The sequence below is a fragment of the Perognathus longimembris genome, chromosome 5 (genome assembly GCF_023159225.1).
Source record: "Perognathus longimembris pacificus isolate PPM17 chromosome 5, ASM2315922v1, whole genome shotgun sequence".
Taxonomy (NCBI): domain Eukaryota; kingdom Metazoa; phylum Chordata; class Mammalia; order Rodentia; family Heteromyidae; genus Perognathus; species Perognathus longimembris.
This window is the reverse complement of record NC_063165.1, coordinates 30585953-30658041: the sequence shown is the minus strand read 5'-3', so window position 1 is coordinate 30658041 and position 72089 is coordinate 30585953. Positions and strand designations below refer to the sequence as shown.

The 72089-nt window shown below is 37.8% G+C and overlaps 3 protein-coding genes and 2 pseudogenes across 3 annotated transcripts; 1 reads left to right on the top strand and 4 right to left on the bottom strand.

Annotated features, from left to right (window-relative positions):
• Window positions 1-29356: 29356 nt before the first annotated feature.
• Window positions 29357-30304, bottom strand: LOC125351272 (olfactory receptor 5K3-like). Its single transcript, XM_048345975.1, has one exon. It carries the CDS (start codon window positions 30302-30304, stop codon window positions 29357-29359), a length of 948 nt encoding a protein of 315 aa, XP_048201932.1.
• Window positions 30305-35224: 4920 nt separating this feature from the next.
• Window positions 35225-37133, top strand: LOC125351056 (annotated as a pseudogene).
• Window positions 37134-37651: 518 nt separating this feature from the next.
• LOC125351055 (olfactory receptor 5K3-like) lies at window positions 37652-38593 on the bottom strand. Its single transcript, XM_048345801.1, has one exon. It carries the CDS (start codon window positions 38591-38593, stop codon window positions 37652-37654), a length of 942 nt encoding a protein of 313 aa, XP_048201758.1.
• Window positions 38594-46522: 7929 nt separating this feature from the next.
• Window positions 46523-47461, bottom strand: LOC125351053 (olfactory receptor 5K3-like). The gene has a single exon (XM_048345800.1). It carries the CDS (start codon window positions 47459-47461, stop codon window positions 46523-46525), a length of 939 nt encoding a protein of 312 aa, XP_048201757.1.
• A 19658-nt stretch (window positions 47462-67119) lies between these two features.
• Window positions 67120-68067, bottom strand: LOC125351052 (annotated as a pseudogene).
• Window positions 68068-72089: the final 4022 nt, after the last annotated feature.

Genomic DNA, 72089 nt, shown 5'->3' with positions numbered 1-72089 from the left:
ATTTAGCCACTTCCCAGTATGTTTAGACTGATGATTTTTCTGATAGTTTTTGAGAATAACTATACTTTGAATTTGTGGAACAGAGGAAACATGCTTTTCTTTTCCCTAGGGAAAACATTTTTGTTGTTTCTAGAAAATATGGATGACTTTTAAATCTCATATCACTTGGGGATGAAATCTATGCCATTTGAATTCTTTTTCACTGTATGTATTAAAGTCATATAACATTATACAACTTTAAAACATCATTTTCCCAGTTGATAATGATTTATGGAACAAATTTTGCCTTGCATTTTATTTTTCTGAGAATCAGAAGAAACTGGAGTCTTCCATAAAATTGTATTGAGAGTCAAGGATTTATTAAATTACAGTATTCTCATATAATTTGTTTAATAGATACATTGGAATGCCATGTACAAAAAATACAAATTATATTTAATTAGGAGATGAATAATTCATTTCATCAGGTTGAAAGTTTTATGACAAAGAAGTTTCAAAAAGTATACATGTATGCTGTTATAACTCCAAGAGTGTGCATGTGTCTGTTTATCTATTCATCTATCTATCTATCTATCTATCTTTCTATCTATCACATATCTATCTACCTATCTTTGGTAAATTTAGACTAGTGAACACAGAAGTGATACAAGTAATGACAATTATCTCCTAGTGTGTGCACAATAGACATTAAAATAAGACTTCAAGGATCTAAACAATTGAGAAATTAGCTTTGTAATTTCAAGGACAATGAATCCCCTAGGCAAGTTAGAGAAATAAATGCTTAAGAATATTAATAGTTTTAGCAAAAACATAATGTAAATTCCATCTCACCTGTTTTTCCAAATGAGACTTGTGTAGAGGCCAGTTGTTACACTGATTTGAGAAATTAATGCAGGTCCAGCAGTAAAATTCTATTCTCTTTATCAAGACTATTTTTGCACAGCAAATCAGTGATGGTATTTATAATACTTGTAGAGAATGGCTTATACATATTCAAAATAATTCTAAGGGGATTTACTTGGTATTGACATTAGATCATGGCCTGGGAGACCCAATCTTTTGAATATTGCAGACAAATTAAACTGGAATAATTAAATGTGTCCTTTGAGAGCTAGAGAGTAAGTCATATAATTATTTCTAAGTAAATTCTAAAGCACATGATTTTTAATATTTTTTTCTTTGAGTTGCTACCATGTATCCTTGTCACTAATCTAAATATAAACTACCAGGTGATAATAGAAAATTCCCACAAGATCTGTCAGTGAATTCTGAAAACTTGGAAAGAGTTACTATTAGTTGGCTCAGAGCAGAGCAGGTTTTGTACAAAGGTTAGAAAATTACAACTGTCCTATCTTGTTTTAGTATCAAAATACAATTTCTAGACTCTCAAAATACAATATCTCTATAGTATAGTATAGTATAGTATAGTATAGTATAGTATATAGTATAATACCTTTAGCCTTCTATCTTCTTTACTAAAATAATTAAGTTTTAATTGCAAATTACATATAGCTTCTTAAAATCTTCCTTCTCTCACAATCCTTTTGTATTTGTGTCCTCCCAACATTTATAGTTTCTTGACTTCTTAGCATCCATTCATTTCAAGTCTTAATTTGTTTAGCTAATCACAAATACTTGAGATGATTAACTTATGAAGTGACAAGATATGTTTTAGCTCACAGTTTTGTAGATTGAGTTTATCATCGACTGGCCTTGTTCCTTCAATCCTGTGATGGAGCAAAGTATCATGGCAGAAACACCCACTGCAAATTCTCTCACCTCAAAGTTGTGGTGTCCGGCAGTAGTGGGAAGGGGTGTGGTCTGTCATCTACTTCAAGAACATTTCCACATAATCTGAGGACCTCATACTAGGGCCCATCTTTTACAGGTTCCACCATTTCTCAAAACCACATTCGAAGAAACATGTCTTTAACACATTGGCTTTTCAAGGTCACCTAGGATTCAAACTACTTATCTACTTACCTTGATAGCACTCACTAACCCTTCCTTACTGGAGGTCAGTTCTAGCATTATGAACTGCCCATGTTTTATGCCAAGTTAAACATGTATTTTCTTCTTGTGGAAAAATTCACTTTCCTTATTTATTTTGTGCTTTTTACTTGGCTAATCACTTTTATTATCTTCACCATGTCTCTTTATGTACTTTAATAGATAAGTCTCCCCCAGGTGAGATACATTTGCTTTCTTGTCAACCTCCAGAACTTTTTGTTTTAAATAATTACTTATTTATTGTCAAAGTGATGTACAGAGGGGTTACAGTTTCATATGTAAGACAGTGGGTACATTTCTTATACAATTTGTTACCTCTTCCCTCTTTCCTCCCCTCCACCCTCTCCCTTCTGCTCTCCTCCCATGAGTTGTTCAGTTGGTTTACACCAAATGGTTTTGTAAGTTGCTTTTGGAGTCATTTGTCTTTTTATCCTTTATCTCTCGATTTTGATATTCTATTTCCATTCCCTAGTTCTAATACTAGTATATACAGTGTCCAGGGTACTCAGATGAGATAAAGTGATAGCATGGGGACAACCACAGGAAGAGGATACAAGAGGATCATCAACCAAAAAAGCTACCATTTCACATGGCATGTTGAAAGTAATTACAACAGTGATATAACACTAATTTCTATAACATGGAGTTCATTTCACTTAGCATCATCTTATGTGTTCACAAAGGCATAGCTATTGGGCTCCTGTGATCATCTGCTGTGACTAGCCTAAACCTTTGCTAATTATTCCCTATGAGGGAAACCATAGAGTTCATGTTTCTTGGGTCTGGCTCACTTCACTTAGTATAATGTTTTTCTATGTCCTTCCATTTCCTTACGAATCCATAACTCTTTTTTTTTTTTTTGCCAGTCGTCGGGCTTGAACTCAGGGCTTGAGCACTGTCCCTGGCTTCTTTCTTATTTTATATAATTTATTTATTAATTAAACAAAAATTTTTGACAAGGTGTTGTGCAAAAGGGGTACAGTTACATAGTAGGGCAGTATGTACATTTCTTGTGATATCTTACACCCTGTTTTTCTTTCCCTTCCCTAGGTCAGGTAGACATATATACAATACACAGTGTACCAAAAACATATACAGTAGCCACGTGGCCTATGCCAAAGTAAATTCGCCTAGGGCTTTAAGTGTAATGTCGACAATAGGGTTTGCTTATCCTTGTCTTATATGAACGTATATACATAGCTTTTGAGCTATTGTGATACCCTGAGAAGTCTATTTCTGACCTTTATATGTTGAGTAATTGTTTGGTTTTAGCTACATAATGTAGAGTCGCTGATCCAAACCTATGGGAAATACTATTTGACAAGAAGTTTTTGGTTTATGCAGACCTGGTCTCTACTGTAGCCCCCTCCCCCCACCTTAACAGTCAAGTATCAAGGAGTTCATGCCCCTTTGTTTTCTGTGTTCTAGGCTTGTCTCGCTCAACATTATTTGTTCAAGTTCTGACCATTTCCCTGCGAATACCAGTATTTCACCATTTCTAATCGCTATGTAGTATTCCATTGTGTATAGGTACCATATTTTTTGGATCCATTCATCGGTGGCGGGGCATCTGGGTTGTTTCCATATTTTGGCTATTGTGAATTGTGCAGTGAAAAACATGGAAGTGCAGATGTCTTTTTGATATCTAGGGACCTGTTGTTCAGGATAGATGCCTAGGAGTGGTAATGGCTGGGTCATAGGGTAGGTCTATGTTGAGCTTTTTGAGGAACCTCCATACTGTTCCCCAAAGTGGTTGTACTAATTTGCACTCCCACCAACAATGGAGAAGGGTCCCTCTTTCCCTGAATCCCCTCCAGCATTTGTTGTTGCCTGGATTCTCTCTGCTCAAGGCTAGTACTCTGCCACTTGAGCCACAGCTACATTTCTGGCCGTTTTCTATATATGTGGTGATGAGGAATCAAACCCAGGTCTTCATGTATATGAGGCAAGCACTCTTGCCACTAGGCCATATCCCCAGCCCACGAATCCAGAACTCTTGCAACCCATATTCAGACCCATATTGTCTTCAGTGATATTATGAACAAGAGTGTGATTTATGTTCCTCTCAGCTTGATTATGACTCAATGATTTTTCCTTGATCACACAGAAAATAACAAAGTAGAATAAGATTTCTGCTTTTGGAGCTTAAATTTTACAGTAGAGTGATTATTTCAAGGGAAGGTCACATTATCTGTGATTATGCAGGACGAAGTCTGTGATGTTATAGAAAAATGGGGAAAGTTTTTTTTCAAATTTTTATTATCAAACTGATGTACAGAGAGGTTACAGTTTCATATGTTAGGCATTGGATACATTTATTGTACTGTTTGTTACATCGTCCCTCATTTCCCCTCCCTTCTCCCCCTTTCCCTTTCCTCCATATTTGGTGGGTTCACTTACACGAAACAGTTTTGCAAGTATTGCTTTTGTAGTTGTTTGTCTTTTTTTACCCTATGTCTCTCAATTTTGGTATTCCCTTTCAATTTCCTAGTTTACCAGTATAGATGGTTTCCAATATACTCAGATAAGATTACAGAGATAATGTAGATACAACCACAGGAAGGTGATACAAGAACATCATCAATAATAGAAGCTACAGATACACATGGGATGTTGAAAGTAGTTACAACTGTGATATAACAATCATTTCCATAACATGGAATTCATTTCACTTAGCATCATCTTATGTGATCATAAGGGTATAGCTATTGGGCTCTTGTGATCCTCTGCTGTGACTTGCCTAAACCTGTGCTAATTATTCCCAATAAGGTAGACCATAGAGTCCATGTTTCTTTGGGTCTGGCTCACTTCACTTAGTATAACTTTTTCCAAGTCCTTCCATTTCCTTACAAATGGGGCAATGTCATTCTTTCTGATAGAGGGATAAAATTCCATTGTGTATATGTACCACATTTTCCTTATCCATTCATCTACTGAGGGGCATCTGGGTTGGTTCCAGATTCTAGCTATGACAAATTGTGCTGCGATGAACATTGTTGTGCTGGTGGCTTTACTGTGATTTTGTTTGTGGTTTTTCAGATAGATACCCAAAAGTGGGCTTGCTGGGTCATAGGGGAGTTCTATATTTAGCCTCTGAGGAATCTCCATACTGCTTGCCAGACTGGCTGAACCAGTTTACACTCCCACCAACAATGAAGTAGGGTTCCCTTTGGGCCACATCCCCCCCAACAATTGTTATTGTTAGTTTTCTTGATATATGACATTCTTACTGGGGTGAGATGGAATCTCAATGTTGTTTTGATTTGCATTTCTTTTATGGCCAGTGATGTAGAGCACTTTTTCATATGTCTCTTGGCCATTCTCATTTCCTCATCAGAGAAGTCTCTTTGTAAGTCTTTACCCCACTTGTTGAGGGGGCTGTTGGTTCTTTGCGGTTTTGTTTTGGAGGAAGGTAATATTTTTAGTTCTGCATATATTTTAGATATGAGGCCTTTGTCCGTTGAATGGCTTGTAAAGATCTTCTCCCAGTCTGTGGGCTTTCTGTTTATCTTGTGAGTTATGTCCTTTGCCCTGCAGAAGCTCTGCAGTTTGCTGCAGTCCCATTTGTCCAACCTTTCTTTGATTTGTAGCCTTTCTGGATTTTTGTTAAGGAAGTTCCGTCCTGCACCAAAGAGCCCAAGTGTTTCTCCTACTCCTTCCTTGAGTGTTTTCAGGGTGTCTGTTTTGATTTCGAGGTCTTTAATCCATTTGGAGTTGATTTTGGTGCAGGGTGATATATAAGGATCTAGTTTTAGTTTGTTGCAGGTGTTGAACCAGTTTTGCCAGCACCATTTGTTAAAGAGGCTATCTTTCTCCCAAACTATAGTTTTAGCTTCTTTATCAAAGATTAAGTAGGTGTAGTTCTGTGGGTTCATTTCTGGGTCTTCAATTCTGTTCCATTGGTCTTCAGGCCTGTCTGGGTGCCAATACCATGTTGTTTTTATTACTATAGCTTTATAATACAGCTTGAAGTTGGGTATTGTAATTCCTCCAGCACTGTTCTTTCTGCTTAGGATTGTTTTTGCTATTCTAGGTCTCTTATTGTTCCATATAAATTTCTGGATTGCTTCCTCTATTTCCTTAAAAAATGGTGTTGGGATATTAATGGGTATTGCATTGAATTTGTAGATAGCCTTTGGCAATATTGCCATTTTGATTATATTAATCCTCCCAATCCAGGAGCATGGGAGGTTTTTCCATTTCCTTAGTTCTGACTTGATTTCGTTTTTCAAGCTTTTAAAGTTCTCATCGAAGAGGTCTTTCACTTCTTTGGTTAAGGTTATTCCTAGGTATTTTATGTTTTTTGGGGCTATTGCAAAAGGAGTTGCTTTCCTGATTTCAGCCTCAGTCTTCGGGTCGTTAGCATAGAGAAAGGCCGTTGATTTTTGAGGGTTTATTTTATATCCTGCAACTTTACCAAAGTTTTGGGTCAGCTCTAGTAGCTTGGGGGTAGAGTCTATGGGGTTCTTTAGGTATAGGATCATGTCATCTGCAAAGAGAGAAAGTTTAACTTCATCTTTTCCTATTTGGATCCCCTTTATATTTTCTTCTTGCCTAATTGCTCTGGCTAGGAATTCTAGTACTATGTTGAAGAGAAGGGGAAAGAGTGGACATCCCTGCCTTGTTCCTGATTTTAAAGGGAATGACTTTAGTTTTTCACCATTTAGAGTTATGCTTGCTGTTGATTTGTGATAAACTGCCTTGATTATATTCAGGAATGTTCTCTGGAATCCCAGTTTTTCCAGGGCTTTTAGCATAAATGGGTGCTGGATTTTATTGAACGCTTTTTCCGCATCTAGAGATAAAACCATGTGGTTCTTTACCTTGCTCCGGTTGATGTGGTGGATTACATTAATTGACTTGCGTATATTAAACCAACTTTGCATCCCTGGGACGAATCCAGTTTAATCGTGGTGTATGATTTTTTTTATGAACTGTTGAAGTCGATTGGCCAGAATTTTGTTGATAATTTTTGTGTCTATGTTCATTAGGGAAATCGGTCTATGGTCCTCTTTCCATTATGAGTTCCTGCCTGGTTTTGGGATGAGGGTTATACTGGCTTCATAGAATGTGTCTGGTAGTGAACATTCTCTTTCAATTTCATTGAAGAGTTTGAGAAATATTGGTGAGTTCTGTTTTGAAGGCCTTGTAGATTTTTGCAGTGAATCCGTCTGGACCTGGGCTTTTCTTGGATGGGAGATCATTTATTGCCGTTTCTATTTCAATACTGGATATGGGTCGGTTTAGAAGGTTTAAATCTTCATGGTTGAGTTTGGGGATATCAATTTTTTCTAGGAAATCTTCCATTTCTTCCAGGTTCTCAAATTTGTTGGCATAAAGGTTTGCAAAATAGTCCCTTATTATTTTCTGAATTTTGGTTATTTCTGTGATGATGTTACCTGTTTCATCTCTTATCTTGTTTATTTGAGTGTGCTGCCTTCGTTTTTTGGACAGGTTTGCCAGGGGTCTGTCTATCTTGCTGATTTTTTCAAAGAACCAACTCTTTGTTTTGTTGATTCTTTCAATGTTTTTTTTTTTGTCTCTAATTGATTTAATTCTGATTTGATTTTAATTATTTGCTTCTGTCTATTGACTTGGGGTTTGGCTTGTTGTTCTCTTTCAAGGAAATTAAGGTGCTTCCTTAAATTATTGAGTTGCTGTTTCTCCAGTTTGTTGGTGTGTACACTCAGAGATATAAATTTTCCTGTGAGTACTGCCTTTGCTGTGTCTAAAGGAGCTGGTACTTTGTGTCCCCATCTTGGTTGAATTCCATAAACATTTGAATTTCCGTTTTAATTTCTTCAATGACCCACTGATGGTTCAGCAGTGTGTTGTTTAGTCTCCATGAATTGTAGAATTTTCTGTGGTGGCTTTTTGAGTTGAGCTCTAATTTTATTTCATTGTGGTCTGAGGAAATGCAGGGAATAGTTTTGAAACTTCTGAATTTGTACAGATTTTCTTTGTGCCCTAAGATATGATCTATTTTGGAGAATGTTCCATGTGCTGCCAAAAAGAATATGTATTCTGTTGTTGCTGGGTGGAATATTCTGTGATGTCGGTTAAGTCTACTTGGTCAAGTCTAGTTGGTCTATGCACTTATTTAGTTCTGTGATTTCTTTGTTCAGTTTTTGGCGTGTTGATCTGTCCAGAGGTGATAATGGAGTGTTAAAGTCCCCAACTTTCAATGTGTTTGGGGTTATGAGTGTTTTTAGAGTCAGTAGTGTTTGTTTGATGAAGTTGGGTGCTCCTGCATTTGTTGTGTAGATATTTAGAAGGGTTATATCTTCCTGTAGGAGAGATCGTTTTACTAGTATGAGGTAACCTTCTTTGTCTCTTCTTACCTTTTTTAATTTGAAGTCAATTTTGACTGATACTAGGACTGCAACTCCAGCCTGCTTATGGGGGCCATTTGCTTGATAGATTTGATTCCAGCCTTTCACTTTTAGAAAATGTTTACTTTTGCTGGATAGATGTGTCTCTTGGAGGCAGCAGAATGATGGATCTTGATTTTTGATGCAACTTATTAGCCCATGTCGTTTGATTGGGGAATTAAGTCCATTTATGTTGAGAGGATTGAGAGATGATCGTTTGTTCCTTTCATTATTGCTATCTTGTTAAAAGCTATGTCTTCCCATTTCTTGATCTGATGTTTACTATTTAGGGTTCATTTCTCTGTCTGTATTGGGATCTTGATTATTTTCCCTGTATAGTACATTTTTTCAGGATTTTCTATAAAGCTGGTTTGGTGGAGATATTTTGATTCAGTTTTTCCTTACTGTGGAAGACTTTTATTTGACCTTTATTTGACCTTCGGCTATGAATGAGAGTTTGGCTGGGTACAGTATTCTTGGTTGGTAGTTATTTTTATTTAGTGTTTGGTATTCCTAATTCGAGGCTCTCCTTGCTTTCATGGTCTCTGCTGAGAAGTCTGGGATATTTCTGATTGCTTTTCCTTTATATGTGATTGTTTTCTTTTCCCTAACAGCTTTAAGCATTCTTTCCTTGGAATCTATTGATCCTGTTTTGATCACAATGTGTCAATGGGATGTCCTATTCCTGTCTGGTCGGTTTTGGGTTCTAAATGCTTCTTGTATCTGTAAAGCCCTATCCTTCTCGATATTTCGGAAGTTCTCAGCTAATATTCTGTTAAATAGATTGTCTATCCCATTAACTTCTTTCTCCAAGTTTTCCTCCATACCTATTATCCTTAAATTGGGCTTCCTGATCATGTCTTGAATCTCCTGTAGCCATCTGTTTTGTTGATTGGACTGGATTTGTATTGATTTTTGATCTTTCTCCATAGATTCTAGGGAATCTTCACCTCCTGAGATTCGATCCTCTGCTTCAGTTAGTCGGAACTGTAGGCTAGCTACTTGATTTCGAATCTCTTTTCCTTCTGATTGGTCTTTCCTGATGATTTCCATGTCATCTCTTAGGTCTTGCATGGACTTCTTTACTTCATTAATTTGGTTTTGAGTGCTATCTCTCAAATCTTTTACCTGGGTAGCTATCTTTTCTTTTTTTTAGGCCATCACATCATCTATTACTTTAGGGAAGGATTGCTGTATTGATTCAAACTTTTCACTTAACATGTTTATCAGTAGACTTTATAGAGCATTTTGAGGGTTCTCTTCTATGTCTTTGGTTGACTGCTCTGTTTCCTGCTTGTTTTGAGTGGGAGAAAGACTCCATTGTTTGCCATCTTTCTTGTGTTTCTCCTGCCCATTTGGATTGGGAATGCTAATCTATAAGCACTTGTGAGCACCGTTTAAGAACCAAAGCAGCCCTTACCAAGCACTGTTGTGTAAATCTTATAAGTTCACAATTATATACAGATACCTTGTATACCTGTCTATAAAATTAGATTTGGTGTTCCTAAAGAATACAATTTCAATATAACAACCGATCCTGGGCCCTGTATTCAGTAGTTACTTATTTACTGTTACAGCCCTATCAGCAATTCTTGTTCTTATATAAAGTTCTTTTAGGACTGGCTTTCCTCTATGAACCCCTTTGATTCACTCAGATTAAGCAGAGATACCCTCTATCCAATAACCAGGAGTCAATGGAACCTGGAGGTCCTGGCAGCAAGTCAGGAGGGAAAGTTAGAGGTAATAAAGAGAATAGAGTAAAATGTATTGGGGTGTGTGTGTGTGATGATTTTGGTTTAGTTTCAGTGATGTGGAAATGTGGAGAAGAGTAGATTCAGTAGAAAGAACAGTTTAAAATGATAGACAATGGAGAGTTAGCAGAAAATACTGGAGGTGTTATTCATAGGAAAGTAATTTTTATAGAGAGAGAACGCAAAGAGAGAAATAAAGCAAAAATACTGGAAGGCAGATTCAGAAAACAGAGGAAAATTATTAAGAAAATAAATAGAAAGGAAAAAAAACCAGAAAAATGAACGACCAAAAAAAAAAAAAAAACTTGATAAAACAAACAGGGAAAAATGGAAAACAAAAAAACCAACGACGTTTCGGAAGCAAAAAAATTTTTTTTAAAGTTTAAAAAATGTTTGAAAAGAAAAAATAAATGGAGTCTTCCTTGTTTGGGTGGTCTTTCCCCAGTCTCTGGTTTCCTTGTGATGGTCTGCTGTCTATTTTCCTGATTGGCTAGTTTGACTTACTTTCAGTTTGGAGGGGTGGATCTTTTCTGACCCTTCTCCCCTGTTGGTGCAATCCTGGGTTGCTGTGGTTCGCACAGCTTTCAGGTAGGCCTTGGATGTCCTCTGTAGATGGGGATGTGAGCATTCTCAGGAACCGTGGCTCCTCTGTCTGCTGTGGGGCCGTGGCCTTTAATGCCTGGCTTTGAATAGGCTGTGGACTCAGCAGGGCAGGGCGCCTCTGGCCTGGTTTACCCGACTGAGCATTGCTTGCCTGGGGGAGGTTCCTCCCTCCTGGTCGGGGCGGACACCTGGCGGAGCTCGCTATGGAATTCAGCTCCATTTCAGGCTTGGAATTGGGCTTCCTCTGTGATGGGACTGTTCATCTGTCTCAGGAACTATTTGTTCCCCCCTCTGGTGTTTCCATGCTGCCAGTAGCTGCTCGCCACTTTCTCTTTAAATTTAGAAATTCCAGCGGGCAGGGTGGGGCACCTCTGGCTAAACCGCGGCCCAGGACAAGCCTCCTGCCTGGGCAGGAGGCATTCTACTGGGCAGAGCTGGCTCTCACTGGTCGGTCCCTCTTGCCCTTTTCAAAGATGGCTCCTTTGTCCTCACTTTCCCCAGGCCCGCTTTAGTTCCAGTCTGGTCTGACCCTATGCCAGTGTCAAAGATGGCACTTTGCTCTGGTGGTGGCGGAAGGGCTACCTTCAAGGAGCTTCTCTGTGGGCATGAGTGAGAATATCTTTCGTGGGGTACTCACACTTTCTCTGTGATTTCAGCCTGTCCATGCTCAGCCGTCGTCTGGAGGATTTCTCCCTGGTCTATGCTGTGTGCTTTAGCTGCGCGGAGTGCGGGTTGCTGTGCTGGGTGCTGTGCCGGCGCCGGCACTTGCAAGGCGGTGGGACACCGCCCGGAGCTCAAATCTGTGTTTTCAGATGAGCAAAGTCGATTTTTCCTTCCTGGCCAGAATCCCTGTACTGTTAGAACTTACTCTGGCTGTCTTTCTAGGAGTAAAAGTTTCTGTTGGGTGAGAAAACTGCGATGTTGGAGGGAGCTCAGCTAGGGCTCTGCTGCTCCTCCGCCATCTCCCCTGAAGTCTCCTGGGGAAAGTTTTGCCAGTAATATCATGGTCAGAATTTGTTGAGGAAGAGCCTCAATCAAAGGAAGTATGGATGTAGGCGAGTATTGTTCCTAGCTCCTTATTCCACTTTGTTGTTTTCAGAATAATGTGGAAACATGGAGAGAGTTATAAGACTCAGTTAATAGTATAAGTTTCTTAATTGCAGAATGAATTTGTGAACCTTTTTCTTCTTAAGTTAATTGAAAACTCTTTACAGTCAAAATACAACCAACTACCATTTATTGGACAATTTATTTATGCTGTTATGAAGAAAATGAGACCCAACAGTGTGTGCTATAATAATTATGCCTTTTATTCTCATATTAACCTCTGTGATAGAATAGAAATGGAATCAGATATAGAAGAAGATTTAAGTCAGGGGAAGAAACAGGAATTTTGATGAAGGTAAAATAAGAGTTACTGGGAGATATTTTAGATTATATGAATGGAAAAAGCCTATAGGAAAAGATGAATGGTCCAAATTTGTTGTGGTAGATTATGGCAGAGGAGAGATAGTGAAACTCCTTGAAATCAAGTACACACATGTATATCTATGAAAGATATTAAGACTGAAGAAAGTAGTTGGTGATGGGATTAAAGATCTGATCTCACAGGATTTGTAGCACAAAATGTTGTCCTAAAAGATTGAAATCCTTGGGTAGATTCATTTATTTTTCTCTTACTGCTAAAATATTACTACAAAGTCAGCAAATCAAAATAATACAAACCCATCATTTTACAGCTCTGGTATTTGTAGGTCACAAATAGGATTCAGTATCTTAAAGCCATAGTATAGACAAACAAGTTATAGGAGAGATAATTCCTTAACTTTCTAGTTTCAGATCCTGTCCATTTCCTGGTTTGTGCCCACTTCCATCTGCACACATCTCAGTTGTATCTTTCTTACATGTGTTACTCTATTCCAACACAGTTGCTTCTGTTTTCAATACTTCATGTGTTACATTGGAAAAACTATAGGTAGATTTGGACTATGACATGAAGAATGATACATCAGGATTTATTCATGATTTGACTTGAGATGTAACTGTTAGTGGGTAAGAAAAGCTGTCAATAAAAACATCTAGATGCTATGTTTTTAGTTTTATTACTTGATGTATGTATCTTAGGGTAACGTGACAGCATTTACTGAATTGAAGGTGAGTGGAGGAGGAATATCCTTTTGAAGTGAGGAGGTAGAAATTATTTTTATTCCCATTAAAACCAAGATACCTACATATAATCAAAGTGGAGATAAATAGATAGTTAAATATAAGACAAATCTATAAGGATAGGAATCATTAGAATATATGTTTAAATCCTTAGAACTGAGTTAGATCATCTAAGGAGAATAAGAAAGTAGAAAAGCGATGAATGCCTGGTGGGAGGGGAATCACGTAGAAGGTATTGGAAGTGTTCCACACCCCGAATGAGGAAGGGATGCTGACTCAGGATGTTGAATTTTGTTTAATAAAAGACCCTAAGTAAATTTGTTAATATAGTATTTCAATCAGTGTACATTTCAGTAAAAGAATTCTATGTGTTATATGTAGATGTCAGATAATGTGATGAATATATATTCAGTTCAGTGATGAAGATGTGATAAATGATTTTTTTCCTATGCCAAACCCAATGCTGAGGAGAAATGAGAAATAGTATTTCAAAGCAGTCCAAGGCCAAATCTCTGTTTTCTGTGAGTTAGCCCTTGGGGACCAGCTGTGGAAATATAATTCAGAGTGATTGTAGCACAATCAGTCATACTTTCAGAACTACGGGAGAAACAGATAGGGCATGACTTAACTTGCCTGATGTTGTTTAAAAACTTCATATAAGAACAATATTTCTATAATATAACAGAATAAAATATACTTTTATAATAAAATGATACTCCAAGCTGACTAAAGAGAAGGAGCCATTGGCTTTGTAGCTCATGTCTTTTCCCTGAGATTCAATTTGCCTTCTGGGGAAATATTCCTCGCTGCTACTAAACCCACAGGGACCACACTAGGGCATTGCTTTTCTATTCCAAATGTCTCTGCAGCAAGAGAGTCACAAGCTGACTCTTACTACATAATTTATGAGATACAATATTATATTTTGGGAAACATGATGTACATTGTACAGACAGAAGAATAGTTGCCAACCTTTCTTCTCCAGTGAGAACACAGGTTGGCAGAGGAAGTGGCTATATGACATACATCCAAGCTTGTGCGCTATTGCTCTCTGGCTAGCTATGCTTCCTCTTCATTTTCTCCCATTCAGGACAGAATATTGTCATGCAGACCAGTGAGGAAGGTATCAGAAATACTTTTGAGTATGCTAAGCTTGTTTTAAAGAAGCAAATCACATGCAAGTGACGTTACTTATTATTAGTAATACTTGAATTGTAATGCCTCTTATAATTGATTGGGGCAAGTCAGGGTGTTTAAATAGTATGAACACTGTTGATCTTCCATACTTTGGTTTATATTAGTGAGTTGCTCATCTTGGGTGCATCATTTCCTTTTTTTTTTTTTTTTCTTTTTTGGCCAGTCCTGGGGCTTGGACTCTGGGCCTGAGCACTGTCCCTGGCTTCTTCTTGCTCAAGGCTAGCACTCTGCCACTTGAGCCACAGCACCACTTCTGGCCATTTTCTGTATATGTGGGGCTGGGGAATCGAACCCAGGGCCTCATGTCTATGAGGCAGGCACTCTTGCCACTAGGCCATATCCCCAGCTCTGCATCATTTCCATATTAAGGGCTCCTTATAAGTTGTCTACTTCTGGAAGCAGGTGTTGCTGTTTCCTACTCAAAAGGAAATCCAACCATGGCCAAGTCCCAAAGTATTATTTCAATTGTGTAAGGAATAGAAAAAGAAGCAGGAGGTATAAGTCTATTTACATATCTGAGAACTGAGCAGTACTCTCCCCTCCCAGTTGTGGGGCTTGAACTCAGGACCTGGGCACTGTCCCTGAGCTTTTTCTGTTCAAGTTTACTACTTTGAGCCATAGCTCCTCTTCTGGTTTTCTGATAGTTAATTGAAGATCAGAGTTTCATGGACTTTCTTGCCCAGGCTGGCTTTGAACTGTGATCCTCAGATCTTAGCTCCTGAATAAGTAGGCTTACAGGTGTGAGCTACTGGTGCCTGGCTACACTTTTTTTTGTCTGATTGGCTTGAATTATCCAGCCCTACTGAAAGGGATTACAATCTAGACATTGTAACTATAGCCTCAGATGTGCAATTATATTGATGTCCTACAATTGAGCCCAACATTACTATAAAAAACACATACACAGAATAATAAAGGAAGCTGTATCATACATTCACTGAGAGAGGATTTAGTAAGATATATTGATTTTCTGAGCAAAGATGAATTGGGGAGGCAGTTATCAAATAAAGTAGTAGAGGCATGAAAACTCACTAAGTGTTGGAGATATAAAATCCCAGGCTGGTAAGGCTTTTGTCAGATTAGAGAAATAATCATATCTATGTTATAGGTACATCTTTGCCATGTTCAGTATAGAATAAGTATTTAGTAAATTGGATTTTTATTGCCAGTCCTGGGGTTTGAACTCAGGGCCTGCTCACTGTCCCTGAGCCTCTTTTACCTCTTTTACTCAGGGCTAGCACTCTAACACCTGAGCCATAGGGCCACTTCTGGCTTTTTTTGTTTGTGTGGTACTGAGGAATCAAAGCCAGGGTTTCATGAATGCCATGTAAGCACTCTACTGCTAATCTACATTCCCAGCCCAATAAATTGTATTTTTATAAACAAAGAATTGCTTAGAATTCTAATGAACTTCTCTTCATACCACATAGGATAATTACTCCATCACAAGCATAGCCTGAACTATAAGACTTTAAGCAGAGGCAGGAATTAAGAAGTAGAAAACCATAGACCAAATTAAGCTCAACAGAGGGACCCATAATTGGAGATAGGACAATTAATTTTTGTTTCATATGTTTGTTCATGTATTCATTGGCATGTTTGTTCATGAATATTTTTTTCAATTTTCTTTGGAATTCATATGTTTATTTAGAAATTCATATGTTTGGAATGCATGTTTATTTTGTGTCATTTACTCAATTGTATGTTTCCCTTTTTCTCGCCACAAGACTTTCCAACATCACTAAGAAATAAAAGCAGAAATCTTAACTGTCACCTCCTAAATAATTGAGGAAAGTTATGGTTAAGAGGTGTTTGGTTATCCTCCCATTATTGTTTGGCTTTGGGATTTCCCCCTCTTGTATGTGTTCCTGGCGCTCTACAATGAGGTCCTAACTAAAGGTGTACTGATGGAACTGCCTAATTTCTGGACTTTGTAATTCTAGAATTGTGAGGTAAATGAATCTTTGTACCTCACAAAGTAGTATATTCTGTATATTGCTGTAATAAAGAAAACCTGACTAATACATAGAAGAAGCATAAGAGAGAATTAACAACTACTCACTGACTACTCAATTGAATGTAGATTTACTTCTCTAGTATTAAGTGAAGAGCAGTAAAGATAAGCTTCTACTAGAGGACCAAACTCAATCTACAAATGCAGTTTGTTGACCCCTTGTGCAAACAGAATGCTTGATTTTAGATCTTGGTGATACTATTTTCTGGATGATATTGAAAAATGTTTAACCTCCCTGGCCTCATTGAAAAAGGATTGGGAGGTGGGAAACAGGCTCTGTTGGAAGGGCGAGTGCTAGTGGTCTGGGTACCTATAATAAATAGATGAATGGAGAAAGAAGTTGTGATTATATATATGTACACACATACATATATGTAAATATAAACATATACAATACATAAATACACAAATGGATATTATGGAATATTACACAGCCATAAAGAAAGATGAAATTACGTTATTCATAGGAAAATGGATGTATTTGGAGGATGCTAAAATGGGTTAGACAAATGAAGTTCAAGAAACAAAATATTGTCTTTTTATACATATGTAGAAACTAGACCTAAAAAGTATACACATTAATGGGTAGGTACATATTTTATACATATAATACGCATATACATACATACATATATACATACATACATACATACATACATACATATATTTGTGTTGCCCTCACTGTCTCTTTAGTTATCTTCATTTCTTGCAGTTGTGAGCCGTTAAAACTTTAAAAGAAGAATAGAGTGTTTTGTTGTGAAAAGCAACTTTTGATAGAAACAATCTGAGGGGATACTTATATTGTGTTTTTATAATTCTACTAACAACAAGTCTTGTTATCAGCTTTCTGGAAACATTTTCTAGGATTCTTTGTTTCTTCCAATCATGAAAGTGTGATTCTTTGAAAAATGCACTCTAGCCCTTTTTCCTAATGAGGTCTCTAGCCCAAAGGGAGAGCTCAATAAAAGCTCTCCAGTCATTTTGTCTTCGCGTTACCTTTCCAGGAATCTCTCTCACCCTTTTTCCTAATGATGTCCATTGTGCATTGTTTGCAAAGTAAGAAAACTTGTTTGCCATTACAGAATGTGTTCAACTCCCAGTCTCCAGGAGCCAAACTTTTGATGAAGTCTCCAGTGAGAACATTAGATTTTACCAAGAATCCCATTGGGTGTTATTAACTTAGGGAAATCTTGCCAGGTAACCAGTTAATGTTAAAAATCATCTAACTCACAAACAGGTTCAAAAATCTGCAGGAACTGTGAATTTCTTTGTCTAAGAGATCATGCAAAAGAATCTTTTTTTTTTTCTACTCTAGAGTTACAGAACAAGTTTCTTCAGTTGTATTGTTTATTATGTCAGTGCTCCATGTGAGTCTTTTGTTTATCTTTACATGGCCATAGAATCAATATTTACACATACAAATACTGATATAATTATATAGACATACATATTAAATTATATCTATTTCTAATCTTGGTGATGATGACAGCAGCCATCATGTACTTCAATGTTTTGTGGTAGAAAAATCTATAGTTTATTTTTCCACTTCTTTAATTTTGGTTGTTTTCTTTTTCTTCCAGTTTTGGTGAATGTATTCTCTCAGATACTTTCCAAGGATCTTTTATTCCTTAGAACTTGAATTTGCCGCTGGAACTTGTTTTTTGTTTTCCTGGTCCTGGGGCTTGAACTTTAGGTCTATGCTCTGTCCATGAGCTTCTTTGTGCTCAAAGCTAGAGATCTGTCCTTGAGCCACAGCACCACTTCAGGCTTTTCCTGAAGTTTACTGGAGATTGTCCTATGGTCTTTTCTGACTGGGGTGGCTTTGAGCTAGGGTCCGCAGATCCCAGACACTTGAGTAGCTAGCATAAAGGTGTGAGCAACCGGTGTCTGGCACTTGATGGGCTTTTTAAAAGTTAAAATTCTTGGGCTGGGGATATAGCCTAGTGGCAAGAGTGCCTGCCTCGGATACACGAGGTTTGATTCCTCAGCACCACATATACAGAAAACGGCCAGAAGCGGCGCTGTGGCTCAAGTGGCAGAGTACTAGCCTTGAGCGGGAAGAAGTCCTGGGCCTTGGACTCAGGGCCTGAGCACTGTCCCTGGCTTCTTCCCACTCAAGGCTAGCACTCTGCCACTTGAGCCACAGCACCGCTTCTGGCCGTTTTCTGTATATGTGGTGCTGGGGAATCGAACCTAGGGCCTCGTGTATCCGAGGCAGGCACTCTTGCCACTAGGCTATATCCCCAGCCCCCCATCATGTAACTACTTCTCACTTAAGTTTTATGACATCTGTTTTTTTTTCTTTTCCTTTTTTTTTTTTTTGCCAGTCCTGGGCCTTGAACTCCGGGCCTGAGAACTGTCCCTGGCTTCCTTTTGCTCAAGGCTAGCACTCTGCCAGTTGAGCCATAGTGCTATTTCTGGCCTTTTCTATATATGTGGTGCTTAGGAATCGAACCCAGAACTTCATGTACGCAAGCCAAACACTCTTGCCACTAGGCCATATTCTCAGCCTCTTTTCCTTTTCTTTCTTTCTTTTTTTTTTTTTTTTTTTTTTTGCCAGTCCTAGGGCTTGGACTCAGGTCCTGAGCATTGTTCCTGCCTTCATTTTTGCTCAAGGCTAACACTCTATCACTTGAGCCACAGCGCCATTTCCGGCATTTTCCGTTTATGTGGTGCTGAGGAATTGAACCCAGGGCTTCATGCATGCACGGCAAGCACGCTACCGCTAAGCCATGTACCCAGCCCTATGACATCTGTTTTTGATTTTAGATGGTAATAAAGACAGACAGAAGAGCTGGAGTTCTCGAGAATATTCCTAGGAATATTCTCAAGAAAACCCAGAAACTGGTGGAGAAATGAACATGTAGAAACCATTAGAAGGGATTGTCAGCTTTATTGAAAAAAAAAGTGCTGCAGAGTTCATAAGCAAAAAAGACAAGTGGGATGGGAATATGGCCAAGTGGCAAGAGTCCTTGCCTCATAGACATGAAGCCCTGGGTTCGATTCCTCAGCACCACATATATAGAAAACGGCCAGAAGTGTCGCTGTGGCTCAAGTGGCAGAGTGCTATCCTTGAGCAAAAAGAAGCCAGGGACAGTGCTCAGGCCTTGAGTCCATGCCCCAGGACAGAAAACAAAAACAAAACAAATAAACAAATGACAACTCCTCTTAAAAAAGGGAAATAAGAAAAAATAGCATTAAAAATACTACAAAAGAAGACAACAAGTAAAAGAATGAGCTGAATTTACTATTAACATAAAAAAGTAAAATTTTGTGGAATAAATATTATAGTACCATAAGCATTTTACTATGAAGGTAATACACATATAACAGTCAGATAAACATTGAATATTGTCAAATGGAAATTGTGATATACCTGCATGAAAAGTGCAAGATGATATGTAGGATAACATGTGGAAATTATCCTATTTCATGTCACAAATTTAGTAATTCTTAAAATTGGAAACTCATGAATGTTAGCAACATAAACACAGATTAACGACTATATTCCAAAATTCTTGCTGGAAACATTGGATATTTACCTGAAGAAAAATAAACCAAGAACTATTTCTCATTGATTATAAAGATCAATTCAATTTGAACAGAATTAAATAGAAGATTTTAAACTACGAAGATAGAACAAAATATAGGGGAAATACTGGAGGAACCTGAAGGAGACAAAAATTTAATTTGAAAAATCCAAAAGCAAAACAATTAAAGCTAACCAGAAAATTGAATTGCATCAAGCTGCTGAGAAGAATGTATGTTCTGTCACTTTGGGTCTATGGTATCACTTAATTCTGAGACTGTTTAGTTGACTTTTTTGCCTCTATGATCTACTTTTTAGTGAGAATGAGGTACTTAAGCCTCCTAATATTCATTAGTGTCTGTCTGTGTTTTTTGAGTTCAATAACTTAACAGAGTTGTGTACATATGTTGGGGTCTCTAGCCCCTGTGCTCCCCCGACCGGCGGGAGAGAGAGGGAAAGGCATGCCCTGACTGGACAAGCCAAGAAAGGATAAGGGTAGGCAGACCACTCCCACACAGTCCTCCCTCACTGGAGGACAATCAGACAGCTTGGGAGAGGGTCTTGTACAATCTCACTTTATTTGGGAGGAGCTTCGCTTAAAGCGGCAGGAAGGGGAGGGGTGTAAGAGCACCTAGCTAGGGACTGAGGGGAGGCCTGAGCTGTCTGTCAAGGGTCGAGGGCCAAGGGACCAGTCCTAAGAGGCAGCCTAATTCTACATCACAGCCCACAGGACTGCCTCCAGGTTCACCACCATGTGCCATCTTGGCCACATGTGGTCCCAAGGCTGGGAGGCAGGGCCAGCTAGAACTGGCTTTCCGGTTCCTGGCAATAGCCACACATGACCCCGGGGCTGGAAGGCTGGCGGGGCTAGCCGGGAGTGCCCCACATCTCCCCCTCTTTGTTTTTATCAGCAGGTGGATGCCCTACTTGAGAGTGTGCCTGTCTTAGGTCATCCCTCTCTGGGATCTTACCCGTCATCGATGACCACCCTAGCTCTTCAGGCAAACCTACCTGCAGGGCTTGCCTGCCCAGTGGAAGAACTCGGGGGGAGGAATTGACACTCAAGAGGAGGCCCTGTTATTTTTGCCTCACACCTGCACATACAGGTAGCCTGCACATTCTGGCAGGGGCCATGGCCAACCTCATAGGGTTCCCAACCAGCTAAAAGCAGCATATTGCTGTCAGTCCACCATTAACTTGACAGCTCTGGCTCATTGCTTAAGAAATAGGGGAAGCCTATTTACCCTAGCAAGGGTCAAGAGGCAAATGTAAACACAGAGGCAAATGCAAACACAAGGCAAATGTAAACACAAGGATCATGGGGGATCTCTCCCACAAGAGGAGAACATGAGGGAGCCACCCATTTAGCTCAGTCTAGGGAAAATTGGAGTTCAGTCTGTTTCGGTGCCACTCAGGATAATGCAGGCAGAGTCCCCTTTCTCTGGCGGTGAGGTAGAAGCAGGCAGGGTCCCCCTTCTCTGGTGGTGAGGTAAAAGCAGGTCCAGGCCCTGGTGATTCTGGAGGTCCATGGCAGCCAAGGTGCTAGCAACTTAACATATCATTAGTGGACAGTTTATCATAAACATTGAAGCAAGGTGCCAAGACCCTCAACACCTATTCCCCCACAACGGGAACCCCTAAGCTCAGCACCAGGGGAAAGGCAAAAAGGAAATAACAGTGAAAACTCCATTCCAGTTCTTTGGCAAAGCTGTAGGCAATACATCGCCACGGAGAAACATTGCGCCATAAAAGACATCGAGGTAGAGTCCGCCAAGGCAGTAGGGTTGGGTAACTGGAAGGAAGTGGGGCTGGCTGCCTCCATTGTTGTCCACAATTGCTGGTACGTGCAGGTTTCCTGCATGTGCAGGTACGTGCTGGGGTGCAGGAAGAAATGCACGACGGTCTTTTACATTTCTACAGAGGACAAACAAGGAAGCATACCTCAAGAGAGAGTGTTCTTGGGTTGTTATTCTGGTGAACAGTATTTTAGGTCTCTAGCAGGTATCCAAATTGGGCTTGGTTCCTTGATCGGGAAAACACATCCCAAGCCCCTTCCTATGCTAATAAGTGGGTCAGGACCTTGCCATGATCCAGTAAGGGGGTCCTTCCTTCGGACTTCCACCTTTAAATAAGGTGTCTGATTTGACCAATGCCTTTGAAAAGCCATGGGAAGTTGGTCTTTGGAAACATTTTAAATATTTAATGTAAGCATGGCTGTCCTTAACTGGTCATGGGGATTGCTGCCCCTTTTTTGTTTCAATAATTGGTCCTTTAGGGTCTTGTTATGCCTCTCGATTATGCCTTGACCCCTCGGATTGTATGGTATTCCAGTGGTGTGTTTAATATTCCATATTTGAAAAAATGTTTGTGATCGTTTGCTTATAAAGCGAGGCCCATTGTCTGTCTTTACCTGTAGGGGTAGCTCCAGGATGGCAAAACATTGTAGAAAATGACTTTCAGCATGCCAGGCCCTTTCACCTGAATGGGCAGTTGCCCAACGGGCATGTGAGTAGGTGTCTATGGACATAAATATATATTTTATTTTTCCAAAGGGAGCATAGTGGGTTACATCAGCTTGCCAGATAACATTAGGCTTAAGGCCTCTGGGGTTAACTCCAGGAGATTGCAGAGGCTGGACCTGCAGAAATGGCATACATGATTTGCATGTCCTTATGATCTTTTTTAAGTCCTTTATAGGAACCAGGGGGAATCTTTGATGTAACCCTCTCCAATTTAAATGTGTAAGCTCATGGAGTCCTTGAGCCATTTGAAAATTTTGAGGCTGTGCAGTGGCTGTGGCTACAATAGTCCCATTAGTGGCCAGTGATCAGCCATTTGGTTACCTCGTGCCAGATTCCCAGGCAGTTCCTGGTGTCTTCGGAGATGCTGTTAAAAAAAATAGGCTCAGCCCGTCCCTTTAGTAAAAACCGGACTAGGAACATTAAGGGAGTAATTAGATTTTTATCTAGTTTAATGTATGAGGACACTATGGTTGGTAACAAATTAACTACATACAAACTATCAGAAAACAGGTTCATTGGCTACTGAACATGGGTTAGTGCCAGGGCAACTGCGTACAGCTCCTGAAACTGTTCAGACCCTGTAACTGGCTCAAAGTAGTGGGTGCTTTCTTTCCTATTGGCAAGGGAGGAGGTAGAGTATATCACCGAGGCAGATCCCGCTTTTCCTCTGTCAGTAAAAACATTTACAGCTTTAATAATAGGGTTGGTAGAGAAAAGTATGGGGGGAGTCCACTGTAACCTCGAAATGAGCTTACCCATCTTGAAGTGCCATAATGGCAGTCCAACTTCCCCATGAAACCCTCTAAGGCACTAGACACCCGGTTGTGGTTTTGTAATGCTCAGATTTCAAGGCCCCCAAAGACAACCATCAAAGTCCAGAGTCAAAGCCAAACCTCAAGGGTCATTTATTACGAGTTTGAATCAAGACTCCCCTCCCCCCCTGTGCATTCGTTGCCAGTGATGCTTAGAGGCCCTGAGCACAATTCTAGCACAGCTTTTATAGACAAGTACAGGGAAGTTGGGGAAGACCCCTGGTTACAAGTACATGATTGGTTGACATTTGCCCTAGTTTACTGGTCACCTCAGAATTGGCCTGGGTTTTCCCGCCAAACGTATGGGCTAGATGGCCTTAACCTTGGGGTACAGATTCGGGTGGGCCTCCAGGAGTGGTCTCGTAGCCACATTCCTGGAGCCAGATGGTTCTTGTCTCTTGTGCCCAGATCAGGGCCAGGGTCTGAGACCGGGCACTTAGTCATGTCCAACCTTGAGTGGGCTCTGGGTGCGGACAATTAATCACGTCCAGGCCAGATGGCCATTATCTCCAGTGCTCAGATTCGGGTATGTACAGAGTTCACAGAGGGGTGTGTGTGGGGGGGTGTGTGTGGTTACAGGTAGCTATAGGAAGACTGCTGGTATTTCTCCACTTCCCCATGGGTTAGCAAGCAAAGGTAGAGAAGAGAAATAGCTGTTAAGGCATAATGGTTATAATTTTATTCTCTACGCTCTTCAGTTTCTTCTAACTCACTCAAAATCTGACAGCCGGTAGGGAATAACTAGCACATCAGGATCCTGCCCATAATGTTTCAGGGAAGTATCCCTGCCCTTAATTACCAGGTCAGCTAGCTGGTCTAGCTGGGAATAAACCCTGGGAGCCCCTCCTACTGATGTATGCACCCATTGGAGAGGCTCGCCCGCCTGAGTAATAGTGGCTGGGAAGGATCCAGAGACAAAGGGGGCATTCGGGCCTATAACGAGCCAATTGTGCCATGTTTAAGGCTGTCTGAATTTTTTGAAATATTGCTTGATGTGATGGAGTTATTGTAATAACATCAGTGGGGGCTTTATCCTTTAGAGTCAAAAAGCGGAAACAGATCTTCTGTAGGCAGGTGAAGCCAAGGCCTTAAACAGTTAATCTCACCTAACAGTTTTTGTAACTCCACCAAAGTTTAGGATGACTGGAAGGATAATTGAGGCTTAAGGGGGCAATCAGAGTCTAGCCTAAGGTCGGCCCCCAAAATCTTAAAGGGAGGCAAGGTCTGAACCTTGTCATTAGATATGTGCAATCCTCCCTTTTGTAGAAGTGTTCGAAGCTTCCTACAGGCAGCGCCCAACACTTGGGCGTCCGCTGCCCCAATAATGATGTCATCCATATAAAATATAAAATAACATATAAAATAATATCTGATTGGCTCTGAAGGGGTTGGAGGACTTGTGACACATAATGTTGACAGAAGGCTGGACTGTTAGCCATGCCCTGAGGTAGTACTACCCACTCATATCTTTGGTCTGGCCCCTGGTAGTTAACCGAGGGGACAGAGAAGGCAAACTTCTCACAGTCCTGTGGGTCAAGAGGAATGGAAAAGAAGCTATCCTTGATGTCTATTACAATAAGAGTCAGATCCCGAGGAATGGAGGGGATCCATGGCAGCCCTCGTAAAGGGGTGCTTGCAGGAATCATCCACTCATTAAATTTTCTTAGGTTCTGTAATATTCTCCATTTACTGAAGCCTTTTGTATAACAAATACAGGACTGTTCCAAGGACTTAACGAGGGCCTAATATGTCCTAAGGCTAGTTGTTCTGATATTATTTCTTTTAATGTTTTTAGTTTTTTTAGGGGGAGTAGCCACTGTTCCACCCACACTGGGGGGCTCGGGAGCCATTGAATGGCAGGGACAGTAGAAACAGTGGCCTCTAGGATTGAGGGTGAGGCCTCGTAAGAGGAACGGGAGTCTTCTGCCTTGAAGCCTCAGAAGGAGGCACTCCCTGATAGTTTGTATGGTTATCTGAAAGGCCATAATCTGTGGTGATAAAGGCTAGGAAGTACGGCCTTAGCTAAACTTCTACAAGGGTGGTGCAAAGTTGATAAGCCAGGCCATGGAGGAGGGTCTCGGTCCAGGGAGAATGAGGTCCATCCTCAGAAACTGCCTTTCTAAGTTCTTTAAGATCTTGGGCTTCCCAGGAGTACCACTGGGCTCGCCTAATGTGTCCCAGGTTAACATTTATTGGGAAGCCCATGCATGGTAAGTGTGAACCGTGGCTATGAACGGGCAGCTCAGCAAGCTTTCTCAGGTCCGCACAAGACAGAGGGGAGCTTCCAGTGGGGGATGGGTGACGAGATGGCGGTGGCCGCCCCCCACCTCGCTTGTCCACCACGTGTCCTGGGGCAGAGGTACTTGGCTCGGGACCTGGGGGATCGGGCCAAGGCTCATCTATGGGCTTATCGGAGTGAGGCATTGAGCCCCTCTCCTCCTGGGCAGTGGGAGGACTGTTTCCCTCCCATCCAAGACATTCCCCTGCAGACCATTTCCGGGTCCAGATGCTCCCCCTTAGGGGGTCTGGGGAAAAGCAAGCCTTAAAGGCTGAGAGGATTAGGAAGACTATGAGAGGGAGCTCCTCTCCCAAGTCGAATTCCCTCCTTTCCACTTCCTGCTCTATGCAGTCCCATGTAGCCCGGCTAAAGAGATTGGTATCCTCCAGCCAAGGGGCGGCGCGTGTCAAGGCCTCCCAGATCCTTGTGGCCTGGGAGTCTGAAATGTTTAATCCTATGTTCTGGAGTGTGAATCTCAGCACCCTGAGTGCTGGATCACCACATTGACTTTGAGATTGCCCCATCCTTTCTGGGGATATCCTGACCTCTTGGAACTTGCTTGACTTGGCTTGCTGATTACTTCACTTCTAAAGCTATGCTTTCCCATGCCCTGCGTTGGTCGCCAGCTGTCAGGGTCTCTAGCCCTCCCCCCTTCCCCTCCCCCCTCCCACGACCTACGGGAGAGAGAGGGAAAGGCACGCCCAGACTGGACAAGCCAAGAAAAGAGAAGGGTCAGCAGACCACCCCCACCCAGCCCTCCCTCACTGGAGGACAATCAGACAGCTTGGGAGAGGGTCTCGCACAATCTCGCTTTATTTGGGAGGAGCTTCGGCCTTTATAGTGGCAGGAAGGGGAGGGGTGTAGGATCACCTAGCTAGGGACTGAGGGGAAGCCTGAGGTGTCTGTCAAGGGTGGAGGGGCAAGGGACCAATCCTAAGAGGCGTCCTGATTCTACATCACAGCCCACAGGACCGCCTCCGTGTTCACCACCAGGTGCCATCTTGGCCACACGTGGTCCCAAGACTGGGAGGCGGGGCCAGCTAGGCTTTCTGGTTCCTCGCAATAGCCACACGTGACCCCGGGTCTGGAAGGCAGGCGGAGCCAGCCAGGCATGCCCCACATACATAGACATTTGGGCATAAATGTTAACAATTATTATATGCTCACAATGGATTGCTCTTTTTGCTAATATGATGTGAGTTACCTTATCACTTCAGATAATTTTGATTTGAAGTCAATATTAGATATAAATATAGATACTTCTACCTACTTTTGTGGTGATTCTGTCTTTTCTGTCTCCATATTTGTTTTAGATGTTGTTCAATATTATTCAGGTTTCTCTAATTACTGTCTGCTCCTTTATTGTCGTTCTGAGCTAGCTTTTACCCACTTCTTATAATTTTTAATCACTCATGCTACTTCTGGTTGATAGTGACATAGGGAAACAGTACATATCAGTAATCTGCCATCATCGGATCGGAAGAGGTTGAATTTATTTTATTCATTGCATGTCACAAATCTGCTTTGGCTCTGAAGTCCATACTGATTCCAATATGCTGGGCACTGCTACTACAATGAATGTCACAGGAGAGGACCTTTTTCAACATGATGAAACAACTATGAAAAACCTAAAGTTCTACCTATGGAATAGCAGCATCCAAATATTATAATTAAATATTAGAATTCACTCTTAATATAATCGGAAATTAATGCGTTGGTATACAAATGAACTAACAAAAGAAACATTCATTCAAAAATGTATTAAATCTTGGTGAAAACAGTGAGACTCTAGCATACAAATCACAATTTACTCGACACTTGTCTTCCTAGGTCAGCATGACTAATAACTTTTCTTTAGACAGTGGTAACTCTGGATATCAGCTCCCTTCTCTCTCCACTTCTTTTTTTATTTCTTTTTATTTATTTATTTTTTTGCCAGTCCTGGGCTTGGACTCAGGGCCTGAGCACTGTCCCTGGCTTCTTTTGGCTCAAGGCTAGGACTCTGCCACTTGAGCCACAGTGCCACTCCTGGCCGTTTTCTATATATGTGGTGCTGGGGAATCTAACCCAGGGCCTCAAGTATACGAGGCAAGCACTTTTGCCACTAGGCCATATTTCCAGCTCCTCTCTCCACTTCTTTTTATTTGTTTTTTTTTTTTTGTTGCCAGTCCTGGGGCATGGACTCAGGGCCTGAGCACTGTCCCTTGCTTCTTTTTGCTCAAGGCTAGCACTCTAACTCTTGAGCCACAGCGCCACTTCTGGCTTTTTTCTGTATATGTGGTGCTGAGGAATCGAACCCAGGGCTTCATGTATACGAGGTGAGCACTTTACCACTAGGCCATATTCCCAGCCCCTCTCCACTTCTTTTTAAAAAATTAATTTATTTATTGTCAAAGTGATGTAAAGAGGGGTTACACTTTTATTTGTAAGGCAGTGAGTACATTTCTTAGCAAACATGTTACTTCTCTTCCCCATCCTTCCAACTTGAAGGCTAAATTCTTTTTCCAGGAGGGCCACATCTTAAGCAGTTTTCACCTGCACCAACAATGTGTTAGAAAAGGTAAATTTCAATGAGTTTGTCCAACAGTATAAGGGTTTTTTCCACCCACAGTCTAATTTGCAAAGGTCATAAAAATAATGTTAATAAGACAGGAGGGAGAGACCAGAAGACTGTACAAAAGGCAATATACTCTTTACTTGAATCGCGTAATTGTAATACCTCTGTACGTCACCTCTACAGTAACAGTAAAGTAAATTAATTTAAAAAATAATGTTAATGTCCTGGTCACTTTAGCCTTCAGCTAACTTATAAGGTCTGAGATTTAATATTTAAGGAAAATGCTGAGAAGAAGCTACTGTTGTTGCTCAGGCTTTTAAACTCATTTTATTACACAAAGAAAATCGGACCATATGCTCCCCTTCTAGGTCTGTGGGTCTCCCTTCAAAGATTTTTGTTAGCGAGAAAATTCTTAAACACAGAGTGATTGAAGTATTTCTTAAAGGTATTGACTTAATTTGAAATAGAGTATGTGATATATTTACTGAATGTACAAGTACATCAAATTTGGTTTGAGCAATGATGATATGAAATAAGATGTGATATAACTGATAGAAGAAGGAACAAATTTATTATTTTCCAACAAGTATAGTCTACTTACACTTACTATATTCCTCTTCATTTTGCTGATTCTTAAGTTCTCTTATAATCTAATATGTAAAATGTTGACATTTATCTCATTCCAAGCCCCTTTTTATTTATTTAGGGTTTTTATTATTTTCTGTCTCATTTATTTTTGAAGAGAATCTCTGTATTTCCTCAATGCCATGACCATACCAATATTTTTCATTGGCATCAGTGTAGGTTTTTGGTACTACTAATGACAGAAAAAGAAATGTTATCATGGAAAAAATGATTTATGGGGTATATTCAGCAATTACATTGTGATTAAAAAGAAACTCCAGAAACCTATATGATAAAACAAATTACATAGGGATTTCTTTAGGAAGTATATTATTTAAAACTACCAGTTTAATATATCAGAACTAGATATTCTGACTCAGATAATTTAAGAATAAACTTACTAACCCTAAATATGACAATGTTCTTGATTAGAGATTAACTATGTGGGATGAATGTCTATTCAATCATAATCTTTTGAGATAACCAAAATCAAAATAAAAATCCAATTGGAGCATATAATTTCCTTACCATTGATGGTGTTGCTTAAGAAAAGATCATTATTTATAAACATCTAATCTAACTGTGATTTTAAGTTTAAGCTCTAACACTTAAAATTACATTAACAATTACATTAACAATTAAATTTACATTTATCAACTCTTATTCCTAGCATTTCATAAATATTAAAAATATAGTTACACCCTAACACTCAAGAACAATTCTTTACGTCACATCTCATAGGTATTAGTACACTATGTTTCCAACTGCATTTTAGCAAAATCTCTCCTATTAAAATTATACCCAAATACCATCATTATTTAATAGGGTAATGGCTAAGTGGAATGTTTATTTTCTCAATACATGTTAATCTAAGAAAAAAAGCATTTTCATATAGAAATCATTTTTCCAAGGGAGATAGTAGTTACTTTGGAATGCTACACAATTTTCTATTTTTTATTATTCTTTTCATAACATTTATTACTTCTTTATTTCTTAGACTATAAATAAAAGGATTTAGTAAAGGGATGATTAAGGTATAAAAAATGGCAACAGGTATATCTTTATCCCCTTCTTTAAATGAATTTGGTCGAATATACACAAACAGAAGTGACCCGTAGAACATTGACACAGACAAGAAGTGGGATGCACAGGTAGATAGGGCTTTGCCCCTTCCCTCTTTGGATTTCATTGTGAATATAGTGAAAAGAATGCAGAAATAAGATATTAGGACGATAGAAATTGAAAAAACTTGAACAAACCCTGACAAGATAAGGATCATCAAATCATTGATATAAGGATCAACACAGGAGAGTCTGTATAAGGGAAGAACATCACAAAAAAAGTGATTGATTTGATTCGACCCACAGAAAGTTAACCTAAACAATAATGCTACTTGAACAATGGAATGCAAGTGTCCAATTATGTAGGCCCCTGTAGTCATAAGAATGCAGAGTTTCTTGGACATCATGGTGTGATACTGAAGTGGGTTACAAATGGCCACATAGCGGTCATAGGCCATTGCTGCCAGAAGGAAGCAGTCAGTAGTTTCAGCAAGACAAAGAAAATAAAATTGTGCCATACATTCATAGAGGGATATCATTCTGTCTGAAGAAAAGAAGTTCTGTAGCATTTTGGGAGTAATGGCACAGGAACAACAAGCATCCATGAGAGCCAGATTTCCCAGAAAGATGTACATTGGTGTGTGAAGACGGCGTTCCATGTAAATCAATGCCACTAATCCAAGATTCCCTACCATGGTGACCAGATAGATGGCAAAGAACACAAAAAACAGGAGGACCTTCAGCTCTGGGTGATCTGTGAATCCTATGAGGACGAACTCAGTTGTGGAGGAGTCATTGTCCTCAGTCATCCTTTGCTCATCTGTTGAAATGGGATTTAAGGGAGAAAAGATTCTATTTAAGAGCACATAAGTTTTCATTCATATAACATTATTTTTATAACAACTGGAAAGTTTCTTTTTCAAGCATCTACTGCCTTCTATAAAATTTAGCTTTTTGTTCTTCCTGGACATTTCTTCTTTCAGTGTAATTACCAATGAACTGTACCTGTCGTCATTCACAAAGATATTCCAGAGTGGATGCTTAAAGTAGAAGCATTGTATTTTCATACATTTATAGAAGCATAAGAGACTCAATCTTCTGAAATTTTTTCACTGTCCATTTTAAAAAAAATTTCAAAGACAAATTTAAATCCAATTTTCCAGAAAAATGTGCCTTGTTTTGAGATTTTTTTAATTTAATTTTTATTGTCAAGGTGATGTACAGAGGGGTTACAGTTATTTTTTGTATATTCTACAAATAAGGGAGCATTTTAAGATGCATAAAATACTTGTTAAATTAAACTAGTAATATATGTAAAATTAATACATATTAAATTAATATATTAAAATTAGCATAGTGTTAATTATAATCAAAAGTACTTGGTTAATTCAATTTAAATGGTGAGATCTTAGATTACTACTAGTCATTGGCTTCCCTAAAGTAAATCATTTTCATAAACACAATCATTTCATCATTCACATAATTTTTTCCCACTGCCCTTAATCCTTCTTCTATTGTGTAGCATAGTTTGTATATACAGCTACTTTATAAAGTTTTATCTAAATGTCCCAGGCTACATCAACATAATTTTCTGAATTGTAGAGCACATCACCTAATACTTAGAATAATTTAAAATTTCCTTTATAACATATGCATTGCTTTATTTTTACATGTATTTAATCATTCCCTTACTATATCGCTCGTGTATTTTTCATTATTATCTTTATGTAGCTGTACAAGGGGTTTCAGTTCTATATGTCACTTTATGAGCACAATACATTTGGATAAATGTCACACCTTCCATAATTCTCCTCAATCTCTCTCCTCCTACCCATCCCCCATATTTTTGTAGTCCCATTTTTGCATATATACCTTGGATACTATTACTTCGTTTACTTACACTTCCTCTGTCCTACTGACTACTCTGACTGTCCTCTGACTACTCCCTCCCCTACAGTATTAATATCTTGATTTTAAAAACATACTTCTTAGATTGGAACTGTAAAATACTAACAGGGGAGATAATCATGTAGCTCAGTGATAGAATACTTACATAGCAAGCACAATGCCCTGAAACACACACACACACACACACACACACACACACACACATACACACACACACTGATAGTAATAAACATGGTTTGGAGAGAAGACAGAAATCATTAGAATCCCATATTCCTGTATTGATCGGAAGTGGATGATCTTGTTTTATTTTTTCTTAGTTTGAATCCACACATATTAACTAGTTATTTGGGGGGAGATTTTTAAGGAAAATTTTCAGTGTAATTATTTTATGAAAATTTGATAGCTTTTTTTTTTTTTTTTTTTTTTTTTTTTGTGGCTAATCCTGGGCCTTAACTCAGGACCTGAAACACTGTCCCTGGTTTCTTTTGCTCAAGGCTAGCTCTACCATTTGAGACACAGCGCCACTTCTGGCTTTTTTTTGTTATTTATGTGGTGCTGAGGAATCCAACCCAGGGTTTCATGCATACGGACAAGCACTCTACCACTTGGCCATATTCCCAGCCCTTGATAGCTTAAAAAGAAAAAAAAAAACTTGTCTTGTTTATTCTCTGTTCCTTTTATGTTTCCTAAGAAAATTGTATAATCGGCATTATGCCTTAATACTAAAAATAACTAATGTAAACTGGCTTACTTAATTTTAAGTTTTTAACTCATGAGAAAGGAACTTACATTGTAATAGAATTTAAAATTTCCATTTTGTTTTTCTTTAAAATATTATCTCATGTTATTAATTAGTTGATGGGTTGCTATTACTGACTTAATCACATTGCAAGAACTGTTTTTTTAAAGTTATATATGAATTTATTTTTGCATGAGAAGATAAACTTTTTCTTTCTTTATTGTAAAGGTGATGCACAGAGTGGTTAGAGCTACATAAGTAAGGAAATGGATTCAATTCTTGCTGACCATTGTTCCTCCACTATCCCTACCCTCGACTCATCTCCTCCACAAGTTGTACAGTTCATTTCCAACATATTGTCTTGTGAGTATCACTGTTTCATTGGTTCACCCATTGTCTTTTGTCCCACCATTTCTGAAATCACATACATTTTATGTTTAAAATAAATTTTACTCCTATAGTCAAAGATCAAAAGGAAGTAATACATTTTTGTTCTAAAATGTTGAAGATAAATCATAAATTTAATCAGCTAAATAAAAATTACTTTCAGTCACATTCCTGAATTATTTAACACTTGTTTTTATATTTTACTTGTATAGTTTGAAATGTTATCTATGATTCAGAAAATTGGATCAATTGCAATATTGTATCCAATCTTAGAATCACATAATACTCAATTTTGAGAAGAACTAGGAAAGTGTTATAATTCAGAAATACCAGAAAAAGTTAAATAACTTAATGAAACACCTCTGGTTGAAATATTAAAGCACATTCCTTACCTAGATTTCATGAGAGGAAAGTTTTGAGAGTTCCTTGTTTGTTCTATGATGAAGACATCAAAAGTTTAGTATGTATATGTAGCTTGCAGTCCAATGCATTTGGGAATAAAGAAATAAAAATCTCACTGACCTATAGGTCAGTGTTAGAAATTATGTCCCTTATGTGGTGAAGTGTTCCATCAAATCCTTAAGGGAATTGTATCGGTGTATTTCTGTGGAGACATGCAGTCATGAATAATACAAACCACACAGAATTAAACTATGAGACAAGAAATATAAGCAAATAACTGTCACCAAAGGTGGTTTGGAAGATCATCTTGTTGATCTGTGTGCCACTGCTACTATTATTACTAATAGTTATTATTCCGTTTATTATTAATACATGTATGTATGTAGTATCTGTCTGTATACCTAACTAACTATATCTATATCTATATCTATATCTATATCTATATCTATATCTATATCTATATCTATCTATATCTATGTACAGTTTGTGGCGATTGTGCTGCTTAATTTCAGGGCCTAGGGGCTGTCTTCATGTTTTTTGGATTTTTTTTTTTTTTTTTTTGCTCAAGTTTAGCACTGCACACCTCCATTTCCACTTTTTTTTTTTTCTTTCTGGTGGTTAATTGAAGATAACAGTCTCCTGAACTTTCCTGCTCTGAGAAATTACCCTCAGATCTTACCTTCCTTAGAAGCTGGGATTAAGGCTACCACCTCACAGCTCAATTATTATTGATGTTGTCATTGTTGTTGCTATTATTATTGTTGTATTTATTTATTTTTTTTTGGCCAGTCCTGGGCCTTGGACTCAGGGCCTGAGCACTGTCCCTGGCTTCCTTTTTGCTCAAGGCTAGCACTCTGCCACTTGAGCCACAGCGCCACTTCTGGCCGTTTTCTGTATATGTGGTGCTGGGGAATCGAACCCAGGGCCTCATGTATACGAGGCAAGCTCTCTCGTCACTAGGCCATATCCCCAGCCCCTGCTGTTGTATTTTTTATTACAGGCTTATAGGTGGCTTTCTGCAAGCCCATAAGTTTTATACATCCAATCATAATAATGTGTTAAAGAAAATTATAATTTGTAAAAATGATGTATTAAAGAATAAAATTGATATTTGTTAAAATTGAAATTGAGTTTATTTGAATAGAAAACATCTGTAACAAACAATTCAAAACATTGGAGATAAAGCATGGACCATGAGAAAACCTTGAAAATACATATTTCTTATAATAAAAAAGTAGGATTAAATACATGCAAAGAAGGACCATAACACATAAATAGAGAATTTAATTTAGAAAGAACAAAATATCTGAATAAATGCCTAACAAAAATATTACACAAGCTGGGTGTTGGTGACTCATACCTGTAATGCTAATTCAGACCAAGAAGAAAGTAAAGGTTCACCTCCAATTATCCAGCAAAATGCTGGACTGTAGGCAAGGTTCAAGTGGTAAAGCACCAGCCATGTGCAAGAAACTTGAGCATAATAAGATCCTAAGTTTAGAAGTTTAGGGATTTGTACTGGTACACACACACACACACACACACCACACACACACACACACACACACACACACACACACAGAGGGAGAGAGAGAGAGAGAGAACATGCAAACACCAAGTATAATAAAAAATGTGTTCAGTTTGGGATTATAATTCAGTGGTAGAACACCTGAGTAGCAAGTGTGAAAAACACAGCTGAAACTAGTACCACAAAGAAATGAAGGAGTCTTAAAGTCTCTTATAGTAGCTTATTACAAATAAAAATAACAAAAAGATGTTGAAATAATAGATAAAAGCCAATCATGTTCAAATCATAAAATTCTGATGCAAAGGTAAAGCAGGAGAAAAATACAATCTACCCTACTAGATCTGTCCTATAAGCAAGGACATGGCAGAAAAAAATGCATATATCTACTGTCTAGGTCTGTTTTCTTATATCATTTGCTAATATCAGTAGCTGGGTCATTTGCAAAAAATATTTGAACTTTAAGAATGCAGCTGAAAATACACAATATAAACTTTTATCATCTTGTCATACAAAATAACATAAAATTATGAAATCCCTAAAGAAGGCAAAATATATTAATTTATATACATAATAACATATAGAGCAGGGATGTAAGAAGCAAACGAAACAATGGAATTTGAAATTCATGAAGTGACATGTTCAAAAATTTAATAAGAGTATTTGGATACAATGGAAGACACTAAATATTGAGGAGTCCGTACTGATGTAAGCAAGTAACTGAAAAAAAGTGGTTTAAATGAGGAAGCTTCCTGTCCAGATTTTCAAATGATTGCTGAAGCACTGTGCCTTCAATGCATTAATGCATTACTGCTCAGTCTGAGGGCAGTGTCTGATGATGTCATTGTAAAGGGTCCTAGTAGGAAAAAGTCAGGGGGTAACTTTACAAGGGAGAAATTAGCATACACAATCTCAGTCAGTTGTCCAAGCCTAACATCAACAGTTATCTCTAATGATGATAGTATTTTACTACTGATGCAATGTGATAATAATGACAATTTAATTCTATCATTTTCATCTTAAAAAAGGCAGAGCTGAAGCCTAGTAATGAGAAAAGTTTCAGAGAAATTCAGCTGAGGGCTATTATACAAGATTCTCAAACTGTATTCCTCAAAAGTAGCAATGGCTTTGAAAACAAGGAGTGCTTGAGAAAGTTTCACAGCCAAGAGCAACCTGATGAAATATAATGAGGCCTTGTTGAGAGGGTCCAGTAACAAAGAATATGAGGAATAAACTACGCAAATCTGAATAAAGCACGAACCTCATTACACAATAATGTATTAACATTGGTTCACTACTTAAAATAAAAGAATTATAAGGTGTCAATAATAAGTGGGATGGTATATGTGTATACATTTGTATATATGTTGTATATTTCTGTAATCTGACTTTTTTATTTTTAAACAATTCATTTGAGACAAAGACATAATCGTAAAACACTTATTTATTTTGGAATGAATGGGGTGTTCAGAACCTTTGTATCCTATGCTCTTACAGTACATGTGAGCCACACTTCCAGCCCTGTATTTTCACTAGTTGTTTCATGGCAGAGATCTCTCTACCCACCTGTGTGTAAGTCTGAGTGGAGATCACCTACTTTAGACTTCACTCGATTGCAAGATCACAAGTGTAAGCTTCAGTTTTTGGAGATATAGTTTCATACTTCTGTTTGGGTGATTTAGAACCACAATCCTCTAGTCCAAGAATTTCAGTCATGAGCCATTGGCTGTATACCTATAGCTGATTTTCTCCAGAATTTAGTCAGATAGCCATTGTGGTTAACCCAGCCCTGGACAAGTATTTCCTGTCAGACTCTGGAGTGCAGATCATAGCGTGGCGAGCCAGGCAGATACTACGTTGCTTCTGCCTTCACACTTGCAGTTAATATCATTGCCAAAAAAAAATGGTCTGGAAGGAGCAGAGCGGCTCTGATGATGCAGATGAGCTAAATGAACAGACATTTATGTATTAAGTAAATGACTGCGTATATGGATCCTTCAACTGCATCCTTTATGATCATGCACACATAAAGCCCCTGCTGCAGAAGAGACCCAAGCCCAATGAGAAGTGCTACTCCTCCAGCATTGGGGGGCCCATGTGCGATGGCCTGGATCTCATGGTTGAGAGCTGTGGCCTGCCTGAGATGCACGTGGGTGATTGGATGCTCTTTGAGAACATGGGTGCCTAGACTGTTGCTGCTGCTTCTACCTTCAACGACTTCCAAAGCCGAGTATCCATTATGTGATGTCACGGCCCATGTGTTAACTCATGCAGCAAGTCCAGAAGCACGGCTTCCAGCCTGGCGCAGAGGAGCAGGACGTTAGCGCGCTGCCCCTGTCCTGCGCCCAGGAGAGTGGCCTGGAGCAGCACCCCGCGGCCTGCGCTTCTGCCAGTATCAATGTGCAGAAACTTCCTGTAGCTTTCAAGTGCAAGTGTAGCTTGAATTAAAGGATTTGGGGGAACCACTTAACTTATTTACTGCTAGTTTTGAACGTCTTTGTAAGAATAGAGCTGGCACCTATGCGGCAATAACAGAAGACTAGGAGATGGGGGTCACACTTTTCTGTGTTCCTATGGAAACTTTGCATATTTGTTTTCTATTGATTTTTATTCACTTTTCTAACATGCTATAAAGAGTGCCCCTCAGCTGCCGAGCAAGCATTTGTAGCTTGTACAATGGCGGCAGGGCCAGAAGCTTCGTGTTGGGAACTGTTTTGAAATAAAGTATCTTGGAATAATGAGAAAAAAAAGATGTATATCCATTTTGATTATACAATCCAGTTACCATGCATAATGATACTTAACATCAGATTCATACCTGAAAGTTTCTAATGTGCCTGAGGCTTTAAGATTATGCTTCAATATTGAGAAATTTGTCATATATATGTACATATACATACACACAAATTTAATTATATATCCATGTTTATATATACAAACCCAGGATTTGAAGAATATTTAAAAAATTATGACTCTGAAAGAATTCCTTACTTTACTTCAGATACATTTTAGTACCCATAATTTTCAAGCATAGTAGATCAAATATCTTCTTTTAGAACTAATTAGTCTCAAATGTCATCATGTTTTAATAAGTTAGTATTTGATTACAAATTTGCTAGTCTCCCTCTAAGTCACTTTAGGCAAGAAAGAGTATTTTAAATTGAAATCACTTTTCTAAGTGCCATCATACTTATTTCAGAATGTCAAAACTCTTTTATTATTCATTATTGCTTTGATAACATTTATTACTTCTTTATTTCTAAGACTATAAATGAAGGGATTTAAAAGAGGAATTATTAGAGTATAAAACACAGCACCAGCTTTGTCTTTATCCCCTTCACTATCTGAATGTGGCTGAATATACACAAAGAGCAGAGAGCCATAGAACATGGACACAGAGAGGAAGTGGGATGAGCAGGTAGACAAAGCTTTGCTTCTTCCCCCCGTGGACTTCATTGTGAATATAGTGAAAAGAATATAGAAATACGATGTCACAAGTACAGTAATAGTTATAATTTGAATTAACCCTGCTAAAAGAAGTCTAATCAAATCATTAATATAAGGATCAACACATGAGAGTTCATATAATGGAAGAATATCACAAAAAAAGTGATTGATTTGATTTGACCCACAGAAAGTTAACCTAAACAATAATCCTACATGAACAATGGAATGGAGGTTTCCAACAATGTAGATTGCTGTGGTCATGAGAATGCAGAGTTTCTTGGACATCTTGGTGTGGTACTGCAGTGGGCTACAAATGGCCACATAGCGGTCATAGGCCATTGCTGCCAGAAGAAAGCAGTCAGCAGTTTCAGCAAGACAGAGAAAATAAAACTGTGCCATACATTCAGAGAGGGATATTGTTCTGTCTGTAGAAAAAAAGTTCTGTAACATCTTTGGAGTAATGGCAGAGGAGCAGCAGGAATCCATGAGAGCCAGGTTTCCCAGAAAGATGTACATTGGTGTGTGAAGACGTCGTTCCATGTAAATCAGTGCCACCAAACCAAGATTCCCCACCATGGTGACCAGATAGATGACCAGGAATACCACAAACAGGAGGACCTTCAACTCCGGATGATCTGTGAATCCTATAAGGATGAACTCAGTTGTGGAAGAATCGTTGCCCTCAACCATCCTTGTCTCTTCTGTGAGATAAGATTTAAGAGAAATAAGATTCTATTTAAGAGCATATAATTTTCCTTATTTTAAATGTATTTTTATATCAGCTTGAAAATTTTTTTCTTTTTCTTTTTTTTTTTTAACATTTCCTGCTTCTATAGAATATAGCTTTCTGTACTTCCTGGACATTTCTTCTCTCACTCTAATTACCAATGAACTCTAGATGTCACTGTTAAAATTCACAAAGGTATTCCAGAGTGAATGCCTTAAGTAGAAATATTGTATTCTTAGTCACTTAAAGAAGGATAGTAGGCTCACTTTTCTCAAATTATTTCACTAATAGTTTTAAAAAGAATTTTAGGACAAACAAGTCCAATTTTCTAGAAGTACGTATTCTTTTCTTGAAGAATATACTCTATAAAAAAGGGAGCATTTTAGGATGTATGCTAAATAATTGTTAACATATACTAGTAATATGTATTTAATTATATTTGCTAAAATTAACGTATTAGGAATCAATTAATTATAATTTCAGGTACTTGTTTAATGAAGTCAAGTGAAATAATCAAGTGATCTTAGATTATTACCAGTCAATATTTCCCCTACAATAATAGTATTTCACCAATCTCCTATGCTGCTTTTATTTTTTCCTATTCCATTTTTACATATATACCTTGAATATTATGACAATAATTCCCCACCCTTTCTTTCTCCTTTTGTCTATTCTGTTTACTCATTCCCCTTGACCCACCCTACCCATACCTTGATTTTTCTTTTACCATACTTGTGAGTCACTAAGTGAAAAATCCTGAGGGGGTAGATGATCATGTAGCTCAGAGATTAAATACTTGAAATACACATACACACACACACACACACACACACACACACACAGAGTATGATAGTAATAAATATGCTTTGGAGTGAAGATAGAAATAATTTCAATCCTATATTCCTCTATTGATGGGAAAGGAATGACCTTTCTTTTTTTTTTTAAATCCAGCTGATATTCTTAAGAGTCATGTTTCAAATTGTACATTTTAACTGGTAATATTGGGGAGATCTTAAGGGAAAAATTATAATATGTTCATCTTAAGAAATTTCATAGCGTTTTTACCTCATCTAGATCATTCTTTGGCCTTTTCTATTTCCTATGAGAATTGTATATGATAATCTGCATTATGCATGAAAGTAAAACAATGGATACACTAATAGAACCTGGTTGACTTTCATTTTTGAGTTTTTAACACTTGACAAAAGGAGAAAAGCATTTAAATCCTAATAGAATTTTTAACCTACATTTTTTTGCTTTAAAATATTGTTTCATGTTATCTAGGTGATGGATTGCGATATATTGATTTAATAGTCTGATCACATAATTGCTTTGGTTAAAATGAATCAGATTTCCATAGTCAGTAGGAAAAAAGTAATACATTTTTACACTAAAATGTTAAGTATAAACCACTAATTTCACCAGCTGAATGCACATGCCTGATTTAACATTAGCTTTCATATTTTACTTGTATAATTTGAAATTTTGTCTATGATTCAGAAAATCTGATGAATTGCAACATTGCATATCACCTTAGAATCACATAATACTCAATTTTGGGAAGAGCTAGGAAGAAAAGAAAGGGTTATAATTTAGGAATATTGAAAACTTGCAAATATTGAAAACTTGCAAATAACTTAAGGATACACTTTCAGTTGCTAATATTAAAGGACATTCCTTACCTAGATTTTATGAAAAGAAAGTTTTGAGAGTTCCTTGTATAGAGTTCCTCTATAACGATGATGTTAGAAGTGTATTGGGTATAAGTAACTTGCAGTCTAATGCACTTGGGACTACAGAAATGAGGATCTCACTGACTCATAGGTCAGTGTTAGTAATCATGTCCCTTACATGGTAAAGTGTTCCATCAAATTCTTAAGGGAATTGCCTGCACTGACATCAATGTATTTCTGTAGAGATCTGCAGTCCTGAATAATACAAACCACATGGAATTAAAGCTGCCCTGTGAGACAAGAAGTATGAAGAAAATAAATTTTGCTGAATTTGGTTATAAGATCATCTTTTTTTTTCTTTTTTTTTGGCCAGTCCTGGGCCTTGGACTCAGGGCCTGAGCACTGTCCCTGGCTTCTTCCCGCTCAAGGCTAGCACTCTGCCACTTGAGCCACAGCGCCGCTTCTGGCCGTTTTTTCTGTATATGTGGTGCTGGGGAATCGAACCTAGGGCCTCGTGTATCCGAGGCAGGCACTCTTGCCACTAGGCTATATCCCCAGCCCTAAGATCATCTTCTTGATCTGTCTGCCACTGCTAGTTTTACAATTAATATTTATTGCCATCTATCTATCTATCTATCTATCTATCTATCTATCTATCTATCTATCTATCTATCTATCTTATGCATTTTTTGCTCAAGGCTAGCACTCTACATCTCTGCTTCCACTTTTATTTATTTAGTTTTTCTGTTGGTTAATTGGAGATAAGAGTCTCGTGAACTTTCCTGCTTTAGATGGCTTTGAACTTTGATCCTCAGATCTTACCAGACTTAGAAGCCAGGATTAAGGCTACCAACCCACAGTTCAATTATTGTTTTTTTTTTATTATTATTTTTATAGGTTTCTTCATACTCCGTGCATAAAATATAAACTAGCTAGAAAATAATCTCAAGATAGCTTGATAGTTCACTGGATGAAGTGTAATTAATAAATACTAATATTTGTAGAGGTTCAGTCAGGTTTATTAGCACTTCATTATGTGAGTTAAATTTATTTCTACATCTTACAAAATACTTAGTTAAGGGCTGGGGATATAGCCTAGTGGCAAGAGTGCCTGCCTCGGATACACGAGGCCCTAGGATCGATTCCCCAGCACCACATATACAGAAAACGGCCAGAAGCGGTGCTGTGGCTCAAGTGGCAGAGTGCTATGCTAGCCTTGAGCGGGAAGAAGCCAGGGACAGTGCTCAGGCCCTGAGTCCAAGGCCCAGGACTGGCCAAAAACAAAAACAAACAAACAAAATACTTAGTTAAAATGTAATTTACTTTTTCTGTATATTTAACCGATATTTTTCTTTGTTTTCATGCTCACATCAGATCCCCTTAACCATTAAATGAAGGTGACCTTCTTTCTATAAGCCTATAAATTTTATACATACTATCATAATAATGTGTTCAAGAAAATATTTTTAAGAAAAATGATAAAATAAAGAAAAAATGATGTTTGTGACAACTGAGATAGAATTTCCTAAAATTAAAACATCTGTTAAAAACAATTCAGAAGTTTGTCTTCTTAGAAAGATAAAACATAGAGTTTGAGAAAATATTGACAATGCATATTTCTTGAAATAAATAAAGCACTAGGATTCAGTATGTGCAAAGAATGAACACAAAAATAGAGAAATTAATTTAGAAAGAGTAAATATCTGAATAAAAATATAACAAAAAGAATATATGAGCTGGGACTTGTTGGCTTGTAACTGTAATCTGACCCAGGAGGCTGGACACTGAATTCAGGACCTGGTGAAAAGTACAAGGTTCCACCTCTAATTATCCAGCAAAATTCTTTATGTAGGCCAAGTTCAAGTGGTGAAGCACCAGCCATGAGCAAGAAAGCTGAGAATATAAAGGCTCTAATTTGAGGACTTTGTACTGGCATATGCATGCACACACAAGCACTCTCTCTCTCTCTCTCTCTCTCTCTCTCTCTCTCTCTCTCTCTCTCTCTCTCTCTCTGTCACACACACAAGAAAGCACAGAAATGACAAGCAAACAAAAAGGTGTTCATTTGGGGATGGGTTCAGTTGTAGAACACCTCACCAGGAAGTGTTGGACACTGTGCTGAAACTAGAAACACAAAGAAATAAAAGATTTTAAAGGTCATTTATAATATTGTGTATTACCAGATAAAAACAATGAAAGGATGCTGAAGAAATGGGTAAAATCCAATGATACTTAAATCACAAAATTTTGCTAAACATGTAAAACAGAAAAAAAAAAACACAGTAGTTTTTCCAGATGTTCTAGAAGCATAATTGTGGCAGAAAAACATGGGCATACCTTCTGTTTAGATCTGTTTTCTAATATTATTTGTTGGGAACAGTAACTAGGGTTATTTGCAGAAATGTGAATGGAGCACGAATATACAATATGAGTGTGTATCATCTTGTACTATAAAAATAAAGGAAAACTATAAAACCCCCAAAGTAGACAAAATATATTAACTTACATATATAGTAATGTATGAAAGAACAGGGATATAAGAAACAAAAGAAAATAATTCCACTTGCAATACATTGAGTGATTTAATCAAGAAAATTAATAAATAATATTTGGATATTATGGATGACACTGAGACATTCATACTGATATACAAAAATGATTGAAACTGTAAATAATCTGGAGAAAATGTTTCCTGTTCAGATTTTGAAATTACTTTTGAAGCATCTTGCCTTCAATAACTTGGTTCATTATTTCTCCTCTTTAAGTAGGGTTAGTGTCTGATGACTTCATTGTAAAGGGTCCAAGGAGGAAAAAGGCAGGGAGTAACTTTACAGTGGAGAAATGAGCATGTACAATCTCAGTCAGGTGTTCAAGGCTAACATCAATGGTTATTTCTAATGATAACAGCATTTAAAGTGATGCAATATGATGACAATGGCAATTTACTTCCATCATTGTCATCTCCCAAATGCAGAACAGAAGTCAAATAATGAGAAATGTATCAGAGAAATCTTAGCTGAGGTCTACAAAACGTCCCAACAGTATTCCTCAAACGTTGCAAGGGCTTTGAAAACAAGGAGTGCTTGAGAAGTGTCACAGTGAGAGGAACCTGATAAGATTGACTGTAGGTAGCTATTCTTCCCACAATTTAGTCAGATAGCCATTATTTTTTTCACATCCAGATTTAACATTGAATTCAAATACTGTGCTTTATTAAAGTAAGATGAGCCAAAGGAATTGAAGATGCATCTTAGTAACGAAATGGTTGCCTGATAGACACAAGGCTCTATATGTTTGATGGGTACCCTTGGCAAAAAATGAAATAAAGACTTGTTAAGAAAGAGAAAATTCACACAGGAATGAGTCGTCATAGCAATAGATTTTCATTAACAAGGAATCAAGTTATCTTGATCCTGGAAACATTTGGTAAATACTGCCTAACTGAGTTATCAAATTTTGCACAGCCCATTGAAGAAGTGATGTTAGGGGCTTCATGTGATGCATGTGGCTATACTCCACCAATTATTTTCCCAATTGTGTTATACCATACCTGTTATTTGCATAACTATTTGTTTTGAGTGTAATGCGGAGGAATCTTCAGAAAACTAACATTTTGCAAAATATTTTACTAGACAACTGAGCATAAGATGAAAAACAAATGGGTAGAGAGGCCATTTTATGTTTCACAGGAAAAATCTGTACATGAAGTATGTGTTTAATGATGTCAATTTTCTTGGCATTAATAATGATATCATGATTCTATGGAAATGTCTTTTCTCTTTGAAATAGTTATTGATAAAACAGTGTGAGGTAATTGACTGAATGGCAGTTTTTATCTTGTTTGAAAATGAATGTGTATTCATTACACAATTTTCTGGTTTTCTGAATTTTGAAGTAGTTGTGAATTAATGCCAGGCAAAATGTAATTGATCCACTTTTCCATTTAATCTCTGCCCTGAGTCTCTCCTACTTTACCACGTTTCTATGCTTTTACAGGATATTTTATGATATAGTATTACAGCTATGGTTTTTTTTTTTGTTTGTTTGTTTTGCCATTCCTGGGCCTTGGACTCAGGGCCTGAGCACTGTCCCTGGCTAGCACTCTGCCACTTGAGCCACAGCGCTACTTCTGGCCATTTTCTTTGTATGTGGTGCTGGGGAATCGAACCCAGGGCTTCATGTATACGAGGCAAGCTCTCTTGCCACTAGGCCATATTCCCAGCCCCTACAGCTATGGTTTTGAGCTCCATCTGTAATCTCAGTTGGAAAATTACAAAGAAAATGATAAGTAAGCATATAGAAATGATAAAATGCATAAAATTGGAAGTTTTCATAAATAGTAAAATGGTAACACTTAAGTTTAAATTAGTGTATGAAGATTAGAGAATAACGGAACAAATATAAGAACTAGGTGAGAGACAAGAAAAGTAGCAATTAGTATTTATCAGTCACAAATATAACACTGGCAAAGTAAGCATACATGGTAAGATCTCTTGATTATTTGATCATGATGAAGGAGTTCATTCTAGCCATTTTTAGTGTGTGTGTGTGTGTGTGTGTGTGTGTGTGTGTGTGTGTGTGTGTGGTTTTCTCTTTTTGCCCTTGTTTGAGTGATATGTCTGCCTCCAGATTGATTTTCATTCTGATGTCTATGTGAAAATAGGCTGTGAGAGATATCACATGTAATGACCATAACCTTTAGAGATAGTGAGATGACTTTTTAAAAATACTTCTTTAAACCCTAATCCCTTTCATTTTGTAAAGTCAAAATGTGCCTGAGACTTTAAGATTGTGCTTCAATCTTGAGAAATTTGACAGCTAGCTCTCTATAATTATATTTGTATATGCATATATGCAAATTTATATGCATAAACATATATACAAATCTTGAATTTGATTAATATTTTAAAATTTTGATTGTGAAATATTTCTTACTTTACTGCAGGTATGTTTTAGTGCCGATGATTTTCAAGCATAATGGAGCAAAATTTCTTCTTTTAGAAATAGTTTCAAAGGTCATCATGTGTTTTTTAAATTTTTTTCCTTTTTTAAAATTTATTTTTATTGAAAAAATGATGAGCAGCGGGTTTACAGTTGCATAAGTAAGGTAATGAATACATTTGTTTTTAATCATTGCTACCTCATACTTCATTATCTCCCATTTATCCCTTCCTATTCTCCTCCTTCCAAGTTGTAAGTTTCATATCCAACATAGTCTCAAGTGAGTATCAATGTTGCATTTGTTCACTCTTTGTCCTGCTGTTTCTATGATTCCCTTTCAAAGATTGAATAATCTTGTATATAAGACACAAGGTATAGAAAACTAAGGGAAATGATAAAAAATGCTACATATAGGACATAATCAGAACCTCTTGTTTTCATATATTGACATTCAGGTTGATAGGTGTTATTATACATAGTCCTATGCACTAAGCAATTGGTTATTGAAATCCCCTGTTGAGAATACCATAGACATATTCTAGTTCTTACAAATGTGGGAAATCATGCAGCCTGCTTTGCTTTGGGTCTGGCTTACTTCATTTAATATAATTTTTTCCAAGTCTTTCCATTTCCTTATGAATAGGGCAATGCAATTATTTCTAATGGAAGCATAGAACTCTATTGTGTATATATACCACATCTTCTTGATCCATTCATCTACTGAGGGGTGTGTAGGTTGGTTCTTATCATAGCTATGGTAAATAATGATGCAATGAACATGATGGTGCTGGTAGCTTTATTATGGCCTTGTTTGTGGTCATTTGGGTAAATGCCCAGGAGTGGGATTGTTGGATTATAGGGGAGTTCTATGTGTAGTCCTTTGAGGTAAGTCTTCTTTTTGTTTTATTTTTGTCAGTTGTAGGGCTTGAACTCAGGACCTGGGTACTGTCCCTGAGCTTTTCTTCTCAAGGTTAGTAGTGCTCTGCTACTTTGAGCCACAGTTCCACTTCCATTCTGCTGGTTAATTGGAGATAAGATTCTCACTCAGACTTTCCTGCCTCGACAGGTTTTGAACTATGATCCTCAGCCTCCTGAGTAGCTAGGATTGCAGGTTCAAGCTCCCAGCTCCCAGCTTGTTCTACTAGTTTTTAACACATGGTCATCATGTTTTAATAAGTTAGTATTTGATTACAAATTTGCTACTTTCTCCCTCTATGTCACTTCAGGCAACAGTATTTTCAAATTGAAATCACTTTTCTAAGTGCTATCATACTTATTTCAGAATTTCAAAAATCTATCCTTCATTATTCTTTTGATAACATTTATTACTTCTTTATTTCTAAGACTATAAATGAAGGGATTTAAAAGAGGAATTATTAGAGTATAAAACACAGCACCAGCTTTGTCTTTATCCCCTTCACTATCTGAATGTGGCTGAACATACACAAAGAGCAGAGAGCCATAGAACATGGACACAGAGAGGAAGTGGGATGAGCAGGTAGACAAAGCTTTGCTTCTTCCCCCCTTGGACTTCATTGTGAATATAGTGAAAAGAATACAGAAATATGATACCACAAGTACAGTAATAGTAATGATTTGAATTACCACTGCCAAAAGAAGTCTAATCAAATTATTAATATAAGGATCAACACAGGAAAGTCTGTATAAGGGAAGATTATCACAAAAAAAGTGATTGATTTGATTTGACCCACAGAAAGTTAACCTAAACAATAATCCTACTTGAACAATGGAATGCAGATTAGCAATTATATAGGTTCCTGTGGTCATGAGAATGCAGAGTTTCTTGGACATCCTGGTGTGGTACTGCAGTGGGCTACAAATGGCCACATAGCGGTCATAGGCCATTGCTGCCAGAAGAAAGCAGTCAGCAGTTTCAGCAAGACAGAGAAAATAAAACTGTGCCATACATTCAGAGAGGGATATTGTTCTGTCTGTAGAAAAAAAGTTCTGTAACATCTTTGGAGTAATGGCAGAGGAGCAGCAGGAATCCATGAGAGCCAGGTTTCCCAGAAAGATGTACATTGGTGTGTGAAGACGTCGTTCCATGTAAATCAGTGCCACCAAACCAAGATTCCCCACCATGGTGACCAGATAGATGACCAGGAATACCACAAACAGGAGGACCTTCAACTCCGGATGATCTGTGAATCCTATAAGGATGAACTCAGTTGTGGAAGAGTCGTTGCCCTCAGTCATCCTTGTCTCTTCTGTGAGATAAGATTTAAGAGAAATAAGATTCTATTTAAGAGCATATAATTTTCCTTATTTTAAATGTATTTTTATATCAGCTTGAAAATTTCTTTCTTTTTTTTTTTTAACATTTCCTGCTTCTATAGAATATAGCTTTCTGTACTTCCTGGACATTTCTTCTCTCACTCTAATTACCAATGAACTCTAGATGTCACTGTTAAAATTCACGAGAGTGAATGCTTACATTAGAAATGTTGCATTTTATACATTTATAGCAAGATAAGAGGGAGGAGGTGACAAGTTGGAAAAGAAATGTACTTGCCTCACATATGAAATTGTAACCCCTCTGTACTTCCCCTTGACAATAAAGGAAAAAAAAAAAGAAAGATAGGTGGTTGACTCTTCTCAAATTATTTCACTGTCAGCTTTAGAAAGACTTTTAGGACACATGTAAGTCCATTTTTCTAAATATGTATCTTGTTTTCCTAGAGGACTACTTCTATACATTCTACAAATAAAGGAGCATTTTAAGTGTATGTTAAATACTTGTTAACATAAGCTATTAATATGTATTAAATTATGTTGTAAATTAATATCAGCAATTAATTATAATAAAATCACTTATTTAATGGAGTCAAGTGAAATAAATCAAGTGACCTTAGATCATTTCCAGTTATCAACTCCCCCCCAATAACACTCTCTCCCAACCTCCAACCTACCTTGAAAATTTTCCTATTTCATTTTTACATATATACCTTCAATATTATGACTGCATTTTCCCACCCTTCCTTTCTCCTTCTGTCTATTCTGTCTACTCTCTCCCCTTGACTTGCCCTATTAATACCTTGATGTTTTAACATACTTCTGAGACAGCAACTGTAAAGTACTGAAGGGGGCGATGATCCTGTTGCTCAGTGATTGAATACTTATGTGTTAATCACAATGACCTGAAACACACCCACACCCATCCACACATACACAAATACACATACGATGATAGTGATAAACCTAGTTTGAAGAGAAGACAGAAATCATTCGAATCCTATCTTCCTTTGTTGTTTAGAAATGGATGCCTTTTGTTTATTCAGCTAAGATTCCTTAGAGACATATTTTAAACTGCACATTTGGGAGAGATTTTAAGGAAAATTTCAATGCAATCATCTTAAAATTTTTATAATTGAAAAACTTATCTTGATTATTCTCTGCTCCTCTTCTATTTCCTATGAAAATTATATAAGATTATATGCCACATAGTAAAAAAATACAAAACAAACCTAATAAAAATAGACTGACTTTTATTTTTGAGATTTTGACGCTTGACAAAAGAAGAAAGCATTTAAATACTAGTAGAATTTTAAATTTATGTTTTATTTCAGTTTATAATGTTATTTCATATTATTAACTAGATTATCTATTGCTGTACATTTACTACATAATCTGAACACATAAATGCTATAAAGTAAAATTTTATTTCCATAATCAAAACATCAAAAAGAAGGAATACATTTTTGTGCTAAAATGTTTAAATATAAACCACAAATTTCACTAGCTAAAATAAAATTCCTTTCAATATGTATGCCTGAATTATTTAGCATTCATTTTAATATTTTATTTATATAATTTGAAATTTTGTATATGTTCAGAAAATGAGATGAACTCTAATATTATATCTCATTTTAGAATTACATGATATTCAATTGTGAGAAGAGTTAGGAATAAAACAAAGGGTAGTATCTTTGCAATAGTCATAAATGGCAAATAATGAAAGGGAAAATTTTGGGTTGTTAACCTTTAAGGATATTCCTTACCTAGGTTTCATGAGAAGAAAGTTTTGAGAGTTCTTTATTTCCTCTTTGACCATGGTGTCAGAAATGTAATGTGTATATGTCTAATGCATTTGAGATTACAGAAATATAAATCTCATTGACTCATAGGTCAGTGTGAGTAATCATGTCCCTTACATGGTGAAGTGTTCTGTCAAATCCTTAAGGGAAGTGCCTGCACTGACATCAGTGTATTTCTGTGGAGACCTGCAGTCCTGAATAATGCAAACCACATGTAATTAAAGCTGCCCTGTGAGACAAAAAGAATGAAGCCATAACTTTCACTATAATCTGTTTGAAGATCATCATGTTGATTTGTCTTCAACTGCTACTACTGCTACAACTGTCTATCATCTATTTATCTATCTATCTACCATTTACTATCTGCCTACATTTTTTTTTGTAAATTTAATTTTATCGTCAGGTAATGTTACAGTTATATATGTAATGTAGGGAGTGCATTTCTTGTCAAACTTGTTACCTCTTCCCTCATTTTTCTCTCACCTTCCCTCCTCCACTATATCCCCCCCATCAATTGTACAGTTAATTTCTGATGAATTGTCTTGAAAGTATCTCTGTTGTGTTGGTTCACCTTTTATACTTTGTTTCACCATTTGTTTTTCATTGTTGTTGTTATTTTTCATGTACTATGTGAAATTATTTCTTTGTTCTTGCATTTTTCTTCTCTGTGGTTTCGTCTCTGTTTTCACTGTATTTTATTTTGGTACCCTGGGTGTTGGATATATGTTTATCTGAATTAGCAAGGGGGGAACATCTGCCTACTGTTTGTGCTGGTTTGGGGGCTTTCAGTCAGGTCCTGTAAATTGTCCTCAAGTCTTTTTTTGTTATCATTCTACAACTTGAGTCACAACTCCACTTCTGTCTTGTTTTCCTTTTTGTTAATTGGAGGTAAGAGTCTCATGAATTTTTCTGCTCTGGTTGGCCTTGAAATGTGGTCCTCTGATCCTACTTTCCTTAGAAATTAGGATCACAGGCATGAGCCACCAGTGCCCAACTCTGTTTACAATTATTACTACCGTTATTATTGTTGTTGCTTTTTATGCATTTCTTCATATTCTGTGCATGAAATGTAAAATTTCAAGCACATAATCTCAAGATAGTTTGACAGCTCACTGGATCGTATGCAGCTAATACAGCTTACTTAAAATAGTAAAGCTTGTAGAGAGTACTACAGGCATGTTAGGTCCAATCAGTTTCCTTAGCTTCTTCATTATGTGAGTTCAACTCATTTGTATGTGCTACAAAATCCATAGTCAAAATGTGATTTGTTTTGTCTGCACTGTGCCTTACTGGTACTTTTTTCTGGATTGCTATGCTCAGGTCAAACTCCTTAATCTTTAAAGGTAGGGGTTTGTCTATATGCTCATAAGTTTTAAACATGCTACTATAATTACATGTTAAAGGAAATAATATATTAAAGAAAAAATAATATATTAAGGAAATAATTGATACACTAAAATTGAAAACATCTATAAAAATAAATTTATATTTTTTGTCTTCTTAGGAAGATAATACATGGAATATGCTGGTAATAAGATCCAACATGATCAAATGATAGGGAAATGAATTTTAAAACAGTAAAATATCTGAAAATATCTAACAAAAACAATAGACTAGCTAGGTATTGTTGGTTCATACCTGTAGTCTTAGCTACTCAGAAGGCTGGATTTGAAGCCAGATCAGGAGAGAAGTCAATGAGAATCCAGTTCCAAATGCCCAATGTTGGACTGCAGGCAAGATTCAAATGGTAAAGCCCTGCCATGAGCAAGAGAGATCATAAAGCCCTAAATTCATGGCTTTGCATTCTCAGGCACATAAACATATATGCGCGCACACACACACACACACATACACACACACACACAGATACACATACACACAGAAAATATGCAAATGGAGACTTCTGGGAAAACGGCAGAGGAGCAGCAGAGCCCTAGCTGAGCTCCCTCCAACATCGCAGTTTTCCCACCCCAGAGAAACTTTTAGTCCCAGAAAGACAGCCAAGTAAGTTATAACAGTACAGGGATCCTGGCCAGGAAGGAAAAATCGTCTTTGCTGGTCTGAAAACACAGATTTGAGCTCCAGGCAGCATTCCACTGCAACACCAGTGCCGGTGCCACCACAGCACCCCCCACTCCATGCAGCTAAAGCACTCAGTGGAGACCAGGGAGAAATCCTCGAGACGGCGGACAGACACAGATCACAGGCTGAGTACGGATGGGCCGAAATCGCAGAGAAAGTGTGAGTATCCCATGAAAGACTTTCTCACTCCTGCCCAAAGAGCAGCTTCTGGGAGGTAGCCCTTTCCCCACCGCAAGAACAAATTGCCATCTTTGACATTGGCATAGGATCAGACCAGACTGGAACTAAAGCAGGCCTGGGGAAAGCGAGGACAAAGGGGCCATCTTTGAGAAGGGCAAGAGGCACCCACCAGTGAGAGCCAGCTCCACCCAAGAGAGCAACCCCTGCCCAGGCGGGAGGCTTGTCCTAGGTCCTGGCTCTGTTAGAGGTGCCCTGCCCTGCCTCCAGAATTCCTAAATTAAAACCGAAAGTGGAGAGCAGCTACCAGAGGCACGGAACAGCCATACAGGAGAACAAACAGTTCCTGAGACAGATAAATGGTCCCATCACAGAGGAAGCCCAATTCCCAGCATGAAACAGAGCTGAATTCCATAGCCAGCTCCGCCCAGGAGGCCGCCCAGCCCAGGAGGGAGGAACCTCCCCCAGGCAAGCCACTCTCAGCCAGTAAACTAGGCCAGAGGTGCCCCTCACTGCTGAGTCCACATACTTCAAAGCCAGGCATTAAAGGCAGCTGCCCCACAGCAGAAGGGAGGAGCCACAGTTCCCGAGACTGTACATGTCCCCATCTAGAAAGGATGCTCAAGTCTTACCTGCAAGCTGTGTGAATCACAGAGCCCCAGGATTTCACTAAGAGGGGATGAGGGTCAGAGCAGATCCACCCCCAACGAACTTAAAGCAAGTCAAACCAGCCAAGCAGAAAAATAGACTGCAGACCATCTCAAGGAAACAAGAGACTGTAGAAAGCCCACCCAAACAAGGAAGACTCCATTTTTTCTTTCAAACATTTTTTAAGCTTTCTTTTTTTTAATTTTTTTTTAATTTTTCATTTCTGAAACGTCGTTTGTTTTCTTGTTTTCCATTTTTACCTGTTTGTTCTATCAAGTTATTTTTTTGGGTTGGGTTTTCTGGGTTTTTTTTCTTTTTATCTTTTAAAAATAATTTTTCTCTGTTTTCTGCATCAGTTTTCCAGTATTTTTGCTTTATTTCTCTCTTTGCGTTCTCTTTCTTTAAAAATTACTTTCCTATGAATAACATCTCCACTCTTCTCTGCTAACTCTCCATTGTCTATCATTTCAGCCTTGTTCTTTCTGCTGATTCTACTCTTCTCCACATTTCCACATCACTGAAACTAAACCAAATCATCACCCCCCCAATACATTTTACTCTATTCTCTTTACTACCTCTAACTTTCCCTCCTGACTTACTGCCAGGACCTCCAGGTTCCATTGACTCCTGGTTATTGGATAGAGGGTATCCATCCTTAATACAAGTGAATCAAAGGGGTTCATAGAGAAAGCCAGTCCTAAAAGAACTTAATATAAGAATAAGAATTGCTCATAGGGTTGTAACAGTAAATAAGTAACTTCTGAATACAGAGCCCAAGATCGGTTGTTATATTGAAATTGTATTCTTTAGGAACACCAAATTTAATTTTATAGACAGGTATACAAGGTATCTGTACATAATTGTGAACTTATAAGATTTACACAACAGTGCTTGGTAAGGTCTGCATTGGGTCTTAAATGGTGCTCACAGGTGCTTGTAGATTGGCATTCCCAATCCAAATGCGCAGAAGAAACACAAGAAAGATGGCAAACAATGGAGTCTTTTCTCCCACTCAAAACAAGCATGAAACAGAGCCGTCAATCAAAGACATAGAAGCGAACCCTCACAATGCTCTACAAAGTTTACTGATAAACATGTTAAATGAAAAGTTTGAATTAATACAGCAATCATTCCATAAAGTAATAGATGATTTGATGGCCTCAACAAATAGAAAGATAAATGAAATTCAAGAGTCAAATGAAAAGATAGCTACCCAGGTAAAAGATTTGAGAGACAGCACTCAAAACCAAATTAATGAAGTAAAGAAGTCCATGCAAGACCTAAGAGATGACATGGAAATCATCAGGAAAGACCAGTCAGAAGGAAAAGAGATTCGAAATCAAGTAGCTAGCCTACAGTTCCGACAAACTGAAGCAGAGGATCGAATCTCAGGAGGTAAAGATTCCCTAGAATCTATGGAGAAAGATCAAAAATCAATACAAATACAGTCCAATCAACAAAACAGATCGCTACAGGAGATTCAAGACATGATCAGGAAGCCCAATTTAAGGATAATAGGTATTGAGGAAAACTTGGAGAAAGAAGTTAATGGGATAGACAACCTATTTAACAGAATATTAGCTGAGAACATCCCAAATATCCAGAAGGATAGGCTTATACAGATACAAGAAGCATTTAGAACCCCAAACCGACCAGACAGGAATAGGACATCCCATTGACACATTGTGATCAAAACAGGATCAATAGATTCCAAGGAAAGAATGCTTAAAGCTGTTAGGGAAAAGAAAACAATCACATATAAAGGAAAAGCAATCAGAAATATCCCAGACTTCTCAGCAGAGACCATGAAAGCAAGGAGAGCCTGGAATTAGGAATACCAAACACTAAATAAAAATAACTACCAACCAAGAATACTGTACCCAGCCAAACTCTCATTCATAGCCAAAGGTCAAATAAAAGTCTTCCACAGTAAGGAAAAACTGAACCAAAATATCTCCACCAAACCAGCTTTACAGAAAATCCTCAAAGATGTACTATACAGGGAAAATAATCAAGATCCCAATACAGACAGAGAAATGAACCCCAAATAGTAAACATCAGATCAAGAAATGGGAAGACACAGCTTTTAACAAGATTGTGATAATGAAAGGAACAAACGATCATCTCTCAATCCTAACTCTCAACATAAATGGACTTAATTCTCCAATCAAAAGACATCGTCTCATAAGGTGGATCAAAAATCAAGATCCATCGTTCTGCTGCCTCCAAGAGACACATCTATCCAGCAAAAGTAAAAATCTAAAAGTGAAAGGCTGGAATCAAATCTACCAAGCAAATGTCCCCCATAAGCAGGCTGGTATTGCAATCCTAGTATTAGATAAAATTGACTTCGAATTAAAAGAATGTTACTACATACTAGTAAAGGGATCTCTTCTACAGGAAGATATAACCATCCTAAATATCTACACACCAAATACAGGAGCACCCAACTTCATCAAACAAACACTACTGACCCTTAAAAACACTCATAGACCTAAAAACATTGAGAGTTGGGGACTTTAACTTTCCACTGTCACCTATGGACATATCAACACACCAAAAACTGTACAAAAAACCATAGAATTAAACAATTGCACAGACAAACTAGACTTAACCGACATCTACAGAATATTCCATCCAGCAAGAACAAAATACACATTCTTCTCAGCAGCACATGGAACATTCTCCAAAATAGATCACATCTTAGGGCACAAAGAAAATCTGTACAAATTCAGAAGTATCAAAATCATTCCCTGCATTCTCTCAGACCACGATGGAATAAAATTAGAGCTCAACTCAAACAGCCACCACAGAAAATCCTACAATGCATGGAGACTAAACAACACACTGCTGAGCAATCAGTGGGTCATTGAAGAAATTAAAACGGAAATTCAAATGATTATGGAATTCAACCAAGATGAGGACACAAAGTACCAGCTCCTTTGGGACACAGCAAAGGCAGTACTCAGAGGAAAATTTATATCTCTGAGTGCACGCACCAACAAACTGGAGAAACAGCAACTCAATAATTTAAGGAATTTAAGGAATAATTTAAGGAACCTTAATTTCCTGGAAAGAGAACAACATGCCAAACCCCAAGTCAATAGACGGAAGCAAATAATTAAAATCAAATCAGAATTAAATCAAATAGAGACGAAAAAACCATCGAAAGAATCTACAAAACAAATTGGTTCTTTGAAAAAATCAACAAGATAGACAGACCCCTAGCAAACCTGACCAAAAAATGAAGGTAGGGCTGGGGATATGGCCTAGTGGCAAGAGCGCTTGCTTCGTATACATGAGGCCCTGGGTTCAATTCCCCAGCACCACATATACAGAAAATGGCCAGAAGTGGCGCTGTGGCTCAAGCGGCAGAGTGCTAGCCTTGAGCAAAAAGAAGCCTGGGACAGTGTTCAGGCCCTGAGTCCAAGCCCCAGGACTGGCCAAAAAAACAAAAACAAACAAACAAACAAAAAAACGAAGGTACCATACTCAAATAAACAAAATCAGAGATGAAACAGGTAACATCACCACAGAAACAACCAAAATTCAGAACACAATAAGGGACTATTTTGCAAATGTTTATGCCAACAAATTTGAGAACTTGGAAGAAATGGATGATTTCCTAGAAAAAATTCATATCCCCAAACTCAACTATGAAGATTTAAACGTTCTAAACAGACTCATATCTAGTATTGAAATAGAAACAGCAATAAGTGATCTCCCATACAAGAAAAGCCCAGGTCCAGATGATTCACAGCAGAATTCTACAAGGCCTTCAAAACAGAACTAACACCAATATTTCTCAAACTCTTCAATGAAATTGAAAGAGAACTTTCAACCAGGCACAGTCTATGAAGCCAGTAGAACCCTCATCCCAAAACCAGGAGGGACTCATCACGGAAAGAGGACTATGGACTGATTTCCCTGATGAACATAGACACAAAAATTCTCAACAAAATTCTGGGCAATCGACTTCAACAGGTCATCATAAAAAATCATACATCACAATCAAACTAGATTCATCCCAGAGATGCAAAGTTGGGTCAGTGTACGCAAGTCAGTTAATGTAATCCACCACATCAACCGGAGCAAGGTAAAGAACTACATGGTTATATCACTGGATGTGGAAAAAGCATTCAATAAAATCCAGCACCCATTTATGCTAAAAGCCCTGGAAAAACTGGGATTCCAGGGAACATTCCTGAATATAATCAAGGCAGTTTATGACAAACCAACAGCACGCATAACTCTAAATGGTGAAAAAGTAAAGCCATTCCCTTTAAAATCAGGAACAATACAGATATGTTCACTCTCTCCCCTGCTCTTCAACATAGTACTAGAATTCCTAGCCAGAGCAATTAGTCAAGAAGAAAATATAAAGGGGATTCAAATAGGAAAAGATGAAGTTAAACTTTTTCTCTTTGCAGATGACATGATCCTATACCTAAAGAACCCCATAGACTCTACCCCCAAGCTACAAGAGCTGATCCAAACTTTGGCAAAGTTGCAGGATATAAAATAAACCCTCAAAAATTAATGGCATTTCTATATGCTAATGACCCGAATGCCAAGTCTGAAATCAGGAAAGCAACTCCTTTTACAATAGCTTGAAAAAAACACAAAATACGTAGGAATAACCTTAACGAAAGAAGTGAAAGACCTCTATGATGAGAACTTTAAAAACATGAAAAATGAAATTAAGGCAGAACTAAGGAAATGGAAAAACCACCCATGGTCCTGGATTGGGAGGATTAATATCATCAAAATGGCAATATTGCCAAAGGCTATCAACAAATTCAATGCAATATCCATTAATAACCCAACACCATTTTTTAATGAAATAGAGGAAGAAATCCAGGAATTCATATGGAACAATAAAAGACCTAGAATAGCAAAAACAATCCTAAGCAGAAAGAACTGTGCTGGAGGAATTACAATACCCAACTTCAAGCTGTATTATAAAGCTATAGTAATAAAAACAGCTTGGTACTGGCACCAGAACAGGCTTGAAGACCAATGGAACAGAATTGAAGACCCAGAAATGAACCCACAGAACTACACCTACTTAATCTTTGATAAAGGAGCTAAAAAAATAGTTTGGAAGAAAGATAGCCTCTTTAACAAATGGTGCTGGCAAAACTGGTTCAACACATGCAACAAACTAAAACTAGATCCTTATACATCACCCTGCACCAAAATCAATTCCACATGGATTAAAGACCTCAAAATCAAAACAGACACCCTGAAAATACTAATGGAAGGAGTAGGAGAAACACGTGGGCTTTTTGGCAGGGGACGGAACTTCCTTAACAAAGATCTAGAAAGGCTACAAATCAAAGAAAGTTTGGACAAATGGGACTGCATCAAACTGCAGAGCTTCTGCACGGCAAAGGACATAGCTTGCAAGATAAACAGAAAGCCCACAGATTGGGAGAAGATCTTTACTGGCCATTCAACGGACAAAGGCCTCATATCTAAAATATATGTAGAACTAAAAAAATTACTTTCTACCAAAACAAAACCGCAAAGAACCAATAGCCTCCTCATCAAGTGGGGTAAAGACTTACAAAGAGACTTCTCTGATGAGGAAATAAGAATGGCCAAGAGACATTTGAAAAAGTGCTCTACATCACTGGCCATAAAAGAAATGCAAATCAAAACAACATTGAGGGGCTGGGGATATAGCCTAGTGGCAAGAGTGCCTGCCTCGGATACACAAGGCCCTAGGTTCAATTCCCCAGCACCACATATACAGAAAACCGCCAGAAGCGGCGCTGTGGCTCAAGTGGCAGAGTGCTAGCCTTGAGCGGGAAGAAGCCAGGGACAGTGCTCAGGCCCTGAGTCCAAGGCCCAGGACTGGCCAAAAAAAAAAAAAAAAAAAAAAACAACAACATTGAGATTCCATCTCACCCCAGTAAGAATGTCATATATCAAGAAAACTAACAATAACAAATGTTGGAGGGGATATGGCCAAAAGGTAACCCTACTTCATTGTTGGTGGGAATGTAAACTGGTTCAGCCACTTTGGCAAGCAGTGTGGAGATTCCTCAGAAGGCTAAATATAGAACTCTCCTATGACCCAGGAGCCCCACTTTTGGGTATCTGTCCAAAAGAACACAAAGAAAATCACAGTAAAGCCACCAGCACAACAATGTTCTTCACAGCACAATTTGTCATAGCTAGAATCTGGAACCAACCCAGATGCCCCTCAGTAGACGAATGGATCAGGAAAATGTGGTACATATACACAATGGAATTTTATGCCTCTATCAGAAAGAATGATATTGCCCCATTTGTAAGGAAATGGAAGGACTTGGAAAAAATTATACTAAGTGAGGTGAGCCAGACCCAAAGAAACATGAACTCTATGGTCTCCCTTATAGGGAATAATTAGCACAGGTTTAGGCAAGTCACAGCAGAGGATCACAAGAGCCCAATAGCTATACCCTTATGATCACATAAGATGATGCTAAGTGAAATGAACACCATGTTATGTAAATGATAGTTATATCACAATTGTAACTACTTTCAACTTCCCATGTGTATCTGAAGCTTCTATTATTGACGATGTTCTTGTATCACCTTCCTGTGGTTGTATCTACACTATCTCTGTAATTTTATCTGAGTATAATGGAAACCATGTATACTTGTATTAGAACTAGGAAATTGAAAGGGAATACCAAAATTGAGAGACATAGGGTAAAAAAAGACAAACAACTACAAAAGCAATACTTGCAAAACTGTTTGGTGTAAATGAACTGAGCACCGCATGGGGGGAAAGGGAAAGGGGGAGGTGGGAGGGGAAACATGAGGGACGAGGTAACAAACAGTACAAGTAATGTATCCAATGCCTAACGTATGAAACTGTAACTGTTCTGTACGTCAGTTTGATAATAAAAATTTGGAAAAAATAAAAAATAAATAAAATAAAGTAGATTGTTCTTCCAAAAAAAAAAATCCCAACACAATTTTTTTAACGAAATAGAGGAAGCAATCGAGAAATTCATATGGAACAATAAAATACCTAGAATAGCAAAAATAATTCTAAGCATAAAGAATAGTGTTGTAGGAATTACAGTACCCAACCGAGAGGATCACCAGATCAATAGCTATACCCTTATGAACACATAAGATGATGCTAAGGAAATGAACTCCATGTTGAACTCCATGTTATAGAAACGACTGTTATATCACTGTTGTAAGTACTTTCAACGTGCTATGTGTAACTGTAGCTTCTATTGTTGATGATCTTCTTGTATCACCTTCCTGTGGTTGTAACTACACTAGCTCTGTATCTTATCTGAGTATACTGGAAACCGTGTATACTTGTATTAGATCTAGGAAATTGAAAGGGAATACCAAAATCGAGAGACACAGGGTAAAAAAAAGACAAACAACTACAAAAGCAATACTTGTGAAACTCTTTGGTGTAAATGAACTGAACAATTCATGGGGGGGGGGGGAATGGGAAAGGGGGAGGGGAGAGGGGAAATGAGGGATGAGATAATAAACAGCAAAAGAAATGTTTCCAATGCCTAACGTATGAAACTGTAACCTCTCTGTACATCAGACTGATAATAAAAATTTAAAAAAAAGAAAAAAAAAGAAAATATGCAAATGACAAGCATAAGAAAAATGTGTTCAGTTGGGGATGTGGCTCATCGGTAGAATACCTGATTGGCAACTGTGAACCACTGAGCTGAAACGAGTACCACAAAGAAAGAAGGGATTCTTAAAGTCATTTATATTAGTGTATTATAAACAAAAACAATGAAAGGATGCTGAAAATAAAAGCAAAAACAATACTACCTAAATCACAAAATTTTGATGAGCATGTAAAGCAGGAGAAAAACACTGTCTACAGCTCTAGATGTCCTACAAGCAAGGAAATGGCAGAAACAATGGGTACATCTACTGTTTAGATCTGTTTTTTAATAACATTTACTGGTAACTAACTAGGATTATTTGTAGAAATGTTTGAACTGTAGAAATGGAGCACTAAATACATAATATGAACTTATGTTATTTTGCAGTATAAAAATAAAGTAAAAATTATGAAATCTCCAAAGCAGACAAATACATTAACCTACATACATATAACATAAAAGAGCAGAGATATAGGAAGTAAAGAGAAAATCCCATTTGAAATTCATGGAGTGATTTGTGCCAAAAAATTAACAAGGTAATATCTGATACAATGGAAGACACTAAGTATTGAGGAGTCCATAGTGATATAAGTAAATAATTGAACAAGTAAATGAGTGGTGAAATTGAAGATACTTCCTGTCCAGATTTTCAAATAACTTTTTTTATTAACTAAATTTTGTTGAAAAGGTGTTGTGCAAAAGGGGTCTGTTACATAATAGGGCAGTGAGTACATTTCTTGTGATATCTTACACCTTCATTTTTCTTTCCCTTCAATAGATTAGTTAAGCATATATAGAATACCCAGTGTACCAAAATCATATATAGTAGCTACATCGCATATGCCAAAGGAAATTCACCTAGAACTTTAAATATAATGTCAACAATAGAGTTTGCCTATCCTTGTCTTATATGATCATATATGCCTAGCTGTTGAGCTACGCCACGGAGGTCTATTTTAGACCTTTTTATGTTTAGTAGTTTGGTTTTTGATACATAATGTAAGGTCGCTGACCCAAACCTGTTAAAATACCATTTGACAAGAACTTTTTTGTTCCTCAGACCTGGTCTCTATTGTCCCCGCCCCCCGGACACACACACTCTCTAACAGTCATATATTAAGGAGACCATGCCCCTTTGTTCTCTGTGTTCTAGGCTTGTCTAGCTCAACATTATTTGTTCAAGTTCTGACCATTTCCCTGTGAATACCAATATTTTATCATTTCTAATCGCTATATAGTATTCTATTGTGTATAGGTACCACATTTTTTGGATCCATTCATCTGTAGAGGGGCATCTGGGTTGTTTCCATATTTTGGCTATTGTAATTGTGCAGCAATAAACATGGATGTGCAGATGTCTTTTTGATATCCTGAGACCTGTTGTTAAGGAAAGATACCTAGGTGTGGTATGGCTGGGTCATAGAGTATGTCTATGGCGAGTTTTTTGAGGAAGCCCCATACTGTTCTCCAAAGTGGTTGTACTAATTTGCATTCCCACCAACATTGGAGAAGGGTTCCTCTATCCCCGCATCTTTGTGTGGACTATGACATGATCTATTTTGGAGTATGTTCCGTTGGCTGCTGAGAAGAATGTGTATTGGGTCTGTGTAGGGTGAAAAACTCTGTATAGATCTGTGATCCATGTGATATGGTGTTACTTAGGTCTTCGGCTCCCTTGCTAATCCTCTGTGTGTTGGGTCTGTCTCTTGGAGAGAGTGGAGTATTAAAGACTCCCACTATGATTGTATTTGCGTCTATCTTGTTCTGTAGTTCTGAGCGATTTTATTGGACATATTTTGGGCCTCTTTTGTTTGGTGAGTATAAATTTATGACCATGATATCTTGATTGGATTTTTCCTTATATTAAAATATAGTGCCCTTCTTTATCTTTTTGAACTGATTTTAATGAGAAGTCTAGCTTGTCTGAAATCAGGATGGCTACCCCTGCCATTTTGGTTGGTGCATTTGCTTGGAAGATCTTGCTCCATCCTTTCATTTGGAGCCTGTTTTTGTCCCTTGCTGTAAGATGGATCTCTTGAAGACAACAGATAAAAATTTTTTGTTTACGGATCCACTCTGTCTGTCTGCTCCTCTTTATAGGAGAATTTATACCATTTATATTCAAAGAGATCATGGATAGGTGTAGATGTTTCCCCTTCCATTTTCCTGCTAGGCTGTGTTTTCTCTCCCTTCTTTCTTGTCTTTATTGAGCTGCTCTTCCAGTTGCCCTCTGGCTATTGTAGTTTCTTTCTGTGTCTGTCTGGGGGTACTGTAAGTTTTCTGTTGGGTGGGGTTCTCCTCTTAGAATTTGCTGTAAGGCTGGTTTTTTATTCATATAATCCTTTAGTTCCTCTTTGCTATGGAAAGTTCTGGTTTTTCCCTCGAAGATCAATTCTAATTTTGCTGGGTATCCAATTCTGGGTTGGCAGTGTCTGGTCTGGAGGACTTGGATTGTGTTCTTCCAGGCTCTTCGTGCTTTGTAAGTTTGTGTGGAGAGGTCTGGCGTGATTCTGGTCTTTTGTTCATTGTAATATAGTTCTTTCTTCGTTTTAGCTGCCTTCAGAATTTGCTCTTTATTCTTGAGATCTCAGGCCTTGATAATGGTCTGTCTAGGGGAGGGTTTTCTAAGGTCTAGTCTGTCAGGTGACATATACGCTTCTGTTATTTGGGTGAGGCTATCCCTTGTGAGATTGGGGAAGTTCTCTGCAGTAATTCTATTGAATATGTGTTGTATAGCTCTGCTCTGGTACTCCTCTCCTTCATCTATTGTGATTATATGCAGATTATTTCTCTTCTCCCTGTCTACTATCTCCTGGATTAGTCTGCCCTGGAGTTTGACAGTTTCTTGGAGTACGGTAATCTTTGGTCCTTATCAGCTGCATTGTCATCCAAAAGAGAGACTCCAGATTCAAGATGATCAATTCTTTGTGAAGTGGCTTCAAATGTGGTTTGTATCGAAGTGAGTGAGCTGTTTGTGGTTGCCAGATCTTCTCTCATTGTGGTAATTTCATCTTTTAATGAGTTGTGTTTTGAATCTATCTTTTCATGCATTTTGTTTCTCAGGATGTTAAGGTCTTCTTTAACAGAGGAGTAGACTGTATGTATTTTTGCTTCCATTTCTTTCTTGACTTCCTGAAGGTCCTTCGAGATTTCCATTCTGAACTCCTGGAATTGTTTTCTGAATTCGTTCCTGATGCTGTCAATCATTTCTACTATCTTAGCCTCAGTTGTTCCTTTATTCTCCATGTCCTCTTCGTTCATACTACTTTTTGGAGCTGGGGAACTGGCTTGACCTTTCATAAAATTTGTAATATTTCTTTGTGATTTACGCATCTGGTGTTTTTGCACTTCCTTTCAGTGGCCTGTAGGCTGTGGCCTTGGCTTGGCTTTGTGCTGGTTCCTGCTGATCCGCCAGCAGGGACTTGTTTGTATCCTGGCTCCGGGTTTGAGCTTGGCTATTGAACCTTAGGTAGGTTCTGTGACTTTCTCTGCAGGACCGTGCTCTGCTTCTGTGTTGTGCTGACCCTTGTGGCCCCTTGTTGGGGGTTCATGGGTCACTGATTCAGCGTGGCATGGAAACTTTTTTCTTTGATTCTTTCCCCTCTAGTTGCTGTGGGTCAAGAGAGTTCACCTCTCAGGTTGAGTATTGCCGCTGAGGGGTGGGCTTGCCCACTGGTCCTGGAGTGTGTGTTTGTCCTGCGTTGCTGTGGGCTTTCCCGGGCTGGGGTGTGGCGATCAATCAATTGGCGGCAGTGGTCTGGCTCTCCCCATCCTTGGCACTTGGTTCCCCTGCTGTTGTTTTCTGGTCCCGGCTGTTTGGTCCCACATTGCCATTTGCCTCGGTCCAGTCTGTGTGCAGTCTGGGGCCCATGGAGCTCCTGCTGTCTGGACTCTGCACTCATGGTGGGACTTTTCCACTGTTGCTTCTGTGGTCGCTGATGGTCTGCAGTCCAGTTCACTGGCACAAGGGCCGCTTTCCCAGCCTGGACCTGTTTGGGTCGGGGTGGGGAGGGTAACCCGGAGATTTTCTGGCTGCATGCAGGTAATAGGCTTTTCTTTTCTTTCTTTTTTTTTTTTTTTTCATTACCTGTGTTTCTCTGCTTGTTCTGGTTGTTGGGTTTTCTGGTCTCTTGATGGGGCATTGGGTATTGGAGTTCCCAGCTCACTATTTGGTTGGAGCGAGTTGGGGTGCCTCCCTATTGTGACAGTGCCATCTTCTCTCTCCTCAAATGACTTCTGAAGCAATTTGCCTTCAGTGCCTTGATGCATTACTGCTCAGTCTATGTGAGGGCAGTGTCTGATGATGTCATCGTAAAGGGTCCAAGTAGGAAAAAGAAAGGAAATAACTTTACAGCAGAGAAACTAGCATGTACAATCTCAGTCAAGTGTTCAAGGCTAACATCAACAGTTATCTCTAATGATGATAGTATTTACAGTTGATGCAATGTGATAACAACAACAATTTAATTCTGTCATTTTCATCTCAGAAAATGAAGAGCTAAAGAGCAAAAATGACAAACTTACCAGAGAAATTCAGCTGAGAGTTATTCTACGAGATTTACCAACTGTATTCCTCAAAAGTAGCAATGGCTTTGAAAACAAGGAGTGCTTGAGAAAGTGTCATAGCCAAGAGCAATCTGATGAGATATAATGAGGTGTCATGGAGGGAATCCTGCAACAACAGAAAATTAGAAATAAACTATGCAAATCTGAATAAAGCAGTATCCTTAGTATCATTGATTCACTAATTAAAATCAAAGTGTCACAGCACCATAAGCTGGCAATAACATGTGTAAATGTGTATACATATGTGTGTATGTATGTATGTATTCTGTGGATTTCTGTAAATATGAATGTTCTTTTTTTTAATTTAAACAACTCACTTGAAGAAAAGGACTTCATGATGAGGAAAAACATGTTGTTGTTTTTTTGAAAGAATGGGATTTTCAGAACCTTTGTTTGCTATGTTCCTATAGTACAAGTGATCCAAACTTGCAGCCCTGCTCTCCTTTTTTTTTTTTAACTAGGCAGAGATCTCTCTACCCACCTTTGTGTAAGTCTGAGTGGAGATGACTTACATTAGGATCCCCTCATTGCAAGATCAAATGTGTGTTTCCTTTGTGGAGATATAGTTTCACACTTTTCTCTTTGGGTGGCTTAGAACCATTATCCTCTAGTCCTTAGTCTCTCAAGTAGCAAGAATTTCAGTCATGAGCCACTTGTGAGTAGCTTTAGGTAACCCTTCTCTCCAGAATTTAGCCAGATAGCTATTGGGGGTCCTCACTATTTTTTCAACTCAAGATGTAACATTGAATTCAAATGTTGTACTTCATTAAAGTAAGATTAACCAAAGAAATTGAAGATGCATCTTCATAACAAAATGGTTGATTTTCATTTTGATGGCCACATGATTTCACTTCCAAACACCATAACCTTTAGAGATTAATTTTTATTTATTTTATTTATGTGGTACTGAAGAATTGAACTGAGGACCTCATGCATGCTAGGGAAGCACTCTACTAACTTACCTAACCAGCTCCAAAGATTACTATTTCTATACAAATCTTTTTAAATTAAAAAGCCTTTTTTCCTTGAGTAAAGTCAAGATGGAAATCCAGTTGGAACATACAATTTACTTACAATGGACATTGTTGTTTAACATCAGATTAATTTCTAAAATTTTCTAATGTGCCTGAAAATTTAAAATTATGCTTTAATATTGAGGATTTTTTCAGCTACATTTATATATACAAACTTTTCCTCCTTAGATTGATGAGAATTTTAAAAATTGTGACTGAAAATTTTCTTTAAGCTGGTATATGTTAGTACCCACTATTTTTTTTCCTGCAAACTCTTCACTCTGCTTTATTGTGATGCACCCATGGTACAGAACCTCTCCCCACTTGAAAGGGAAGCTTACATTTCCTTGGGGGAGCACCTTCATGTTGGTTTCTGTTGCCACTTTGAAGAAAGTAAATGATTTCCAAAGAACATTTGAGATTCCAAGGGTTAAGATTCAGGTCGCCTTTTGGAGTGTTTGGCCGATGCTGGAAGATCCATGTGTACCATTTCCACAGGGTGGGGGAGGATCAGAAGTCTTCATGGCCTGCTTGGCCCAGTCACTCATTTTCATATACAACGTTTCATATAAAAAATGTCACTACTTTTCCTCTATCCATAAACAGTTGCTGTTTGAAGAGACACATGTACATTCTCACAGCTAAGTTTGAAACCAACCAAGAAGCACAGCATCACCAACAAGACAAGTGAACATTTGCTGCCCTCACCTGCTAAGACAATGAAGTACTCAAATAGCAAAAGACTGATGAAGCGCAAGCAAAATCCTCAAACCAACAGCAATGGACATGGCATTCTCATTACACCCAGTCAAGAATCAGGCAACAACCAGAAAAATGTATTGGTAATATTTATATTTTAAAGTTTCCCATTGATACATGAGGTATGGATTACAACTTATTTACAATAAGTGATTTCAAAAAAAAATAGTAGAGGAGGGAGGGGCTGAGAAAAACACAGGGAATGGGGGGGGGAGGGGAAAAGGAATGGGAAAAAGAAAAGCTTTATGCACAGACATCATAATACGGGATGTTCGGTTTTGAGAGAGTTTACTGCTGCAACTGTAAACCAGAAGCAGAAGACATTAACAGCTAGATCTAAGTCTTCTCATCTTTCTCTCAAGATGCACCATCCCTCTTTCAGGTTTGCAAAATTAAATATAGAGGAATATAAAATGCATTGCCAATATACCTATTACAAAAAATCCTTTATGGCTCATTTCTTAACTCCACTTGAGAAGCAGCTGAGCCAGTATACAAAAATAAAAATATTCATGTGCAAATAAAACATCACTGATCATGTCTGGTGCCACCTTTCTTTTTTTCCTACAGATGACTTGTCATTTTGTGGTAACATGGTAACAGCATCAAAAGAACACGTCTTCACTTCCTGGGCTAAGCCAATGCAGCCAATTAAAGGAGGGGGACAGGAAAAAGAAAAACCCTGGAACATGAAAAAAAAAATGCCAATAACACCCAAACAACCACCTATCCCTTGCTTACTTGCCCACCACAATACCCACTATTTTCAAGTATAGTTGAACAAAAATCTTTACTTTAGTCCTAATTAAACTAAAATATTTTCATGTTTTAATAAGTTACTATCTGGTTGCATACTGGACTTTTGTACTTTCTCAGTATTTGTCAGTTTTTAAACTGAAATCACTTTTCGAAGAATAATGTTTATTTCAGAATGTCAAAAACCTATTATTCATTATTCTTCTTATAACATTTGTTACTTCTTTATTTCTAAGACTATAAATGTAAGGATTTAACAGAGGAATTATTAAGAGTATAAAAAACAGCAACAGCTATGTCTTTATCCCCTCATGAATTGAATTTGGGTGAATATACACAAAAAGCAGAGAGCCATAGAACATGGACACAGAGAGGAAGTCGGATGCACAGGTAGATAAAGCTTTGCTTCTTCCCCCCTTGGATTTCATTGTTAATATAGTGAAAAGAATACAGAAATATAATATTGGGACTATAGTAATAGTAAAAATTTGAATTAACCCTGACAAGATTAGTACCATTAAATCATTAATATAAGGATCAACAAAGGAGAGTGTATATAAGGGAAGAATGTCACAAAAATAGTGATTGATTTGATTTGGTCCACAGAAAGTTAACCTAAACAATAACCCTACTTGAACAATGGAATGCAGGTGTCCAATTATGTAGGCTCCCATGTTCATGAGAATGCAGTTTCTTGTTGTGGTACTGTAAAGGGCTACAAATGGCCACATAGCAGTCATAGGCCATTGCTGTCAGAAGGAAGCAGTCTGTAGTTCCAGCAAAACAACAACAATAACAAAAAAAAAACCCACAAAAAGCTGTGCCATACATTCATAGAGAGATATTGTTCTGTCCAAAGAAAAGAAGTTCTCTAACATTTTAGGGGTAATGGCAGAGGAGCAGCAGGAATCCATGAGAGACAGGTTTCCCAGAAAGATGTACTTTGGTGTGTGAAGACGTCGTTCCATGTAAATCAATGCCACCAAACCAAGATTCCTCACCATGTTGACCAGATAGATGACCAGGAATACCACAAACAGCAGGACCTTCAGCTCCAGATGATCTGTGAATCCTATGAGTATGAACTCAGTTGTGGAAGCGTCGTTGTCCTCAGTCATCCTTGTCTCTTCTGTGAGATAAGATTTAAAAGAGCTATGATTCTGGGCTGGGGATATGGCCTAGTGGCTAGAGTGCCTGCCTCATATACATGAGGCCCTGGGTTTGATTCCCCAGCACCACATATACAGAAAATGGCCAGAAGTGGCGCTGTGGCTCAAGTGGCAGAGTGCTAGCTAGCTTTGAGCAAAAAGAAGCCAGGGCCAGTGCTCAGGCCCTGAGTCCAAGCCCCAGGACTGGCCAAAAAAAAGTGCTATGATTCTATTTAAGAGTATATAGTTTTTCTTCTTTTAAAAGTATTTCTATAACAGCTTGAACTTCTCTTTGTCAAGCATCCCTGCTTACTACAGAATATAGAATATATGCTAAAATTAATGTATTAACAATCAATTAATTATAATAAAAGGTACTTGTTTAATGAAATCAATTAAAATAATCAAGTTACTTTAGATTACCAATCACTGACTTCCTCACAATAACACTATTTCTCCTGACCCCCTACTCACCCTTTAAGTTTTCCTAATTCCATTTTACACACACACACACACACACACACACACATACACACATATATATATGTGATTGCATTTCCCTCCTTCCAATCTCGTTTAACCTACTCCCATTACCTTCCCTATTAATACCTTGATGTTTGTTTTAACATACTTCTGAGACAGGATCTGTAAAATACTAAGGAGGTACATGATCATGTATCTGAGTGATAGATTACTTGTTAGCCAGCACAATTCCCTGAAACACACACACACACACACACACACAAACACACACACACACAATTCTAGCAATAAATGTACTTTGTAGAGAAGACAGAAATCACTCCAATCCTATATTCCTCTATTGATCATAAATGGGTAGCCTTGTTTAATTCAGCTTATATTCCTTAGTTTGGACACACACATTTTAATTTATCATTTGGGGGAGATTTTGAGAAAAAAATTCAATACAATTTAAAGAAATTTTGATAGTTTTTTAATCTATCATGATTATTTTCTGTTCCTTTTCTATTTCCTATGAAAACTGCATAATCTACAATCTTCCCTAATAGTAAAGAACTAGTATAAACAGGCTGACTTTCATTTTCTAGTTTTTACACCTAACAAATAGAGAAATGCATTTACATTGTCACACAATTTTAAATTTACATTCTATTTTGTTTAAAATGTTTTGTGGTTTTTGTTGTTGTTGTTGTTGTTGCCAGTCCTGGGGCTTGGACTCAGGGCCTGAGCACTGTCCCTGGCTTCTTTCTTCTCAAGACTAGCGCTCTACCTCTTGAGCCACAGCAACACTTCTGTTTTTTTCTGTTTATGTGGTGCTGAGAAATCGAACCCAGGGCTTCATGCATGCAAGGCAAGCACTCTACCACTAAGCCACATTCCCAGCTCATGTTTCGGTGTTTTTAAATAGGTGGTCTGTTCTCTGTATTGACTTAATAATCAATCCACACACATTTTATGGTTAAAATAAATTTTATTTCCATAGTCAAAAGGTCAAAAGAAAGAAAGTAGTACATTTTGTTCTAAAATGTTAAATACAAACCACAAATTTAACCAGCTAAATTAAAATTACTTCCAATGAATACACATGCCTGAACTATTTAACATTCACTTTTATATTTTATTTGTGTAGTTTAACATTTATGTATGATTTAGAAAATCTGATGAGATCTAGTATTGTACCTCACTTTAGAATCACATAATACTCAATTTTGAGATGAGTTCGAGAGAAAGGAAAGTGTAATAATTTAGAACTGTTGAAAATGGTAAGTAGTGAAACACTTTTGGTTGCTAACATTAAAGGATATTGCTTACCTAGATTTCATGAGAAGAAAGTTTTGAGTGCTCCTTGTTTTCTCTTTGACAATGGTGTCAGAAATGTAATGTGCATATGTCACTTGCAGTCTAGTGCACCTGGGACTACAGAAATGAAAATCTCACTGAGCCCATAGGAGAGTGATAGTAATCATGTCCCTTATATGGTGAAGTGCTCTGTCAAATTCTGAAGGGAATTGCCTGCACTGACATCACTGTATTTCTATGGAGACCTGCAGTCCTAAATAATATGAACCAAATGGAATTAAAGCTGCCCTGTGACACAGAACATTTTTACAACTGCTACTCCACCTACTTCTTCTCTGTCGGTCTGTCTGCCCACCTGCTCACCTGCCTGTCTATCTAATCTATATTGTTTGTGCTGATTCTGGGGTTTGAAGTCAGGCCCAGGCATTGTTCACCATTTTCTTTCTTTTCTTTTTTTTTTTTTTTTTTTTTTTTTGCTTAAGGCTAGCACTCTACTATTTGAGCCACACCACCTGTGCTTTTAATTTTGTTTTTACTTATTTAATTGCTTATATTTTATTTCATTTATTTATTTTTATTCATTGATTTATTATTTATTTATTTTTATTTTATTCATTTATTTGTTTATTTTTAAACTGGTAATTGGAGATTAGAATCCCATGAACTTCCCTGCTCTGATGGCTTCCCAGTGTGATTCTCTGATTTATATTATCCTCCTTAGAAGCTAGTAATGTAGGCATGAGCCACCATCATCTAGCTCAACTTATTATTATGGTTGGTGGTGGTGCTAATTTTTATGAGCTTCCTCATATTCTGTGTTTGAAATGTGAAATTGTAAGCAAGTAATCTCAAGATAGTTTGACAGTTCACTGTACCAAGTGCAATTAATACAGTTTATTTAAAATATTAATACTCGAGGAAGGAACTGCAGGTGTTTTAGGTGCAGTCAGGTTCACTAGCTACTACATTATGTAAGTTCAATATATTTCTATGTCCTACAAAGAACTTAGTAAAAATGTGATTTATTTTGTTTGTACTGTATACTAGTGATATATTTCTATAGTTTTTTATGCTCACACCAGATTCCCTTAATCTTGAAAGTTAGGTGTTCATCTGTTCTGATCATAAGTTTTATACATGCCACCACAATAATGTGTTAATATGTATTAAAGAAAAAAATAATGTATTAAAGAGATGTGATATGCTTGTTACATTAAAATTAAAAATATTTGTGAAAAACAATTCACAAGTTTTGTCATCTTAGGAAGATAAAACATGGACTATGGAAAAATATCAACAATGCATATTTCTGGTAAAACTAACTAGGATTTAACATGTGCAAATAATGAACTAAACAGAAAAATAGAGAATTTAATTTACAAAGAGCAAAATATCTAAAAAAGTATTGTACAACCAGTATGTTGTTGGCATTTAGGAGGCTGGGGTTTGAATCCAGACCAGGCAGAAAAGTCTAGAAGGATCCACCCCTAATTATCTAGCATAATGCTGGACTATAGGCAAGGTTCAGTTGTAAAGCACCAGTCATGAGCAAGAAAGCTGATCATAGAAAGGCAAATGACAAGCATAAGAAAAATGTGTTCAGTTGGGATGTGGCTTAGAGGTAGAACACCTGACCAGCAAGTGTAAGACACTGAGCTGAAACTAATAACACAAAGAAATAAAAGATTCTTAAAGTTATTATATTACTGTATTACAAAATAAAAACAATGGAAGGATGCTGAAAATAATAGCTAAAAACAATACTATTTAAATCACAAAATTCTAATGAGCATGTAAAGCAGGAGAAAATATATTACTTACTTTGTAGACGTATTAGTAGCAAAGACATTACAGAAACAATAGGCACATCTACTGTTTAGATCTGTTTTCTAATATCATTTGCTAGTCACAGTAACTAGGGTTATTTGAGGAAATGTATGAACTCTAGGAATGGAGGACAAAATGCACAAAATGAACTTGTGCCATCTTGTAGTACAAAAATAACGTAAAATGATGAAATCCCCACAGCAAACAAAATATATTAACCTACATACACAATTACATATGAAAACGCAGGGATATAGGAAGCAAAAGAAACAATTCCATTTGAAATATATGGAATATTTTGTTCAAAAACGATGCAATGTGATAACAATGACAATTTAATTCTGTCATTTTTTATATCCAAAATGCAGAGCTAAATACCAATA

Excerpts from the sequence above, each read along its gene's own strand:
- LOC125351272 (XM_048345975.1), bottom strand. The coding sequence starts at position 30,304 with ATGACTGAGGACAATGACTCCTCCACAACTGAGTTCGTCCTCATAGGA.
- LOC125351055 (XM_048345801.1), bottom strand. The coding sequence starts at position 38,593 with ATGGTTGAGGGCAACGATTCTTCCACAACTGAGTTCATCCTTATAGGA.
- LOC125351053 (XM_048345800.1), bottom strand. The coding sequence starts at position 47,461 with ATGACTGAGGGCAACGACTCTTCCACAACTGAGTTCATCCTTATAGGA.